Raw genomic sequence first — 65,118 nt, 5'->3', positions numbered from 1 at the left:
TCTAAGTAACCGTACAATCATTTTTTTGAATTCCATTTCTGTCATTTCATCTACATCTCCGTCTTCACATTCTAGTATTGAAGTGTTGTGTTCTTTTGGGCTGTCATGTTATCTTCCTTGTTCTTGTTTCTTGAATTGCTGCAATTATTATTAGGCATTTGTGGTGATACTTGTTTTTTTTTTCCCTGTGGTGCCTTTTATCTTTATTCCTCTGTGGCTTAGTGGAGTGTCTGCCCTTTCAGTGAATACCCAGAGGCATGTCCTCGGTGTGGTCAGGGAGCTCCGTTCAGTGCTTCAGGGTGAGGGGAGTGCCCCAGGTTATACCCAAGTTGGGCGTGGTAAATATCCTCATTTTTTAAAATCAAAGTGGAGGTTTGTTCTACTCTATGGCATACTCTCACACTCACCTACTCTCCTCAGAGACCAATGCCTGGGCGCTAGCCCCAGTGTGCATAATTTATATCTGCACTGCCATAAGAACCACACAAAGGATCTGTGCAGTCCTCAGTGTGAACACAGATCCTGCAGCAATGACTTCACCAGGGATTCAGGGAGCTCTGAGTATGTGGAGCTGTCTGTAGTGACTGCCCAAAGTCCCAGTCACACCCTGTGCTCTCCTACACAGCCACAGTCTTTTCACAACCCTGGCAGACAAGGCTCTCACAATCATGAGCTCCTAGCCCCTTGTCTATTCTCCCAGCCAGACTCAGGGGTTTCCTCTGCTAGTCGCTGGGCATGCAGACACAAATTGGTGCAGCTGTTATGTATGTCCAAAATTGCACCCGCCCTCTCTCGGCTAGTTACAGGATGCCAGTACCAGGTGGCTGGGGAGAGAGAAACAAACCCCCTTTATTTCCCTCTAGGTTGGCAGGTACACTGTCCCCAACTAGACTCCAAATCAGACTCACACCAGCTTTACTACCAGTGGCTTGGACTGCTGCAATCTGGCCCCAACTCACTCCAAGGCTGGTGGGGTCCTGCGTTGTGTGCATCCACACCCTCCATGTAGGTCCTCAGTTTCCCTCTAATATGCGTGTAGTTTTCTCTGCCATTTTCTCCATAATTCTTCCCTGAGATTGTACTCTCTGCACTTTTTAAAAACTGTCTTCCCCTAGACTAGAGCAGTAAGCTCTCTCCATATTCTGCCATCTTGAAAACTCTTCCCTGTTCCACTTCTGATTCAGCTCCCTGATAATCTGTTTATTTTGTAACCTGCAACTTTACTGAATTGATTTATTAATTCTAACAACTTTTTGGTGGAGTGTTTAGGCTTTTCCATGAACAACATCATGTCATCTGCATACATGCATAATTTGAATTCCTCTTTTCCAATTTTGATGCCTTTTCTTTCTCTTCCCTAATTGATCTCACTAAAACTTCCAGTACTAATTGAATAAGAGTGGTGAAAGTGGAAGTCCTTGTCTTGTTCCTGATCTGAGGGGAAATGTTTTCAGCTTTTCCCCATTCAATATGATATTGGCTGTTGGTTTGTGATATATATCCTATATAATTTTGAGGAATGTTTCTTCTGTACCTAATTTGTGGAGGGTTTTTATCATAAAGGGGTGTTGAATCTTTTTTTTTAAAAGATATTTATTTATTTGAAAGTCAGAGTTACACACACAGAGAGAAGGAGAGGCAGAGAGAGAGAGAGGTCTTCCATCTGATGGTTCACTCCCCAGTTGGCCGCAATGGCTGGAGCTGTGCTGATCCAAAGCCAGGAGCCAGGAGCCTCCCCTGGGTCTCCCACGTGGGTGCGGGGGCCCAAGGACCTGGGCCATCCTCCACTGCCTTTCCAGGCACAGCAGAGAGCTGGATCAGAAGAGGAGAAGCCAGGACTAGAACCAGCGCCCATATGGGATGCCAGCGCTTCAGGCCAGGGTGTTAACCTGCTGCGCCACAGCGCTGGTCCCAGGGGGAGGGGTGTTGAATCTTATCAAATGCTTTCTCTGCATCTATTGAGATGACCATATGGTTTTTCTTCTTCATTCTATTGTTGTGATTTATGAGGTTTATTGATTTGCGAGTGTTGAACCACTCTGGCATTTCTGGGATAAATCCCACTTGATCATGATGTATTGATCTTTTTGATGTGGTTTTGGATTCAATTTGCTAGTATTTTGTTGAGGATCTTTGTATCTGTGTTAATTAAGCATATAGGTCTGTAGTTTGCTTGTTGTGTCTGTTTTGGTTTTTATATGAAAGTGATGCTGGCTTCATAAAGAGTTTGGCAGAGTTCCATCCTGTTCAGTATTTTTGAATAGTTTGAAGAGTTTTAGAGTTACTTACTCTTTGAATATTTTGTAGAATTCAGTAGGAACACCATCAGGTTCAGTACTTTTCCTTGATGGAATACTTTTGCTTACTGCTTCAATCTCATTGCTTGTTTCGGGTCTGTTTAAATTTTCTATATCTTTTTGATTTAACGTTGGTAGGTTATATGAATCCAGGAATTTATCAATTTGTTTGAGGTTTTCCAGTTTATTAGCATATAATTCTTCATAGTAGTTTCTTATGATCCTTTGTATTTCATTGGTGTCAATTGTAATGTATCCTTTTTCATCTTTAATTTTATTTATTAAAAGTTTTCCTCTTTTTTTCCTTCGGCTAGAAGTTTATTTCGTTTATCTTTTCAAAAAAACAACTTTTAGTTTTGTTGTTCTTTTGTGTTTTGGTTTTTAGTTTCAATTTCTTTTATTTCTGCTCTGATTATTTTTAAAAGATTTATTTATTTATTTGAAAGGTAGAGTTACAGAGAGAGAGAGAGAGAGGAGAGAGGAGAGAAGAGAGAGAGAGAGAGAGAGAGAGAGAAAGATAGAGGTCTTCCATCTACTGGTTCACTCCCCAGTTGGCTGCAGCAGCCAGAGCTGTGGCAATCTGAAGCCAGGAGCCAGGATCCTCTTCTGAGTCTCCCACGCGGTCTCTCACGCGGGTGCAGGGGCCCAAGAACTTGGGCCATCTTCTACTGCTTTCCCAGGCTATAGCAGAGAGCTGGATCAGAAGTGGAGCAGCTGGGATTCGAACCAGCACCCATAAGGGATGCCAGCACTGTAGGTAGTGGCTTTACCCGCTGCACCACAGCACTGGCCCCTCTGTTCTGATTCTTATTATTTCTTGCCTCCTGCTGATTTTGGGTTTGGTTTGTTGTTGTTTTTCTGTTTTCAAGATGCATCATTAGATCTTTGAGACATTTCCATTTTTTAATGTAAGCATCTAATGTTATAAGCTTCCCTCTTAATACTGCTTTTGCTGTATCCTGCAGGTTTTTTTTTTTTTTTAAGATTTGTTTATTTGAGAGGTAGAGTTACAGCCAGAGACAGGGAGAGACAAAGGTCTTCTATCCACTGGTTAACTCCCAAAATAGTCACAACAGCCAGAGCTGAGTCGATTTGCAGCCAGGAGCCAGGAGCTTCTTCTGGGTCTCCCACACGGGTAAAGGGGCCCAAACATTTGGGCCATCTTCTACTGCCTTCCCAGGCCATCAGCAGGGAGCTGTATCAGAAGTGGAACAGCTGGGACTCGAATCAGTGTCCATATGGAATGCCAGCACTGCAGACTGAAGTAAGCTACTATGCCACAGTGCAGGTCCCGTCCCTCAGATTTTGATTTGCTTTGTTTTCCTTTGCATTTATTTCAATAAAGTTTTTGATTTTCTTTTTAATTTTGTCAGTGACCCATTGGTCATTCACTAGCACGTTGTTTAATTTCCAAGTATTTTTGAATGTTCTGTTGCTCTTCTGTTGTTGATTTCTAGTTTTATTCTTTCATGGTCTAAAAAGATACATGGTATGATTTCAATCTTTTTAGATTTGCTGAGACTTGATTTGTGGCCTAATATGTGGCTTATTCCAGAAAGTGTTCCATATGTCGATTTGTATTCTGTAGCCATTGGGTGAAATATGTTAGGTACATTTGCTTATGTTTCAACTCTGATGTACTTTTGTTGATTTTCTGTCTAGATGATCTGTCCATTGATAAGAATGGGGTGTTGAAGTCACCCACTATTGATGTATTGGAGTCAATGTCTCCTTTTAGGTCTAAAAATATTTTCTGTATGTATCTGGATGGTCTTGTGTTGGGTACTTATATATTCATGATTGTTGTGTTTTCTTGCTGAATTGAGCCTTTTATCAAAATATAATGTCCTTCTTTGCCCTTTTTTACAGTTCTTGATTTAAAGTCTGTTTTATCTGATATCAGGGTAGCTATGCCTGCTCACTTTTCGTTTCCAAGGGTATTCAAGTAATGGGTTGCATTTGTTCTGCAAATCTTCCAGTCTGTATATCATGAGGGACTTCTAAACATCTATCAGATTTGAAAAATAAGTATCTTCTTTTTTATTTTTTATTATTTGTATTTATGAACAAACTATAATTGTACATATTTATGGGGTACAATGTAATATTTTGCTACATGCATTCATTTATTGATCAAACTAGGATAATTAGCATCAGTTGCTTCATCTGTTCCAGATTTCTTTGTAGTGTGAACATTCAAAAATCTTCTAGCTATTTAGAAAAATATGGTATGTTATTGTTAACTCTTAGTACCCTACAATGCAATAGAATACCAAAAGGATTATTTTTACAACAAGGAAAAAAAGTACTTTTTAATTCAATAAAAGTAAATCTTTCTGAGGTTTAATTTAATTAACTTAATTAACTTTGAAGAAGAACCCAAGAATGGTTAAGTCTTTTGTGAGCACTAGACATTACTATAGCTTATGAGACATATCCCCGAGAAAAATAAGTATCTATTTATATGGTAGATAAGCCATAGCTACATATGTATGCCCAAACCCTTCAAGTCATTTTGGTATGCTTTCTGACTGCCACATCTTTTCTTCTAGATTTTTAAAGCAGAATCATGGAGTTTTAGCACCAAAGAACTGAAAGCCACAAATGCCCTTCAAGATTATGTAGTCTAGCTATCATGGTGTAGCCTTGGAAAAAACTCATAGCCATAAATGGAAATGGGCTTACCTCAATAGAGATAATGGATATAACTTGAGCTCTATTACACAGTGATAAAATAATGTTAACAACAATGATTTTATAAAGCCGATTCCATTTTTAGGTATCTGTAATATACACTATATTTTCTTAATAAATATTCTTATTCAACCCTTAAAACAGTATTTCAATGTAAGTATTGTAACTGATTTGAATTTTTAAAAAGAGCTTCTAAGTCCAAGATCATACATAGAAAAACTGAAATATGAATTAATTGCTCATATACACTCAAGAGTCTGTGCATTTCCCACTATTACACTTTTTCATTTGTTAAAATAAGTATTTATGTATTTGAAAGGCCAAGTTATATACAGAGGGAGAGACAGAGACAGAGAGATCCTCCATCTGCTGCTGTTTCACTCCCCAAAAGGCCATAACAGCCAGGGATGGGCCAGGCCAAATCAGCAGCCTGAAACACCATCTCAGTCTCCCACATGGTGGCAGGGGCCCAGGCTCTTGAGCCATCTTCTGCTGCTTTCTCAGGCTCATTAACAAGGAGCTGGATTGGAAGCAGTGCCATCAGGACTCAACTGGGGCTCTGTTACAGGACGCTGGCATCACAGGCAGCAGCTTAACCCACTGTGCCACAAAGCTGGCCCCATCTCATGTTAATTTTAACATTGACTTGTATTTTTCATGCTATTTAAAGCTATGAAAACAGCTTGCCAATGAGAAAAGAACAAGATTAATAGGCAAATATAATATGTATTTAATTATCCGTTTCACAAAGATGTCAAATAGCCAAGTTTAATTCTGGTCTCAAAGAAAATTTGTAGGAAAATAATATATGCATGTATATTACCACCTCAGGCTGTAAGAAGAAATGGAATCATATAGAGAAATAAATTGCATATTCTCTCTTGTAGGTATACTGGTTGACTCTTGCAGACATTCCTTTGTGTCTTCAATTACATAGTCTTTTTTTCTTTTTTGACCTTTCCTATTAGTTGCTTATGCTGCCGTTTTGGGCCCCACAGAGATAACAGGAGACTCAAGTATGTTCTGAATTGAACGCTTGGTGAATTCCTCAACTGCAGTGGTGTAGATCACCAGAACTTTGTTCGAGGAAAATAGCCAGTTGTCCTGTGAAGCTTTATCAAAAATTTCTTTAGTGCCGCTTTTTCTTTATCAATCTCCCTGAACCGAATAATTAAAGCCTTGTGGAGTGTTTCAACGTGAAGCTTGGTCCTCTTATCCTCCCCAAGGTTGTTTATAAGAGTCCTCCGCAGGTTTATGGGGTCTGCCACTTTGAAGGCGCTCTTATTCATGAGGTAGCCCATTCCACCCATGTTTTAATTGTAGCCCAGGAGTTCAGGATAGGAAAGGGAAGCTGCCTTGAATGTCTTAGTAAGATGATTCTCCTGGAATGTGGAGCATTAGAACCACAGCTCCATGGGAACCGAGACTCAGAGAATCTTGGAGCTGAGTGACATCAGAGAACCACCGAGCCATAACTCTTAAATTTACTGATCAGATTTAAGCTTATAGATATTCTTAAATTAGGGATATAGATGACTGAATTGATAGACCACAAAAGGCCAGAAGATGCCTTCTGCCATCCTGTGCTCCTACTTGGATTGAATGGTACATGTCTTTAGGTGCTTGTCATCAAAACCAGAATGTTTACAGAAAAAAATTAGAAAGCTGATAATATAATTTGATTTAGTTTCAGAATATATTATTCATTCTCTTATGTATTTACTTTAAGTTGCTAAATAGCTGAAATAATGTCATTTGTCTAAATTTAGGATTGAAATTAAATCAGATAACTTTTTTTCCTGAAGTATCTAGTTTTCATATAAGAACAAGAAACAAGAAAATACACATGTACAGGGGCTTCAAAAATTCACAGAAACAGAATTAACAGATGATGCTAATTTCCATGAACTTTTTGAGGGTTCCTCATATCGATTCAACTGTACAAAAAAGAAACAAGAACTAAAAACTAGTGAGATTATAGTGATCAGAAGAACAAGGTGGACAGTATGGTGGAATGGCAGCTGGGTTGGAGGAATAGGAAGGACACCTCTTTGAGTATACTTCTTAATTGTTTTTACATTTAGAAATGCTAATTTTATGAGTTCAAAAATAAACAAGGATTGGGGTAGGTTATACTTCAAAATACTTTATATACATTTCAGGATTGCTCAAAGAACCAAATAAACTGTGGATAATGACAGCCAGTTTCTCTCTGTGGGAGAAGGAGCTAAAAATGAATAAAGCAGGGAGGCTATAATGTGTCCTTTGGTGCTGGGTTTGAATTGGAGGTATCAGTATGAAGTCATGATTCTATAAATCAGCATAAATCGTCTAGTATTTTGTGAGTATGAATCCATGGTTCTATGAATCAATATGAAACCATGGTTATATAAATCAGTTATGGTAATAGAGTGATTATGTATTTGTGGCTCATGAATTACAGTAGGAATTCAAGATTATATTAATGAGTACAATAATTTTTCCTCAGAAACCTTTTGTTTAAGGAATACTAACTTCATACATTTCATAATTACAACTTTAGGAACATGGTGATTCTTCCCACCTTACCCACCCTCCCACCCACTCTCCAACCCCTCTTCCTCCTCCTTCTCTTATTCAAATTCTTATTTTTCACTAAGATCTCTCTTCAATTTATACACATGAACTCTTTGTTAAGTAAAGAGCTCAACAAATATTATGGGGAAAAAAACATGGTCCTCAACAGTCGAGACAAGGGCTGTTCAAAGTCATTGCTTCTTCAATCCACACAGACTCATAGAATGATAATGGCTTTAAGTAATACTCTGACTTCAGAATCAGCCCTTAAGGCTTGCTGGTCTGGCTGAAAAGCCATGAGTGCATTTCAGGCATAGGAAATCCAAGACATTGTGGCAAAAAATGTTCTACATGAAGAATCTCTGTGTGTGGGACCCCAGCGGCCATTAAAGAAAGATGTACTTTTCTCTAAAGGGAGGAGAGAACTTCCACTTTGCTTATGGCATTGTCTAATACTGATGGAGTTTGTTGATTCAGAAGGCTTACATAACTTTGGCAGCTCATGTCAAGAACCTCAGGTGATCACTGACGTCATACATAAGAGTGTTAATTGTTAAATTAACAACAGGAGTCACTGTGTACTAACTCCCCATGCAGGATCTCTGTCTTCAATGAGTTGTATTATGAGAGTTAACTATGAAACTAATTCTCAAACAGTTTTTTTTGTGTGTGTGTGCATATTGTTGAAATCTTTACTTAATACAGAGTTGGTCTTCTGTGTACAAAGTTAATTGAAAAAGAATCTTAATGAAGAATGGGACTGCAAAAGGGATAGGGAGGAAGAGAAGGGGTGGGAGTGTGGGTGGGAGGGCAGGTATGGTGGGAAGAATCACTATATTCCTAAAGTTGTATTTATGAAATTTGTATTTCTTAAAAAATAAAAAAAACAAACCCCAAAGTCATTGCTTCTCAAAGTGTCAATTTCACTTCTATAGATTACCTTTTAGGTGCTCTATTAGTTATCACAGGTCAGGGAGAATATATGCTATTTGTCCTTTTGGGGCTGGCTAATTTCACTAAGTATGATGTTTTCTAGTTTTATCCATTTTGTTGCAAATGACCGGATTTCTTTCTTTTTTTTTTTTTAACCACTGTGTAATATTCCATGGTGTACATAACCCATAATTTCTTTATCCAGTCTTCAAAAACTGTAATTTTAATCCACTTTATATTCACAGGCTTAATTCACCAGTAATAATAGTATTCAACAAGTAAAAAGTAGGAAGACTACAGTTCTATAGGAATATAAACAATGGCTAAAAATGGCATGCATATCCAAAAATGATCATTTCATTCCTATGCATTTTTTGATATTCTATATTAAGTGCCACATATCAGAGAAAACATGATATTTGTCTTTTGAGATTGGATTATTCATTAAGCACAATAGTTTCCAATTGCATCCATTTTGTTGCAAAAGACAGCACATCATTCTTTCCTATGACTGAGTAGCATTCTATAGCATATATATCCATTTTCCTTATCCAGTCATCAATTGATGGACATCTGCGTTGATTCTGTATCTTAGCTGTACTGAATTTAGCTGCTATAGACATGGTGGTACAGATAATTTTCATATGCTGATTTAATTTCGTTTGGGTAAATTCCCAGGAGTGGGATGGCTAGGTCATATGTTAGATTGTTTTCAGCTTTCTGAGGAATAACCATACTATCTTCTCTAATGGTTTAAATTCCAACCAACAATGTATTAGTGTATCTTTTCTTCACACATCCTCCCAGCATTTATTGTCTTTTGATTTTTGGATGATAGCTATTCTAAATGGGGTGAGGTGACACCTAATTGTAGTTTTTATTTTCATTTCCCAGATGGCTAGTGATACTGAGTGTTTTTTCTTGTGTCTGTTGTCCATTTGTATTTCATCATTTGAAAAATGCGTTTTCAATCCTTTGCCAATTTCTTAACTGGATTGCTTATTTTGTTGTTGTTGAGTTTCCTGAGCTCTTAAAAACCAGGGATATTAATCCTATATCAGTTGCATAGTTTGCAAATATTTTTCCCATTCTGTCAGTTGTCTCTTTACTTTGTTGAGTGTTTCCTTTGTAATGCAGAAGCTTCTTAGCTTGATATAATCCCATTTGTTCATTTTTGTCTTTATTGCCTGTGCCTCTGGGGTCTTTTCCAAGAAGTCTTTGCCTATGCCAATGCCTTGCAGAATGTCACTGACATTTTCTTCTAGTAATTTGATGGTATCAAGTCATAGATTTAGATCCATTATCCATTTTGAGTTGATTTTTGTATAAGGTGTAAGGTAGGGGTTTGTTTCATACTTCTGCATGTGTAGATGCAATTTTCCAGCACCATTTGTTGAAGAGACTGTTCTTTCTCCAGGGATTGATTTCAGCTGGTATGTCAAAGATTAGTTGGTTGGAGATGCATGGATTAACTTCTGGAGTTTCTATTCTGTTCCATTGGTCTACATGCCTGTTTTTGTGCCATCTGTTTTGGTTATAACTCCCTTTAGTTTGTCATGAAATCTGGTATTGTGATACATCTGGCTTTGTTTCTGTTGTTTAAAATTGCATTAGTGGGGCCAGTGCTGTCGCATAGTAGTCTAAATCTCCACCTGCAGTGCTGGCATCTCATATGGGTGCTGGTTTGTGTACCAGCTGCTGCTATTTAGGTGTAGAGCTCTGCTATGGTCTGGGAATAAGTAGAAGGTGGCCCAGGTGCTTGGGTCCCTACAGCTGCGTGGGAGACCCAGAAGAAGCTCCTGACTCCTGGCTTTGGATCAGCCCAGCTCTCTTGGTTGCAGCCATTTGGGGAGTGAACCAGTGGATGGAAGACCTTTCTCTGTCTCTCCCTCTCTCAGTCTTTAACTCTACCTCTCAAGCAAATAAATGAAATCTTTCAAAAATTGCATTAGCTATTTGGAGTCTCTTGTATTTCTATATGAATTTTAACATCTTTGTTTTTCTAGGTCTGAGAAGAATGTTGTTGGTATTTTGATTGGCTTATCACTGAATCTGTAAATTGCCTTTAGTAGTATGGACATTTGATGCTATTAAATCATCCAATCTACAAACATGGAAGATTTTTCTATTTTTTGGTTTCTTCTATTTCTTTTTTAAATGTTTTGTAATTTTCATCATAAAAATCATTCACATCCTTGCTTACATTTATTTCAATTTATTTAAGTTTTTTGGTAGCTATTGTGAATGGGACTGGTCTTGTAAGTTCTTTCCCAGCATGGCATTGTCAGTATATACAAAGGCCATTGATTTTTGTGTGTTGATTTTGTATCTTGCCACTTTACCAAACTCTCTCTCTCTCTCTTTTTTTTTTTTTGACAGGCAGAGTGGACAGTGAGAGAGAGAGAGAGACAGAGAGAAAGGTCTTCCTTTGCTGTTGGTTCACCCTCCAATGGCCGCCGCGGCCGCCGCGCTGCGGCTGGCACACCACACTGATCCGATGGCAGGAGCCAGGTACTTATCCTGGTCTCCCATGGGGTGCAGGGCCCAAGCACTTGGGCCATCCTCCACTGCACTCCCTGGCCACAGCAGAGAGCTGGCCTGGAAGAGGAGCAACCAGGACAGAATCTGGCGCCCCGACCGGGACTAGAACCCGGTGTGCCGGCGCCGCAAGGTGGAGGATTAGCCTAGTGAGCCACGGCGTCGGCCCCCAAACTCTCTTATGAGATCAAATAATCTCTTTTTTCCAAAGAAAACTTTTATTTAAGGAGTACAAATTTCATAAGTACAACTTTAGGAATACAGTGATTTTTTCCCACCATACCTGCCCTCCCACCTGTTCTCCTCCCTCTCCATTCCCAGTCCCATTCTCCATTAAGATTCATTTTCAATGAATCTTCAATGAATGGGTGGTCACAGAAGACCAACTCTATACTAAGTAGATTTCAACAGTTTGCACACACACACACACACACACACAGAACAAATTTTACAATTAACTCTCATAATACAACTCATTGAGGACAGAGATCCTGCATGGGGAGTAAGTGCACAGTGACTCCTGTTGTTATTAACAATTAACACTCTTATGTATGACGTCAATTATCTCCTGAGGCTCTTCACATGAGCTGCCTTGGCATCGGAAGACTTTTGAATCTAAAAACTCTGTCAGTATTAGACAAGGCCATAAGCAAAGTGGAAGTTCTCTCCTCCCTTTATAGAAAAGTACATTCTTCTTTGATGACTATTTCTTTCCACTGGAGTCTCTTTCACAGAGATCCTTCACGTAGGACATTCTTTTTTTTTGACACAGTGTCTTGGCTTTCCATGCCTGAAATGCTCTCATGGGCCAGACCAGAATGCCTTAAGGGCTGATTCTGAGGTCAGAGTGCTATTTAAAGCAATTGTCATTCTGAGTCTGCTGTATGGACTACTTCTTGTGTTGGAACATTCTCTCCTTTTTAATTCTCTCTATTATTATTATCATCAGACATTTGATCTTATTTATACGATCCCTTTAACACTTGATCCCATATATATGATCATTTTAACACTCAATATGGTCACTTTAACACTTATGATGGCATTCTTACCACCCAACTTAATGGGATTTGGGGTCCCGTAGCAAGTTTTAAACTGTACCCTTAGAGGTAAGTAGTAGGAATATATGCAGAACTATACAGCTTTGCAGTTACAAACTTCCTCCTCACTCTCTTACTCCCGCTCTTATTTTTTACTGAGATATATTTTCAATTGACTTTATACACATATGTTTAACTCTGTGTTAAGTAAAGAGTTCAACAAATAGTATGAAGAAGATGAAAAAAAAACTGTTCCTTGATAGTCAAGACAAGGGCTATTCAAGTCATTGCTTCTCAAAGTGTCAATTTCACTTCTATAGATTTCCTTTTAAGGTGCTCTATTAGTTATCACAGATCAGGGAGAACATGGTATTTGTCCCTTTGGGACAGGGTTATTCAAGATATATGATGTTTTCCAGATTCATCCTATTTGTTGCAAAACAGGATTTCATTTTTATAACCACTGTGTAGTATCCCATAGAGTACATATCCCATAATTTCTTTATCCAGTCTTCAATTGATGGGTGTTTAGGTTGATTATACGTCTTAGCTATTGTGAATTGAACTTCAATAAACATAGGGGTGCAGATAACTTTCATATGCTGATTTCTTTTGGTTTGGGTAAATTCCAAGGAGTAGGTAGCTGGGTCATATGGTGGGTTTATATTCAGATTTCTGAGGTATCTCCAAACTGCCTTCCATAGTAGTTTTACCTACTACCTACCTACAGTGGATTGGGGGTACCTTTCCCCCCACATCCTCACCAGCATTTGTTTTTTTGTTGATTTATGTATGCAAGCCATTCTGATGGGGGGTGAGGTGAAACCTCATGCTGGTTTTGATTTGCATTTCCCTGATGGCTAGTGATCCTGTGCATTTTTTCATATGTCTGTTGGCCATTTATATTTCCTCTTTTGAAAAATGTCTGTTTAAATCATTTGCCCATTTCTTTACTGGGTTGTTTTGTTTTTTTTTTTGTGGAGATTCTTGATCTCTTTATATATTCTGGTAATATATCCTTTATCAGTTGCATAGTTTGCAAAGAATTTCTCCCATTCTGTCAGTTGCCTCTTAACTTTCCTGAGTGTTTCTTTTGCAGTACAGATTCTTCTCAATTTGGTGTAATCCCATTTGTTAATTTTGGCTTTTATTTATTGTGCATCTGGGGTCTTTTCCGATAACTCTTTGCCTGTGCCAATTTATTGCAGAATTTCCCCAATATTCTCTAATAATTTGATGGTATCAGGTTATAGATTTAGATCTTTAATCCATTTTGAATGGATTTTTGTGTAAGGTGTAAGGTAGAGGTCCTGCTTCCTACTTCTACATGTGGAAATCCAGTTATCCCAGCACAGTTTGTTGAAGAGACTGTCCTTGCTCCAGGGATTGGTTTTAGGTCCTTGGTTAAATATGAGTTGGTTGTAGATATTTGGATTGATTTTTGGCATTTCTATTCTGTTCCATTGGTTTATGCATCTGTTTCTGTACCAGTACCATGCTGTTTTGATTACAACTACCCTGTAGTATGTCCTGAAATCTGGCATTGTGATGCCTCCTACTTAGTTCTATAACATTGCTTTAACTATTTCATGTCTCCTCTGTTTCCTTATGAATTTCAGCATCATTTTTCTATATCTGAGTAGAATGGTTTTGGTATTTTTAAGATTCATTTATTTATTTTTTTGAAAGATAGAGTTACAGAGAGATAGAGGCGGGGGGGGGGGAGAGGTCTTCCATTGCTGGTTCACTCCCCAGTTGGCCGCAATGGCTGGAGTGGTGCCAATCCAAAGCCAGGAGCCAGGAGCTTTTTCCGGATCTCCCATGATGGTTCAGGGGACCAAGGACTTGGGCCATCTTCTACTGCTTTCCCAGGCCATAACAGAGAGCTGGATCAGAAGTGGAGCAGCCAGGACTTGAACTGGTGCCCATATGGGATGCTGGTGCTGCAGATCAGGACTTTAACCTGCTGCTGGTATTTTGATTGATATCATATTGAATCTGTAAATTGCTTCTTCTCCATTCTTCTCCCTTCATCATCATCATAGGGGAGGTTTATTCTGCTCAGCTTAGCTCCTCTCCTTAAAGGAGACCAGTGTCAGAGCTCCAGCCCCAGTGGGTATAATATTCGTCCAGTCTGCCCCAAGGACCACATAAAGGATCTGTGCAGTCCTCACTATAAGCTCAGATTCCCCAGCAATGGCCCTCACCAGGTAACCAAGGAGCTCTGAACGTGTGGAACCTCCCACAGTGACTGCCTAAAGTTCAAGCCACATTGTGAGCTCTCCCACACAGCCTCGGTTTTTTTTTTTAGATTTATTTTATTTATTTGAAAGAGTTACAGAGAGAGGTAGAGACGGAGAGGTCTTCCATCTGCTGGCGCACTCTCTAGATGGCCACAATGGCTGGAGCTGTGCTGATCCAAAGCCAGGAGCCAGGAGCCTCCTCCAGGTCTCCCATGAGGGTGCAGGGGCCCAAGGATCTGGTCCATCTTCTACTGCTTTCCCAGGCCATAGCAGAGAGCTGGATCGGAAGAGGAGCAGCCGGGACTAGAACTGGCACCCATATGGGATGCTGGTGCTGCAGGCCAGGGCTTTAACCCACTGTGCCACAGCAATGGCCACCAACCTCAGTTTTTTCACAGTCCCAGCACACAAGCCTCCCACCATCACAAGCATCCAGCCCCCTGTCAGTTCTCCCCCACCAGACTCAGGAGTATCCATTCTGCTGGCTGCTTGGTGCAGACACGAGCTGTCGCAGCTCTTGCATATGTCCAAAATGGCACCTGCTCTTTATCAGGTTGTTACAGGACGCCATTGCAGGGTGACTGGGGAGAAAGAAAACATGTCCCTTCTTTTTTACTCCTCTAGTTTGGCAGGTACACTATCCTCCACAGGTCTCCAAGTCAGATTCCCCCTAGGCTCTTTCTGCAGCCTTATTGCCAGTGGCTTGGGCTGCTGTGGTCTAGTCTTGCCTCACTGTCCAGCACTAGTTCAAAGGCTCAGGGCCGCTGGGTAGACTCAGCTTCTGGGGTCCTGAGTTGTGGGCATCCATGCCCTCCACGTAGGTCCACTGGGTCCCTCTAATTTGTGTAGAGTTTCCTCTGCTGTTTTCTCACTAACTCTTCCCTGAGACTGCACTCTCTCCACTTTGTTTTTTATTTTTATTTTTATTTTATTTTTATTTATTTTTTGACAGGCAGAGTGGACAGTGAGAGAGAGAGACAGAGAGAAAGGTCTTCCTTTGCCGTTGGTTCACCCTCCAATGGCCGCCGCGGCTGGCGCGCTGCGGCCGGCGCACCGCGCTGATCCGATGGCAGGAGCCAGGAGCCAGGAGCCAGGTGCTTTTCCTGGTCTCCCATGGGGTGCAGGGCCCAAGCACCTGGGCCATCCTCCACTGCACTCCCTGGCCACAGCAGAGAGCTGGCCTGGAAGAGGGGCAACCAGGACAGAATCCGGCGCCCCAACCGGGACTAGAACCCGGTGTGCCGGCGCTGCTAGGCGGAGGATCAGCCTAGTGAGCCGCGGCGCCGGCCTCCACTTTGTTTAAACTATCTTGTAGACTAGAGTAGTAAGCTCCCTCCCTACTCAGCCATATTAATTCCCTCTCTCAATCAACTATAACCAATGGTCACAGGGATTGCAAACCTGCCAGCAACAGAAAGGGATCTAGGGCAGATGGGAGGTGGGAAAACAGGCTGAGCAGTACTCACCTGCTAGGAACTGACACAGCCACCACATCAGAGCAGGGGCTTCCTGAAACATGGATTTGGTGTGAGGGATGAGGGGTGTTTGGGCAAAGGAGAGCCAGGTGCATGTGTAGGGTGACATCTGAACCTGATCCAGACATGGAAGAATGAGAGGAAGAGGGAGTCAGGAGAGCAGCTCAGGGGCCCCTTTCACCTCGGTCCTTGCAGGACATGCTGAGGTGCCAAACTGCCATGGATGGCTCTGCTCCACCTGCCACTGTTGCTGCTGGGTCACCTGCCCTCAGGACCACAGGTCTGCAAGCTGGGTGGGGCTGAGGTGGGCACTCAGGAGCCATGACCTTCCTGCTCCACATGGGCCCTGCAGAAGAAACCGGAGCTCACAACCTAGAGAAGAAGGTACTGGCTGTAAGAGAGCAAGGGTGAGTGCCCCACTGAATCCAAACTGGGATCTGAGATTTCAAGTTGCTCAATCCTGTATCATTAGGGAATTGCAAATCAAAACAACAGCGGGGGCTGGCGCCATGGCTCACTTGGTTAATCCTCTGCCTGCGGCACCGGCATCCCATATGGGCGCCGGGTTCTAGTCCCGATTGCTTCTCTCCCAGTCCAGCTCCCTGCTGTGCCCCAGGAGGGCAGTGGAGGATGGCCCAAGTCCTTGGGCCCATGCACCCGCATGGGAGCACAGGAAGAGGCACCTGGCTTCTGGCTTCGGATCAGCACAGTGCTGGCTGTGGCGGCCATTTGGGAAGTGAATCAACGGAAGGAAGACGTTTCTCTCTGTCTCCCTCTCTCTCACTATCTATAACTCTACCTGTCAAATAAGTAAATAAAAAAAACCAGTGGGATGCCACTACACATCTAGTAGAGTGGCCAAATTCCAGCATGGTGACAACATCCAGGTTGGTAAGGACATGGAGCCACAAGAACTCTCATTCATTGCTGATGGGCAAAGTGATATGATCACATTGGAAGATGGTTTGAAAGTGTCCTATGAAACTAAGCACACTCTTAACAAATGATCCAGCAGTCATATTCCTTAGCATTTTTCCAAATGAACTGAAATCATGTGTTTACATAAAAAACTATACATGGTGGCTTATTTATTCATAATTACCAAAATTGGAAGCAAGCAAGATACTCTCAGTAGGCAAGTGCATAAACTGTGACACTGTTAGGGTGTAGGAACAAGACAAAGATGAGACAGATCACAGACTCACAGCCAGAACTTTTGTATTCGGAGACAGACCTGAGAGGGACCCACTACCTGTGAGTGCAGAGAGCTCCGTTCTCTTACAGACTGGGATTTAGGGGCCGGTGCTGTGGTGTAGTAGGTTAAACCTCTGCCTGTGACTTCAGTATCCCATATGGGTGCTGATTCATGTCCCAGCCGCTCCACTTTCGATCCAACTCTCTGCTAATGGCCTGGAAAGGCAGTGGAAGGTGACCCAAGTGCTTGGGGCCCTGCATCCACATGGGAGACAGGAAGAAGCTCTTGGCTCCTGGCTCCTGGCTTCTGGCTTCAGATCGGCCCAGCTCCAGCCATTGCAGCAAATTGGGGAGTGAGCCAGTGGATGGAATTCCTCTCTGTAATTCTGCCTCTCAAGTAAATAAATCTTAAAAAAAGGAACACGAGATCTCAAGGAGCAGAGCCCCGTGTCCTGAGTGTGGATAGTTCAGAAGGTGATCCCAGGGTCCAGGGAAAGCACCAGTGCATCTCAGAGCACAAAGGACCCAGGCCTAGCATTTATATCTGACCTGTGACCCTGTGCATTCCAGGACAGCACAGCAGGAGCCTCAGGGTTAAGTAGGGCTGGCCCTGGGATCACACCACTGGGAGTTTACTTCTGTGTGGACCAACCATACTTAGCATGGCCATATGTAACTTGGTGGATGGTTCTCTGATCCCTCCCACTGTCTACACTAAGGGTTCTTAAACAGCTGTGGGTAGCATACTCCATACCTTTATTGACATTTCTGAGTCCATCATAGATCTCAAATTTTTCCATTTGTCCTGAGGGATATTTGGATTCCTGGTCAAGAGCCCAATGATTAATGTTATTCAATCAAGGTTATTGGGTTTGTAGAGAGATATATGAGCCCTTTAAAGGGGAAATGGGTTCTTACATGTTTTCAAATTAGGAACGAAAAATCTGCTACAGCATCATACAGGGAACCTAATCATGGTGTACCTATTGGAGACACTTACAAGGCAGTGAGAGCCCAATAATGCCTGTTTGCTGGACATTGCTGAATGACCACTGGATGAAAATCAATAAAAGAATCCATGGCACTGCCACTTTCTGGTTACACAGTGACTTGTAATTAAAGATACCCATGAAAACTGAGTTGATACCTATGGACTCCCACACTCAGGAAGGGCCAGGCCTAGAGGGGTTGCGTTCAGCCCCACTTTATGGCCTCTCTCAGGGAAACAGAATGAAGCTCCCTAAGGAAAGTGCCATCTCCAGGCTCAGGTCCAGAAATTGGCTCATGGTGCCCGCGTCTGAAGGTTTGAAAGCTCCCATGCAAAGACAGTTAAGAGACAGAGTTGACAAAAGGGGAGCAGGAAGGACCTGGACTTGTGGGGAAAGGATGAGTGTCCTTGGGCAGTATGAGAAACATGCACTAACTGTGCAGGGAAGGCCTCTGCTGTGTACCCACCATCAGGAGGTCCTGATCCACCTTTCCTCATTGTCCTCACCCCCTGACGTCAGGGCAGAGAGTAGCAGCCCAGAGAGCATTCTCTATGTAACTTGCTTTATTCAAGTAAACGAACAATGCTCCTAAGGAATGGTCCCCATCCCACCCTCTAAGCCAACCCTGCCCTCCCTCTTTGGGGACCAGCAGGTGCAGCACTGGGTGAACAAGAGTCTCTGGTGCCTTGTGGTTCAGGATACAGTAAGGGTCTATGTCCTTTAGGCTGTACCTAGAGGGGTGACTCCCCAAAGCCTACACATTCCCTCCTGGACTCAGTGCTGCTGCCTCTTCTTCCTCTTGGTGACCAAGAAGTCACATTTCCTCTTCTGAGTCTGGGAGTGTCCAACAGACAAAAGAACTAGAGCCTGCTCTCCAGAGGCCCTGAAGCCAGGCTCTGGGCAGGGCTTCTTTTTGGTAGGGGCTGGGCCTCCCTGGAGAGCTCACTTCATGTACTTGATAGCAGATGGGGGAGAACCACTTCCATGGTTAGAGAGGGGTTTTGGTGCTCTGCAAGGATTCCCAGCTCCAAGGCAGGGCAGAGGACTGGCTCTGGACAAACCCCAAGGGCAGCAGGTGGTGCTGGGAGGCCAGGAGGAAGGACAGGCTGGGAAGTTCCTCCTCGTCCTCACTGGAGATGCCCACTGGTCGTGGGTTATCAGCCGAGGACTCTCTTCTGAAACTGTTGGCTTTCTTGGGCCCCCTTGGGGAGGGGGCTTTGTGGCCATGGGGAGAAGTAGGCTTAATGTCCCCCAGTAAGGGACACTTCTGGTGCCCAGAGAAGACAGCATTGTCCTTAGGTCTGGATAGGTGAGTGTCTGGGTCCATGTGTCTCTGAGGGTCCCAGGAAGACATCCGTTGGGAGGAGGTCTCAGCACTGACCCCAAGGTGGGGGCCATGGTCATCTCTGCACCGTGATGGGCTGCTGACTCAGAAGGTGGGGTGCACTGTGACTGGGGGTTGTCCCCACAGTCCCGTCTCCATTCAAGGGTGAGAGGTTCTTCTCCACCACCTGCAGGAGGAAACGGCACTTAGTGGCTCTGCCCCAGGTGTGAAGAGGACCATGGTGTTCAGAACAGGGAATCTGAGAGGAGGCAGGAAGGCCAGAATCACTGAGATGGTTTCACAGAAGGAGACGGTGGCTCTGCCACCATCCTGCTGAGCCTCGTTCCAGCTCTGCACCCTCAGCTGTTCCTAGTTCTCCTGTTTCCTTCCTATATGTCTGCACCTGCATGCTACATACGCAACTCTAAGAAGCCATGCATCCACAGCAGGGTAGGGGGATACATAATCTCTGGGTCTACTGCACTGGAGTCCCTTCCTCCCCCAGTCTACCCAGGTGTACCTCCTTCCCATTTGTACCTTGCCACTCTCCCCTGACTTACATGCTGTCTCTCTGTCCCAGGTTTTTCTGGTGTACCTCCCTGCCCCATCAACCTGCTGCCTCTGCCTCTGTTCTCCTTCTCTGCCCGATATCCTCCCTTCCCTCCTTCACCTGGCCAGGGGTCATCCCTTCCTCCTTCTCCAACTCCTTGGATAGGGCCATGAGATCCAGTTGTGAATTTGGTGAAAGCAGTCCTGCCAGGAATCGTAGGTGAATGATGGTCTCTACCTGGAACAGGAGGATGAGGTCTTTCATTGTCCTTTCAGAAAGTAACCAAACAAGAGGACTTCAAGTGGAAGCAGAAAGCAGTGACCATCACATCACCATCCACACCTTGGGATTGCAGATCAGCTGGGTCACCAGCTACTCACACACACACGTACACACAGAGGCAGTAGCTAGTGAACTGAGCTTGATACAAGAACTCCAGGTGGTTATGGTCCAGATCTTACACATCCTAGATCTGTACAGCCCACCTTGGTAACAAAGTCCTCCTAGGAGCACAGCTTGTCAGTGTAACTCAGGAGCTTGGGTCTGGGTATATCCCTTTCTCCTGTTAGTGATCCAGGATTCTGTCCTCTTCTGGGTGTCCACTGGGCTGCCCTGAGGCTGAGGGCAACAGCCCTAGCAGTGTATCCATGATGGCCATGTACTCCCTCACGGCCTCTGGTGGGATCCCCTTGGGTGCCTTGTCTGAGACTGATGGTGTCTTTGTGCCAAGGGACTGGAAGGTGGGGCCTTGGAGCTGGCTTTCCTTGGGACACAATCTATTGATGGGAAATATGGCATAAGGACAGAAACTCTGGCTCCACATCAGCTACATTAGGGAGGGCAGTTGTTGGGGACATGAGATGGTCTGGCTCCTCCAGGGCAACCTGTCCACAGTACCCAGAGCAGGCAGAGGTGGAACATATGAGACAGTCACCAACATTCTGTGTTTTCTCCCTTAGACTTAGAGAGAATAAGTGTTGGGTCTTTGGACAGAGGCATTACAAATGTGGCCACATCAATACCCAGGTCATGACCAGAAGCATTGGGGAACCTAGGCTCTCAGTGGGACATTCTGTGTGAACATCATTTTCTCTTGAAGGAAAAGGCACAGATGAGGGAGCAAAGCAATCCTGGGGTTCCCTTTGCCTCTGCAATGGTCTGTGTGATGGCATGGGAAGCTGTAGCTGGCTGCTGGACAACCACAGGGGCTGCAGGCCTTTGAGGAATCAGCTGCAGTGGGGCAGGTGGCAGCTGGCACAGGTTCCCCTTCATCCACCCCAGCTTCTGAATCTGCATGTCTTACTGCACCTCAAACTCCATGAACTTGGAGAGAGGAAAACACAGGTCAAACTCCAAGTGATCAAGGCTCTGACTCAGCACTAGGCAGCAACTGATGGCAGAGAGAGATGGAAAAGGGCCTTGGGGTCAGTCAGGCCGTGCTCTGGTCCAGTCCCAGGAGAGACACATGTTATAGGAACAGTCTACTCAAAGGTGGTGTGATGGCTCTCACAGCTCCAACAGACATAGGTAAGAAAGGCAGGGCCAAGCTGATGCCCTCAAGGCTTGCCTGTCCTTAACCCAGGACCATGAGAAGGGCTGGCGCCCGAGGCTGGTCAGCACCTGATTTCTCACAGACTATTCCTTGTTCCTGGCCCAGGATTACAGATCCTGAGGCTGTGATTGTGAGTCCTTTTGCAAGGACTGGGAGATGAGGATCTAGGGAAGGGTGGGAGAATGGGGAAGCCTAGCCAAGAGGTGGGGTATTTCCTCTAAGAGCTGTGTGTTTAAACACAATAGTGGATTGCATGGATTGGCGGAAAAGCAGAGACAGGGCCCTGGTGTATCTGAGACATCAGCTCCCCATGACCATGCTCTGGTACCCAGTACATTCTGGGGTGGCATTTCAAAATTCCATAACAGCTCAGGGCATGAGGCAGAAGGGGACTAGTTGGTGGAGTTCATCCCACGTTTGCAGTCCTCATGGTAGAAAGACACCCAATGGGCCATGTTGGTTGTTCCACCTTGACCTTCAACATAAAGACAGGGGTAGCCCCAGATGTAGGTGAGGAACTCTTGAGAAGGGCATGCAGAGAACCCCAGCATCCAGGTGGTGGGGGAAGCTTCCTGACAGAGCAGGGCCCACGGATGGGCTGGACCAGGAAAAAGGCCTCCTAGAAGCATGCATGCTGACAAGTCCAACCCGTTGTCCCAGCCTCTCTATCCACCCTCCTTCACCACATGGCTCTAGGCTCCAGGCCCCAGACTAACTTTTCTGTCCTATCATTGAAGATCAACTGGTCAAAGTTGCTCTTGTGCTGCCATTCCTGCGTGGAAAGCCACAGGCCCTCCTCCAGTGGTGTGGTTGGCTTCCTCTGGGCCGGGATCCTCAGGACAGGGCTGTAATTCCTCAGGATCAGTCACAGTGCATCAACCCGCCCTGCTTCCCAAAACGAGTCAGCCAACATCCAGCCTCTGCTCCCATCTGACCTGTTTTCTGTCCCTGTCACATCCTTCTCCACTGGGGACTCTCAAGCCTCCAGGACACCCCCCTGTACATGGAACATCAATGTGATAATAGGCTATATTGGCCTCTTTGGCCTCTGAGGTCCAAACATGGCCCTGTGTGGGTTCCAGGCTATCTTCCTGTCTTCCTGGAAATCCCCAGAACAATGAGGGTGGGATGTTGGGATGTGTGTAAAGGTCTTCCCAGGTACCTTATCATAGCCCTCATGAGAGATCCCCAGGGCTATGGCCCTCTGTGTATGATAGGTGATAGGCAGGGATTGCTATGTGGGCTCAGAGACTGAAACCCAAACAATGACTCTTGTGATCCAAGGACCCCTCTGACCTTTGTTTTCTAAATGTTATCATGGAAATTATAAAAAAGCACAGATTGGCTGCACTCATAGGAGGATAAAGATCCAGAAAGGAAGAGGCCCTGAAACCATGTCACAGACTGTGGAGAACCAAGCTTCTCACAGCCCTCCCCTTGCCCTCAAGATCTTCCTTCATGCACCCTACACGGTCTGAACTCGCCCACCCATTAGTCCTCTCCACCCAGAACAGGCTCTGGGCCCCAGGGGAGGGTGCTCACATGAGGAAGCAGGACAGAGCTTCTGTGTCAGGGCTCTGCAGGAGTCTCCGGGCCAGGGCCTTGAAGTGCTGCCAGCGCTAGAAGTTCTCGTAGATGCTGGTGGAGTTGCAGGAGTTGTCTGGTGAGGCTTGGCCCTTGGGAGTAAGCAGGATGCGCTCCCTGTCTGCCCCTTGTGATGGTGGCCCATTGTTAACTGGGAAGACCATCGGGGCCAGCTGGGTAGCTGGTGGTGGAGCTGGAGGGAGGCCCAGAGGCCAGTCCCCCTGACTGACCTGGGTTCCCGCCATGGTAGGTGCAGGCACTGTTGCCTGCAGGGAAGACCCAGGCACTGCTATGGGAGCAGGGTTCTGCCCTGCCCCACAGAACCCCTCTGGGGCATTCAGGCTGATATGGGTTTGGTTGTAGACCAAGGTCTGAGAGTGGAGGGGCTCCACTGGCTGCCCTCCTGTCCTCAACTGGAGTAATAGGTGGACGTTCCCAGCCACATTGGGGCCGCAGCCACCATCTCCAGCCACCGCGGGCATCCTGGGGATGGCAGCAGGCAGTACGAGGCAGCTGCCTGGAGGGAATGCCACATTCAGGAGGGGCGGAGGGGGCTGCCCCCAGGGTGGCTGGGGTGCAGGGCCGTGAGTTGATTGGGGAAAGGGCAGCAGCATGACGAGAGACGGGGAGGTGCCTGGGTGCGGGATCATGGCTGTTCCCAGCCCTGGAGATGCTGTGGAGACAAAGGAGAGGGGTGAATGGAGCTGGGGAACCTACAGTCTGGAGGGAGACTCTCTGGTTCCCTGTTAGTCATTGGGGGGACATGGAGGGCCATTGGGATGGGGTAATGGTGCAGTTTGTAAATGTCCCTGAGTGAACTTCAGGCTCTGTTCTTCCAGTTGAGAAGTATCCACCAGAGCCCGTCCCCCTAGTTCACCAAGTGCACGACACCTGTCTCCCAGGGTGGAACACACAGCTCTCCCTGCCTTTGAGAGTCTCCCCAGGACATCCCTGTACCACCTGGCCAACCTCACAGCTGACTCCCTAGACTTAAACCAGGACTGACTCCTCAGCAGTTCTGCACCCCTCAGTACTCAACAGCAGGTCAGGAGAGTCCTGCAGAGGCAGTGCCTGCACCCCAAGGATCCAGATAAAGCCTGAAGGTTCATAATACTGTGCCCTCATCTCTTCGTAAGGTTTAATTAATGGGCACTTCTATAAAGAAACAACCCTTTCTTTTCACCCTAGCACAAGAAAATAAAAACACAGGACAGTAGTCTCTCCCCAGCAAGGGCTCTGCAAACTATGAGGATGATTTTGAAACTCCTGCTCAGTGGGCAGAGCTTCCCCTAAAAGGGCCACCTCCGAAACCACACGGCACATGTGGGCCGCCCCGGCTGCAGGGCCTTGGTGGTCCCTGTAGCTACTCAGGAAGCTGTTTCCAGGGAACGGGACTCTAATTAGATGTTGAATTTCCTGTGCTTGCCACAGCCAGTAATGGCTGCAGAGGGTTTGAAAAGGGCCAGGGGATGGTGAGTGACAATGCCGTCAGGGGATGTCTCCAAGAATTTCATAGTTACTAGCAGATCAGGTCAGAATTGGTTGAGGGAAATGGAGACCAGCTGGGATCCTTCTCCGTTATGCTCTCAATGGAGGAAAGTGGAGACCCAAGAAGAAGCAGATGTGAGCCAGGCAGCGGGTGGGACAATGTTGGCTGGAGCCAATCCTTGTCTAGAATCCACGTGCACCCTAGCCAATCACAATGTACACATGTACCTCCTGACTGGGACTCATCTTCACATTGAACAATAACCTTCCTAGGTGTCTGATACTCCGCTTCCTTTCCTGAAAGGGAAAACAGGTGGTTATTGTGGCAGAGTGGGTAAACTCCCGCTCGGGACACCTGCATCCCATGTCAGAGCGCTGATTCAAGTCCAGGCTACACTGCACTGCCAAGTGAGCTTTCTGCTAATGCTCCTGTGTTTATCCTCTCTGCAAGGTGCTCCGTGCAACCATGTCAAGGTGGGAGTTCAGGAGAATAAATGTGAACAATTTAAGCATGATCTTGGTGAATGAAAAAAATGACATGGAAGTGCGGCTTGTAAAAATTAAACGATTTTGAGACTTTTCTCAGGGCTTTGTTTTTATCAGGGGCAACCTTACGTGGTGTTCAAGCAATAACTTCATAATCCAGGGATGTTGATGCCAATTACTGTACTCAAACACTTGAAAGGCATGGTTCATTGTTGCAAAAATTATTCCTTCACTACCTAAGTGGCTCAGAGGTCAAGTGTTAATCAGAGAGGTAACAGAAGGTTTACATGAAAATATTAATGAGTTGATATTTATTGGAAATCTGTATATTGAATAAATTTAGCTTGTAGACTTAATGCCATATGACAGAACTTAGGAATGGAGTCAGAAGCCTGAACCTGTTTCCCAGGTCTAGAAGTCTGTGTCAGACTGTTCTTTACTGGAACCTCAGATGCGCTAGGAAGAAAGGACGTAGTATTTCTGGAAGGCATTCTCAAGAATCCAAGATCTGCAGTCCAAAGAGGACACAAGCGCTTGACCCAACTGCAGGAGACCTTGCTTTAGGGTGCAGTGCTGTGAAGTCTTTCACCGAGGGCTCAGGTGCATGGACGGCATGTTTGCACATAGAAACTCACGAGTGGTAGTTTCAGACGCGCTCGGTTAAAGGAGAGATGGTCACGGGGGCTCCAGAAGAGCGCATGAACCCGCCAGAGGGGCCTCGAGGGCTCCCCAGACCACTCAGCACTCGCTCTCCTGGCCGGCTTCCCAGAATCCCTCAGCGCGCTCCCCGCGGGCATGCGCTTGTCCTGGGGGGCGGGGTCTCGGCCTGTAGGCATCGCCCTTGGACGTCTCCCAGAGTCCGTTGCGGGAGGTCGCGTCCAGAAGCCGCGCAGGCGCAAGGAAGAGCGAGCGGCCAACGGTCGTCGCTCCAATGGCGGTGTCCCGGGTGGTAACCCAGGGGAAAGGTGGTGGATCCCCAGACCTGCCATGTTCCCAGCAGGTCCGGCTCTGGGGCGCTCGCACCCTCGGTCTGTGAGGACGCGCTGCCCTGTGCGGCCCGGCGCCCTCCGTGCGCAGCTCAGCGGCGCGAGCGTCTGCACCGCGGACTTGGGCCCGCGCTGCAGCCCGGCGCTCCCCGTGCTCCGGCGATGCCTGAACGTGACGTGAGGGGCCTTCATCCCGCAGGGGACCTCGGTGTGTCCCGTCACTGTCTCTTACACTCCTGATAAGGCAGAGGCTGGGCAGACTTCCCCGGGATTGGAAAGTCCCGAGCCTGTCCGGTACCGACAGGCTCGTGCTGGAACTGTCTCCAGTTCTTACGTACATCCTGAGCACTTGGGAATGTTGTGAGCAGACAGAACAAAGCAGTACTTGTGTTTTTCTTACAGTCGAGTCGTGTCAGTCATGCAAATGCCTCGGCTCATTTTAATAATTTTGTGTTCCTAATTCCTAGTTGGATGTCATGACTGACTTGTCAGCTTAGGTTGGCTTTTCGCCACTAATCAGATGCCCCAAATACTTTACTTCCCTGTGCACACACTGAAGGTTATGTCCAGAAACTTGCAGCGCCCCACTCTACCAAAAAGTTAAGCAGATCCATAGTGGCCATCTGCTTTTTTCCCTTGAGATCAGGAGGTCATCTACATATTGTAACAGAGTTCAGGTGCAGGGATATACCAGCTTGCAAGACATTGTTAAAAATTATCTTTTTAAAAAACTTGGCCAAAATGTTTTATGCCTCCATGAACCCTTGGGACAATACAGTCATCTATCTATCTATCTATCTATCTATCTATCTATCTATCTATTTTAACCATATGAGGATTTTCTTATTTGAAGGCAGAGAGGTTTTTATTCTTTGGATCCAATGAGCAGGCCCAGAAAACATCCTTTAAGTCAACCAACCTAAACAATTTGTGGTCATGGAAAATTTTACTGAGGAGGGTGGAAAGGTTGGGTACCACAGGGAGACAAACCTGTACAATTTAGGTTGATGGCTCTGTACTAGTCCTGTACTAGTCTATAAGACCCATCAGATTTATTTACTGGAAGAATTGGAGTGTTATCCAGGGACATACAGGGTTTTAGGCTGTAGTCCCTTTCTTCCTTCATTAGAAATAGGATGTTGTCTTTCATGAACTATTTCCCCTCGCTAATTTTTAGAGGCATACTTTTTAGCCCTCTATTTCCCTCTTCTGCCCATCCTGAGGTTCAATATGGGTTTTTTTTCCTCTAAGGAAATTCATTAGGACTGTTAGCTGTACAGTATCCACTGCAATCCCAGTCCTAATTTGATAATTCGATCTCAGCATATGAGGTTGAGTCCCACCTCCAGAACTTACAGGAAGGATCCTTCAATTTGTCCAACACTAATTATGCTCTTTGGTTGGCAGGTGAGGGAATACTAGGCTGCCCAGGAATGTACCAGGAACATTAAAAGATTGCATGTGAGTATTTTTGGTATTTTGTGTGTGAGACCCAACTGCTTATATTATTTGAGAGAGCCTGTGTGTAAGGTTTTCAATGTGTGTATATGGTCAGTGGGTTCTTTGCTCAAGTTTGTATTTAGGTGCATGCTTTGAGTGTATATATATATTTGTAGGAATTGTGTTTGGGAAGTCAGAGCAAGTAGGGCTTTGTCTGTAAAAATTTAGGTAGGAGTAGATATTTTATGCTTCAGGGTGTATGTGTATCCAGGATATACCTGGGTGTGTGTTTTGCAGAAAACACCGTGTGGATCTATTAGTATATTTCAGGTGCAAGAGCCCTGCTTGGAAAGCAGGCAGATTGTGTGCACATATTAATATGATATGATACTGGTGTGCTTGAGGTTGCTGATAGCAGCTTGGTGCATATCTCTTGCCACCTTCATGTTCATTGGCATAAGGTTGGTGTTTAAATTAGTCATAGTAGGATATTTATGCCAAGTAAACACCATGAATCAAAGCATTACTTCTAATTCCAATTCTTTTTAAACCATTCAAAACAATTGAAAGGGAGAGAGAGAGAATCCTTCCAAACTCCTTTGATGAGGCCAGCATCAGCTTAATTCCAAAACCAGAAAAAGATGAAGAAAGAGTACTATACTTAGGGATGAGATACAGGTAAAAGTCAGCAAGGAAGCAGTGTTTCTTTTCACACAAATGAAAAAGCATACAAGGAGGAGTGTAGGATGCTTGAGAGAGCCATACTCAATGAGGTTCAGGGCTGTCATATTTTATGATTTAGAGGCTTACTGGGTTGGGCTTATTTGAATATTCACAAGGGATGGAGTTTGGGGTGGGGTTTGAGTACTGCCTATTTCCTTACTCTTTGCAAAATTCAAAAGTGTCATGGTTTCAGGTTCATGATGGGAGTAGGAAAATCAGCCACAATGATTTTATTATAATGACACTGTAATGAGCTTAATTCCATAGTGGGGATACTGTCTGTAGCCACAGTGGTTATTTTTGACTGATGCTGCTTCTGGTTTCCTAGAAGCTGTGGTTTTTCTTAGCACGGAAAAGAGGTGGGGTTTTGGGCAGCACCATGGGCTACAGTGAGGTACTGGTGATGGGAGATCCTCCTTGCTCACTGCCTCCTTACCTACTGCAAATTTAAAGCAGTTACCACCTGCACTAATCATATTATTTGTGTTATTGCTCTCTCAGTTTCCACATCTGGGCAGGTCAGGGTACTAGAAATACTGGGAAAGTGTCACATTCAAAGGGAACTGTTTCCATACACTAACTCTAGGGGACCAATACCCAGTTTTCCTTTTGGAGCCTGTCTAGCATGAGTTAAGGTGATGGATAGGAGGAGCGTTAGCAGACTTTCTTGAGTTTCCTGGCAGTGTTTTATCTGAGCTTTTCTGAGGTATCTCCCTTTGGGGTCGTTTATTTCTTTCAGTCTTGCCAGCTGAGATATTCAAGTTGCATGTAATTTTCAACTTACCTTAAAGCCTGGAACACTTCAGCCACAACCTTTGAAACTATGTTTGTATAGTCCTGAGAAGACTGAATCTTGGAATCACTTCTCCTAGTGGACATCCCCAGCTTTTTCAGTTTGGCAAGGGAAGGATTTTACTCGCCCAGTGGAGTTATCTACAGAACATTGGGGAGGTATCTAAATTCCCCTGGAGCTCTAGGCATAACTGTGAAGTCTATTTGCTGTTCTTCTGAGGGAAGGTAAAAGTTCATCTGCACGTCTTTGTCTAGTGGGGGTTTGGGATACCTGTTCTTTACATTGTTTTCAAAGTGGTAAGTGCATTGTTTATACTATTTTATCAGGAATTCCCTTCATCCCTGGGCTTTAGATTACTTTAAGTAGCCAGGTATACATGGTATTTAGCATAATCATTGGAATAATGTGCATACTTATTGCCTTCCTGGCCTAACGTCCATTGTGTCCACCCTACCTGAGAAAGTGGTCCTTTGAAAACATTGTCCTTGGCTCCTTTGAGCCTGCCTGACAGTACTTAGGCTCATACTTCCAAAGGAGCAGGGAAGGAAGCAGAAGTAACTGGAGAGTCTCCTCTGCCAGAGCTGCCCATTTTCTAAAAACATCACCTAGGTTGTTCCCTCTTACTACTCAGAATCTCACTTTGGGTGTCCTCTGCATTGTACAACATCTGTTTCTTTAGGTTTTTCTCCACGATGTAGCAGACTGAGAATTTATTGTAGTTATTTTTGTTGCTAGCAGTTAGGAGCCTTCTTTCCAGATAGCCCTGTGTGCATGGACCCCTGAGAAGGCATACATGCAGTACTTACTGACTGTTAAAGTCTCCTGTGCCAGTGTCCTGGTTGTGGACATTGTTTCTGCCTGTTGTCCTGATGTCCCTGGAGGGAGACTCTTAGCTTCAAGAGTTCCATGTGAGAACACGATTGTGTATCCTATCCTTGCTGATCATTTACCATAAAATGGCTATCACCTACAAATGATATTTTTTCTGTGTAAGGTACAGGTTCATTTCTGAGATTTTTCAACCTTGATCGCAAGATTACTCCAGAACAATCATGTTCTAGGGGGTCCTGTGAGACTGGCAGCAATGTGGCAGGGTTTAGAGTCTTGACAGGGATTCAGAGTGATGACTGTAGTGTTTTAGCATTCGGCAACAAAACATGATACTGCCACCAGTATCTGGCCACCAGTCCATCAGTGGTGCCCATTTGTTTCTAGAAATTTGCCTTCTGTGTGTGTTCCAGGGAGTGAAGTGTAGTCCCACAGTTTCTCTACTTTTCTAATCAGCAAGTAGTAACAAACATAAATTGAAAGAATTGTTACCATTCATCTAGCCTTACAAAAGATGCTTAAGGATGTGCTACACACAAAAACACGGAAAGATAGCCATCACTATGAAAGAATATGAAGGCAGAAAATCTCCCAGTAGAAGTACAAAAAAAATCTGAAGTAAGCAATAGAAATTTCTATGGAAAAATGACAGGACCAAGTTGTTACTTATCAGTAATCACTTTGAATGTAAGTGGCCTTAATTCTTGAGGTAAAAGATACAGACTGGCTGAATGGATTGTAAAACAAGACCCATTTATTTGCTGCTTACAAGAAACACACATCACCAACAAAGATATACACAGACTGAAAGTGAAATTGAATCTGTAATAAAGACACTCCAAACAAAGAAAAGCCCAGGACTAGATGGCTTAACTGCTGAATTCTATCAGACATTTAAAGAACTAATTCCAGTTCTTCTCAAGCTATTCAAAACAATTAAAAGGGAGGGAATCCTCCCAAACTCCTTCTATGAAGTGTGCATCACTTTAATACCTAAACCTGAAGAAGATGCAACAGAGAAAGAGAACTATAAACCAATATCCCTGATGAGCATAGATGCAAAAACACTCAACAAAATATTAGCCAATCTAATCCAACAACACATCAGAAAGATCATTCACCCAGACCAAGTGGGATTTATCCCCGGAATGCAAGGATGATTCATGATTCAACATTCACAAATCAATCAATGTGATACATCACATTAACAAACTGAGGAACAAAAACCATATGATTATCTCAATAGATGCAGAGAAAGTATTTGATAAAGACACAGTTACAGAGAGAGGGGGTGGGGAGGGAGAGACATACACACAGAGATATCTTCCATCTGCTGATTCACTCTCCAGACAGCTGCCCAGCTAAGTTTGGACCAGGCTGATGCCAAGAGCCTAGAGATAAGAGATAACTATCAAAACAAATTTAAATAAATAAAAAGATGGCTGTCTTCCATCAACTAGTTCAACTAGTTCACTAGCCAAACGACTTCAACGGATATATGGGGCCAGACGAAAGCCAGGAGGCCGGTGCTCTATCCATGTCCCCATCATGGATTCAGGGACCCAAGCACTTGTGCTTTGTTGCTTTCCTAGACAAATTATCAGGTAGGTGTATTGGAAGTGGTACATAGGGACTCAAACTGGTACTTGTATGGGATGCCGGCATCACAGGTGGCACCTAATATGCTTTGCCACAATGTCTTCCTCATAGAAAACACATTCAAAGAGGTAATAAAGGTTAAAAAGGGTGTGGCCTTTGAAGAGGGAGAGGATCCTAGTAGTTGCATGCATGAAGACTAGGTCTTGTGAAGATGCAGAGATACTGCAGTCATCCACAAGCCATGGAGTGAGGCTTCAGTAGAAACCAGACTTGCTGACAACTTTTGGGACTTCCAGCTTTCAGAACTATGAGAAAGAGAAGTTCCATTGGGTGAGACACCTATTGTGTGATATGTTTTCCTATGTTGGCCTTAGCAAACTAATGACAATTTTGGTATTAAGGGTGGGATGGCATCTGCAAAATGTGGATGTTGCTTGGAACTTGGTACTATGTAGCGGTTAGAAGAGTTTTGAGGTGTGTGTTAGAAAAAGGCAGAATTGCTTCAGAGACTATGGTGAAAATGTAGATGTTGAATTAATGCTGGTAAGATCACTGACTTAGAATTCTTGCCATATAACTTTGCTGAATTATATTGTAGTCTTTTGTGGAATCTGTAAATGATTTAAGTGCTGAATTTTCAGATGTGATTTCCACACATAATGATGAAAATGTGGCCTGATTTCTCCTGCTGCCTAGTAAAATATGAGCAGGGAGAAAGAAATAGAAGGGATTGTCAAACTAACAGGAGTTGATATTTCAGGATTTGGAAAATTCTCAATCTGTTCACATCACAGAAAATGATAAAGTGTTTTCTGTAGTGAGCATTGTGACTGTGAGTCATGTTACCAATTAAACATCTCATCAGGAACTCTTCTGCCTGGGCCTGAGAGAGAACTATGTGGAGCGAAATAAAGGCAGACTTGTTGGATTTCATGAGTCTAAAGCAAGGTATAATAAAGCAGTCCTAATCGTAATCTGAGTTATTGTTCAAGAAAAGGGAAAATTGTGACCCAGAAAGTTGTTTCGGAGTTTGGCAAGGCTAACATTCTTGGGGGGAAAGTGGAAAATATGTATTCTCAGTTTCCTTGTTCTAGGAGCTGCTACTTAGAGCAATCCTGTTATCCCAGTGACCCCAGAAAATAGGGCTTCTATTGCAGTAGACTGTGAACACAGGGTATTGAGTCACAAATGATTGTTCTTGAGATCTAAAGTCTGATAGAATTTGCCTTGCTAGGTTTTAGACTTGCTTATGATGCACCACTTTCTTTATTTTTTGTGATGTCTCTATTTTGGAATGGGAAAATCTAGCCTATGCTTGTCCCATCATTGTATTTGGAAGCAGATAACATGCCTCATGTCACAGGATCACAGCTAGAGAAGTTTATCAAAAGGTGATAGTAACTGGATTCTCACTCTTGATTTAGGGATTTACAAGAGATTATAGGTTTTCTTTTTTTTTATTTGGCAGATGGAGTTAGACAGTGAGAGAGAGAGACAGAGAGAAAGGTCTTCCTTCCATTGGTTCACCCCCGAAATGGCCACTATAACTGGTGCACTGCGCCAATCTGAAGCCAGGAGCCAGGTGCTTCCTCCTGGTCTCCCATGCAGGTACAGGGGCCCAAACACATGGGCCATCCTTCACTGCCTTCCCAGGCCACAGCAGAGAGCTGGACTGGAAGAGGAGCAACTGGGACTACAACCTGGCGCCCATATGGGATGCCAGTGCCGCAAGGTGAATTAACCTTAGTGAGCCATGGTGCCGGCTCCAGATTTTCAGTTAATATAGAAATGGGTTAATGGATATTGCAGCTGTTGGAATATTGTGAATGCATTTTGTATGTGTAAAGGATACAAACTTTTGTGTAAAAACTTCTGAAATTCATGCGTTTTTTTCCTGTAATGAGCACCTGTTGTATACTTGGATTTCAAAACATGTTTGCACCAAAATAAACTTTTAATTCCATTTTCCCATAATCTTTATAAAGTATCCTCATATACAGAAGGGCTCAGAGATAACTGACTGTTATACAATATGAAGTGGAAAGGGACCAGTGTTGTTGCACAGCGGTTAAGCTGTGTCTGTGATGCCAGGAAAGGCCTGAACATTGGTTTGAGTCCCAACTGCTCCACTTCTGATACAGCTCCCTGCTAAGCAGCGTGGGAAAGCAGCAAAAGTTGGTACAAGTGCTTAGAGAGCACATGAGAGATCATAATGAAGTTCCTGGCTCCTAGCTTCTAACCCAACCCTGGTCATTGTGGCCATTTGTGAAATGAACCAGTGGATCTAAGAACTTCTCTCTCTCTCTAACTCTGCCTTTCAAATAAATAAATTATATCTGCAAAAAATGAAAAAAAGTAGAAAAAATATTCCGTATATATATATATGTGTGTATATATATATATATATATATATATATATATATAGTCTTTTTTTGAAAGGCAGAATTACAGAGAGGTAGAGGGAGAGAGGGAGAGAGAGAGAGATGGAGAGAGTGATCTTTCATCTACTCATTCACTCCCAAATGGCTGAAATGGTTGGGGCTGGGCCAGGCTAGAACCAGGACCTCTTTCTAGGTTTCCCATGTGGGTGAAGGGGCCCAAGCACTTGGGCCATGCTTCACTGCTTTTTCAGGCACATGGGGGCTGGATCAGAGTGGTGAACTAGAACATAAATCAATGGCCATATGGGATGTTGGCATCACAGGCTAAACCCATTATGCTACAGTACTGGCACAATCAGTACATTGGCATTGTCTGGCAAATTTTATGGAGCTGTATAAAGGAAAAAAGAGGTCCGATAACATGGTGATTATGAACCTGAGTTTTCCTCCTGATACTGCTTCCCTATTCTCAACTACATGACCTTAGGAAAGGGACTGAATCTGTCTTTCTGTGTCCTCAGGTAAGAGGAGATAAGATAATTATGTCTAAATCACAGAACTCATTGTGATAACTAAAAATATTTGCAAAGTGCTTGGAACAATGCCTGACATAAAGTAAATGTCATAAGGGTATGCTCAGTCTAAAGAGAGAGAAAACAGAGGCAAAGGAGGTGCTTCCTTCTTACCATCTTGGGACATTTCCCCATTTTTCTTTTAGAAGAGCATAATTTTCTCTTTTGGTCTCATTTAAGTAGTAACATTAAAACTTTTTTTTAAAACCTGAATTGCTTTAGTTAATTTTATAACTTTTTGACTGATTTTAAGAGAATGAAACAACCAATAAATTTTTAACCTAAAACTTGCTGCTCATTCTTGCAGAGTACTATGTATTGAAATAAGAGCATCATTTTTCAAGTTTTATCTTTCTGTTGAATTTTGTTGCTGTTATCCAGGAGTCAATATAAGTAGAATAGAAAAGGAATATCATTTAAAAATTATTTATTTACTTACTTACCTACTTATTTATTTAATTTGAAAGGTGCAAGACAGATGGGTAGAGATTTCCCATATGCTGGTTTACTGTCCCAGATACCTGTAACTGCCACAGCTTTGTCAGTCCAGTGTCCAGAACTGGGAATCAATCTGGGTCTCCCAAGAAGGTAAGCAAGGACCCAACTACTTGAGTCATTGCCTTCTGTCTTCCAGGGGTACATAGCAGGAAGCTAGATTCAGCAGTGCTACCAAGACTTGAAACTGCCACTCTGATATGGAATATGGGCATCCCAAGTAATGTTTTAACTATTTGGCCAAATGACTGCTGTGATTAACCAAATGTAATGAAAGAGATAGGGAGAATGACACAGCCATCATGGTCCATACTGCACTTCTAACATCCTTGGTGATCTGACATTGAACACCTATGTAAGGCTGGAAGCATGGAGGAGTCAGGAGTAGAAAGTAAAACCCAGAAGGATTGCAAGATGCCTGAATTTTTCTATATTATTGTTTTATTAATATTGAAGTATAGTAAACACTGAGGCATAACAAAGTTATCACATATAATATTAACATTTAAATATAACAGAAAAATGTTACAAAATAAGAAATACAAAAACTAGCTAAGATCTTATTTAATGAATTGGTTATGCTCACTTGATAAGTTTGTTCCAGTCTGGAATCCAGGAAGATAATGCTACTTGTATATCTGCTGCACCATTTAACCTGTTTCTTTCTTTCATTTTTAACTGGATTAAAATGGAAATCCCTCTTTAACACAAACTAGTTGCTGTGAATGTTGTAGGGACAGTAAGATGCTCTACTTAGCAAAAGAAAAGCTTCTTTTATCTTAATCAAAAATGCTAATAAATTTAAGGTGTCAAAGCATTCTTCAATGAATATTGAAAAACTAAACAATTCATTTTCTTCTTCAGATAGTAAGTTTATCTTAATTATTGATTGAAGGTTTCAAAAAGCAAATTGATTTTCTACTCAAATGCTTCCCTTAATGTCTCAAATTTCTCTTCTGAAAAGTAAAGGTTAAAAGTTTGAGGCAAAGATGTGAGATGCAACTATATTCTCATTTTATTTTTTAACATGTTTTAATATTCTTTTCAATATTTTGTAAAAATCTTGGAAACAAATAGTAGACAGGACAATTACTTTTGAGCCTTGCTTGCCATAACAATAATGCCTTTTGGGATCTTTGGATACCTTTGGAATGTTCAAATACATCACTGTTTTTTCATTATAATATCTGTTAAATATGCCAATTTAATTACCCAAATTTCATCTTCAAGAGTATTTGCCAAATGTGATTTTTTTCAAAGACAAAAATGTGACATTCTTGAGTTCATAAACTATGCTTAGTATTTTCCCTTGAGAATTCCAACGAACAGTGGTATACACTAAGTGAGTATCATTAATTCCCATATCTGGGCAAAATTTTTAAAAAGTTGACTATTAAGGGGCTGGTGCTGTGACTCACTTGGTTAATCCTCTGCCTGTGGCACCGGCATCCCATATGGGTGCCGGGTTCTGGTCCCAGTTGCTCCTCTTCCAGTCCAGCTCTCTGCTGTGGGCAGTGGAGGATGACCCAAGTGTTTGGACCCCTGAACCCTCATAGGAGAACAGGAGGAAACACCTGGCTCCTGGCTTCAGATCAGTGCAGCACCGGCCGTGGCGGCCATTTGGGGAGTGAACCAACAGAAGGAAGACCTTTCTCTCTGTGTCTCTCCCTTACTGTCTATAACTCTACCTGTCAAATAAATAATAAAAAAGTTGACTATTGAACATCTTTTAATAAGAGTAACAACTTTTGCTGCATTTCACAATACATAAGGTTCTGTGGAATTTCTCTAGTAGATGCTAAAGTAATTTCCATCAACTTTTAATTACTGTGCTATGTATTCCAGTTGTGCTCAGTGTTCTAACACTTGTAATTCCATTAAAGTATTTCCAATTTAATTTATATTGGCAACAGTGTAGTTTTAAAATTTTATTTGTTTTTTAAAATTTCCCCAGAAATCTTTTATTTAAGGTATACAAACTTCATTAATTTCATAAATACAACTTTAAGAACATAGTGATTTTTTTCACCCTACCTTACCTCCAGTGTACACTCCCATCCTGCTTCCTCCTCCTTCTCCTATTCCCATTCTTATTTTTTACTAAGATCTATTTTCAGTAACTTTATACGCGTAAGATTAACCCTACACTAAGTAAAGAGTTCAACAAATAGTATGAAAAAAAGAAAACTGTTCCTCAACAGTGAAGACAAGGGCTGTTCAAAGTTACCACATCTCAAAGTGTCAATTTCACTTTTATAAATTACCTTTTAGGTACTCTATTCTTTCACAGATCAGAGAGAACATGTGGTATTTATCTTTTTTGGGATTGGCTTATTTCACTCAGTATAATGATTTCCACTTGCATCCATTTTGTTGCAAATGACATGATTTAACTTTAACCACTGTGTAGTATTCCATGTTGTACATATCCCATAAATTCTTTATTCATTCCTCAATTGACAGGCACCTGGGTTGATTTCATATTTTAGCTATTGTGAATTGAGCTGCAATAAACATGGGAGTACAGATAACACTTTGATATGCTGATTTCATTTATTTTGGATAAATTCCCAGGAGTGGGATGGCTGGGTCATATGGTAGGTCTATATTCAGATTTCTGAGGTATCTCCATACTGTCTTCCACAGTATTACATTCCCACCAACAGTGGATTAGAGTACCTTTATCCCTGCATCCTCACCAACATTTGTTGTTTGTTGATTTCTGTATGAAAGCTATTCTTACTGGGGTGAGGTGAACCTCATGTGGTTCTGATTTGCATTTCCCTGATGGCTATTGATCCTGAGCATTTTTTTATGTATCTGTTGACCACCATTTGGCTTTCCTGATTTGAAAAATGCCTGTTCAAGTCCTTTGCCCATGTTGTAACTTAATTGATTGTTTTATTGTTGTTGAGTTTCTTGAGCTCTTTATAGATTTCTGAATATTAATCTTTTACCAGTTGCATAATTTGTAGATAATTCCTCCCATTGTATCTGTTGCCTATTCACTTTTCTTAGTGTTTCTTTTGCAGTGCAGAAGCTTCTCAATTTGATGTCATTCCATTTGTCAAATTTGGCTTTGATTGCCTATGTTTCTGGGGTCTTTCCTAAGAACTCTTTGCCTATGCCAATGTCTTGCAGTTTCTCCTGTGTACTCTAGTAACTTTATGGTATTATGTCTTCAGGAACTCCTAGGACCCATATGTTTGGTCATTTGATAGTATCCCCAAAATTTTCAACACTGTTATAAATTTTTTTAATTTCTTTTTTGGTCTGACTATAAAATTTCCAGAGATTTGTCTTCTAACTCAAGATATTCTTTTTTTCTGCCTCACAAAATCTGTTGTTAAAGCTTTCCACCACATTTTTATTTGATCTATTGAATTTCATTTTTAATATTTTATTTTGATTTCTCTTTAGAATTTCAGTTTTGTGGGAAAAATTTTCATTCATGTAATGTATGTATTTCTATAATTCATTGATTTGCTTCTGATTATGTCTACATAATCATATGATCTATTTTTTGAATTCCATTTTTGGCATTTGTTCAGTCTCTTCATCTTTACATTCTGGTATTGAAATATTATCTTCTTTTGGGAGCATCATGTCATCTTCCTTAATCTTGTTTCTTGAATTTCTATTTATTTTTAGTCATTTGTAGAGACACTTGTTGGTTTTTTTCCCTTTGATGGCTTTTATCTTTGGACTATACCTCTGTGGCTTAGTGGAGTGTCCATTTTTTCAGTGAATACCCAGCGGCATGTGCTGGGTGTGGCCAGGGAGCCGTAGTCAATGATCCAGATTGAGGGTAGTGTCCAAGGTGACACCCAAGTTGGGCATAATAAATTTGGTATAGTCTCACACTCACCTCCTCTCCTCCAAGGTGACGATTGCCTGGGTACTAGTCCCATTGGGTGCATTACTCATCCAGAACCACACAAAGAATCCATGCAGTCTTCAGTGCAAGCACAGATCCCTCAGCAATGACCCTCCCTAGGCAATTAGTGAGTCCCCAGCATGTGGAGCCACTCACAGTGACTGCCCAGAGAAACAGCCACACTGTGTGCCCTTCTATGCAGCTTTTGAGGCATTCTGGTTGTGGGCAGTTTGGTTATTGCAAATAAAGCTGGTATGAAGATTTATAGATTTTTATATGGACATCATTAGTCTTCATATTTTCTAGGGTAAACATCTAAGAATGCAATTTCTGGGTCATAATGTACGTGTGGATTTAGTTTGGTCTATTTCAGTTTTTTTTTTTCTTAGCACAGACCTCAAAAGCCCAACTAGACAAATAGAATTCTGTCAAACTCCAAAACTTCTGTACAGAAAACTAAACTATCAACAGAATGAAGAGACAGCCAACAGAATGGGAGAAAATACTTGCCAGATGTTTATCTGACAATGGATTAATATCCAAAATATATCAGGAATGGAAAAACTCAACAATCAAAAAACCCAACCAATGAAATTAAGAAATGGGCAATAGACCTGAATTAACAGTTCTCAAAATAAGTCATACGAATGGCTAACAAGGTACAAACAAATAGACAAAATTATTAGTCATCAGGGAAATGCAAATTAAAACTTTTTATTTTTTTAAAAACTTCCAGGGAGACCTGGAAGAAGCTCCTGGCTCCTGGCTTCAGCCTAGCCTGATCTTGCCTGTTGTGGCCATTTGTGGAGTGAACCAGCAGGTGGAAGGTCTCTGTCTTTCTCTGTGTCTCTGTCTGCCTTTCAAACAAATCTTTTAAAAAAGAATATATTTGCCTTTATGAGCCTTAAAAATTATCTATGTACACAATGGAATATCATTCACCCTGAAATATGAAATACTGTCATTTGCAGCAAAGTGGATGGAACTGGAGGATATTATCATAAATGAAATCCTATAGACACAGAATGACAAATACTGCCTGTTTCCACCATTTGTTGAAACCAAGATTATCTTCATTCTGAATCCCTAATGGTAATAACTAGAGATTGGGAGTGGTAGGGGGAATGAAGGGATTTGGATAACAGGTAACAAATCAGAGTCTGAAGGAAGGAATAAATTCCTTGTATTACACAGCATAGAAGTGAGACTAGAGTCTCAACAATCCAGTATATATTTAAACAAATAGAAGAAAGAAGGTCCAAGCCTCCAATCATAAAGAGAAGTCAAAGAAGGGGAAATATCGTGACTCTGTTTTGATCAGTACACACTACATACCGGTATTGAAATATCGCAGTGTAGCCCAAGACTAAACACAATTATTGTTAATAAAATACAGAAATTTGTTTTTTTAAAGAAAAATTTTTTTAATGAAACATGAATCATTTATTAGATTTATCCCAAAATTCATTTAACATATATAATAACATGGTATAATTTTAAATGAAGATTTCAAGTTAATGTAATTGATTTTCATTCATTTACATGCTTTTTTATTTTTTTTAAATTTTTTTATTTAGTAAATATAAATTTTCAAAGTACAGTTAATGGATTACAATGGCTTCCCCCCAATAATTTCCCTCCCACTCACACCCCTCCCATCTCCCGCTCCCTCTCCCATTCCATTCACATCAAGATTCATTTTCAATTATCTTTATATACCGAAGATCAATTCAGTATATATTAAGTAAAGATTTCATCAGTTTGCACCCACACAGAAACACAAAGTGTAAAATAATGTTTCAGTACTAGTTATAGCATTACTTCACATTGGACAACACACTAAGGACAGATCCCACATGAGAAGTAAGTACACAGTGACTCCTGTTGTTGACTTAACAATTGGACACTCTTGTTTATGGTGTCAGTAATCTCCCTAGGCTCTAGTCATGAGTTGCCAAGGCTATGGAAGCCTTTTGAGTTCGCTGACTTCAATCTTATTCCGACAGGGTCATAATCAAAGTGGAAGTTCTCTCCTCCCTTCAGAGAAAGGTACCTCCTTCTTTGATGGCCCCATTCTTTCCACTGGGATCACACTCGCAGAGATCTTCCATTTAGGTCTTCCTTTTTTTATTTTTCCAGGGTGTCTTGGTTTTCCATGCCTAAAATACTCTCATGGGCTCTTCAGCCATATCCGAATGCCTTAAGGGCTGATTATGAGGCCAGAGTGCTATTTAGGACATCTGCCATCCTATGAGTTTACTGTGTATCCCACTTCCCATGATGGATTGTTCTCTCCCTTTTTGATTCTATCAGCTAATATTAGCAGACACTAGATTTGTTTGTGTGATCCCTTTGACTCTTAGACCTATCAGTGTGATCAATTGTGAACTGAAATTGATCACTTGGACTAGTGAGATGGCATTGGTACATGCCACCTTGATGGGATTGTATTGGGATCCCCTGGCATGATTGTAACTCCACCATTTGGGGCAAGTCTGATTGAGCATGTCCCAAATTGTACATCTCCTCCCTCTCTTATTCCCATTGTTACATTTAACAGGGATCATTTTTCAGTTAAAATTTAAACACCTAAGAATAATTGTGTGTTAATTACAGAGTTCAACCAATAGTACTAGAACAAAACAAAGAGAAAATACTAAAATGGATAAAGTATTACATTGTACATCAACCGTCAGGACAAGAGCTGATCAAGTCACTGTTTCTCATAGTGTCCATTTCACTTCAACAGGTTTCCCCTTTGGTGCTCAGTTAGTTGTCACCGATCAGGGAGAACATATGATATTTGTCCCTTTGGGACTGGCTTAATTCACTCAGCATGATGTTTTCCAAATTCCTCCATCTTGTTGCAAATGACCAGATTTCGTTGTTTTTGACTGCTGTATAGTATTCTATAGAGTACATGTCCCATAATTTCTTTATCCAGTCTACTGTTAATGGGCATTTGGATTGGTTCCAGGTCTTAGCTATTGTGAATTGAGCTGCAATAAACATTAATGTGCAGACAGCTTGTTTGTTTTCCAATTTCATTTCCTTTGGGTAAATTCCAAGGAGTGGTATCGCTGGGTTGAATGGTAGGATTATATTCAGATTTCTGAGGAATCTCCAGACTGACTTCCATAATGGCTTAACTAGTTTGCATTCCCACCAACAGTGGGTTAGTGTCCCTTTTTCCCCACATCCTTGCTAGCACCTATTGTTGGTAGATTTCTGAAAGTGAGCCATTCTAACCGGGGTGAGGTGAAACCTCATTGTGGTTTTGATTTGCATTTCCCTGCTTGCTAGTGATCTTGAACATTTTTTCATGTGCCTGTTGGCCATTTGGATTTCCTCTTTTGAAAAATGTCTATTGAGGTCCTTGGCCCATCTCTTAAGTGGGTTGTTTGTTTTGATGTTGTGGAGTTTCTTGATTTCTTTGTAGATTCTGGTTATCAACCCTTTATCTGTTGCATAGTTTGCAAATATTTTTTCCCATTCTGTTGGTTGTCTCTTCACTCTCCTGCCTGTTTCTTTTGAAGTGCAAAAACTTCTCAATTTGATGCAATCCCAATAGTTGATTTTGGCTTTGACTGCCTGTGCCTCCCGGGTCTTTTCCAGAAACTCTTTGCCTGTGCCAATATCTTGAAGGGTTTCTCCAATGTTCTCTAATAACTTGATGGTGTCAGGTCGTAGATTTAGGTCTTTAATCCATGTTGAGTGGATTTTTGTGTAAGGTGTAAGGTAGGGGTCTTGCTTCATGCTTCTGCATGTGGAAATCCAGTTTTCCCAGCACCATTTATAGAATAGACTGTCCTTACTCCAGGGATTGGTTTTGGATCCTTGATCAAATATGAGTTGGCTGTAGATGTTTGGGTTGATTTCTGGTGTTTCAATTCTGTTCCATTGGTCTATCCATCTGTTTCTGTACCAGTACCATGCTGTTTTGATTACAACTGCCCTGTAGTATGTCCTGAAATCTGGTATTGTGATGCCTCCGGCTATGTTTTTGTTGTACAGGATTGCTTTAGCTATTCGAGGTCTCCTGTGTGTCCATATGAATTTCAGCATCATTTTTTCCAGGTCTGAGAAGAAGGTCTTCGGTATTTTGATTGGTATCGCATTGAATCTGTAAATTGCTTTTGGGAGAATGGACATTTTGATGATATTGATTCTTCCAATCAATGAGCATGGAAGATTTTTCCATTTTTTGGTATCCTCTTCTATTTATTTCTTTAAGGTTTTGTTATTTTCATCATAGAGATCCTTAATGTCCTTGGTTAAGTTTATTTCAAGGTATTTGATTGTTTTTGGGATTGATCTTAGAAGTTCTTCCTCAGCCGTGGCATTGCCTGTGTATACAAAGGATGTTGATTTTTGTGCATTGATTTTATATCCTGCTACTTTGCCAAACTCTTCTATGAGTTCCAATAGTCTCTTAGTAGAGTTCTTTGGATCCCCTAAATAAAGAATCATGTCATCTGCAAAGAGGGATAGTTTGAGTTCTTCCTTCCCAATTTGTATGCCTTTAATTTCTTTTTCTTGCCTAATAGCTCTGGCTAGAACCTCCAGAACTATATTGAATAGCAGTGGTGAGAGTGGGCATCCCTGTCTGGTACCAGATCTCAGTGGAAATGCTTCCAACTTTTCCCCATTCAATAGGATGTTGGCCGTGGGTTTTTCATAAATTGTTTTGATTGTATTGAGGAATGTTCCTTCCATACCCAGTTTGCTTAGAGTTTTCATCATGAACGGGTGTTGTATTTTATCAAATGCTTTCTGCATCTATTGAGATAATCATCTGGTTTTTCTTCTGCAGTCTGTTAATGTGGTGTATCATGTTGATTGTTTTGCGTACATTGAACCATCCCTGCATGCCAGGGATAAATACCACTTGTTCTGGATAGATGATCTTTCTGATATGTTGTTGCATTCTATTGGCCAGAATTTTATTGAGGATTTTTGCATCTATGTTCATCAGGGGATATTGGTCTGTAATTCTCTTTCAATGCTGCATCTTTTTCCGGCTTAGGAATTAAGGTGATGCTGGCTTCATAGAAAGAATTTGGGAGGATTCCCTCTTTTTCGATTGTTCTGAATAGTTTGAGAAGAATTGGAGTTAGTTCTTCTTTAAATGTCTGGTAGAATTAAGCAGTGAATCCATCAGGTCCTGGGCTTTTCTTTGTTGGGAGGGCTTTATTACTGTATCAATTTCTGTCTCAGTTATGGGTCTGTTTAGGTTTTCTATGTCTTCCTGGTTCAATTTAGGTAGGTTGCATGTGTCCAGGAATCTATCCCCTTCTGATAGGTTTCCCTGGTTGCTGGCATACAAACCCTTGTAGTAATTTCTGATGATACTTTTTATTTCTGTGGTGTCTGTTGTTACGTTTCCTTTTTCATCTCTGATTTTATTAATTTGGTCTTTTCTTTTTTTAGTTAGTTGGGCCAATGGGGTGTCAATTTTGTTTATTTTTTCAAAAAACCAGCTCCTTGTTTGGCTGATTTTTTGTAATTTTTTTTGGATTCAATCCTGTTGATTTCTTATGATTTTAATTATTTCTCTTCTCCTACTAGATTTGGGTCTGGTTTGCTGCAGATTTTCTAGATCCTTGAGATGCAGTGAAAGCTCATCTATTTGGTGCCTTTCCAATTTCTTGATGTAGGTACCTATTGATATAAACTTTCTTCCTAACACTGCTTTTGCTGCGTCCCATAAGTTTTGGTATGTTGTGCTGTTACCCTTATTTACTTCCAGAAAATTTTTGATTTCTCTTTTAATATCTTCTATGATCCATTGTTCATTCAGGAGCATGTTGTTCAGTCTCCATGTGTTTGCATATGCTCTAGGGATTCCTGAGTTGCTAATTTCCAACTTCATTCCTTTATGGTCTGAGAAGCTGCATGGTATGATTCTAATTCTTTTGAATTTGCTGAGACTTGCTTTATGGCCTAGTATGTGGTCAATCCTAGAGAAGGTTCCATGTACTGCTGAGAAGAATGTAAATGCTTTATATGTAGGATGAAAAGTTCTGTTGATATCTGTTAGATTCATTTGGGCTATAGTGTCATTTAAATCTACTATCTCCTTGTTGATCTTCTGTCCTGTTGATCTGTCTTTCTGAGAGTGGAGTATTGAAGTCCCCCAGTACTATTGTATTGGGGTCTAAGTCTCCCTTTAAGTCCCTTAACAAATCTTTTAAATAAACCGGTGCCCTGTAATTAGGTGCATATACATTGATAATTGTTATATCTTCCTGTTGAATTGATCCCTTAATCATTATATAGTGTCCCTCTTTGTCTCTCTTAACAGATTTTGTGGTAAAGATTATGTTGTCCGATATTAAGATGGCTACGCCTGCTCTTTTTTCATTTCTGTTGGCATGGTATATCTTTTTCCAGCCTTTCACTTTCAGTCTGTATGCATCTTTTTGGAAAGATGTGTTTCTTGTAAGCAGCAAATAGATGGGTTTCGTTCCTTAAGCCAATCAGCCAATCGGTGTCTTTTAACTGGACAGTTCAGGCCATTAACGTTCAATGTGACTATTGATAAATGGTAACTTTGCCCTGCCAGAAAAAAACTTTTTTAAGAGTGGTTCTATCATATTACTAGCAATATGTGATAAATCCAGATTCCTGGATTCTTTATCAGTATTTTTAGTGTAGCTAATTTGGTTTTGAGCTATTCTAATTGTATGTGCTAATATCCATTGTATTCTTAATTTGCATTTGATGGTTAGTGATGTTGAATGTTGTTCCATGGCCTGTTTACCAAAACCTTGTCCTCTGTTGTAAAATGTGTCTCAATGTTAATTTGCCTGTTTTCTGATTGGATTGTTTCTGTTTTTGCTGTTGAGTTTTCAAAGGTCTATATATATTACAGATGAAAGATTTGTCCAGAATGTGGTTTGCAAATAGTTTCTCCAAGCCTGTTCCTCGTTTTTTCCTTTCTTTTATTTTTTTATACAACATGTTCTATTTTTATTTTTATTTTTATTTTTGACAGGCAGAATGGACAGTGAGAGAGAGAGACAGAGAGAAAGGTCTTCCATTGCCGTTGATTCACCCTCCAATGGCTGCCGTGGCCGCCGCGCTGCGGCTGGTGCACCGCGCTGATCCGAAGCCAGGAGCCAGGTGCTTCTCCTGGTCTCCTATGGGGTGCAGGGCCCAAATACTTGGGCCATCCTCCACTGCACTCCCTGGCCACAGCAGAGAGCTGGCCTGGAGGAGGGGCAACTGGGACAGAATCCAACGCCCCGACCGGGACTAGAACCCGGTGTGCCGGCACCGCAAGGTTGAGGATTAGCCTATTGAGCCTCGGCGCCAGCCTTTTTTTTCCTTTCAACAGAGTCTTTCTCAAAGGACAATTTTTAAGTTTTAATCAAATCCAATTATTAATTATGTCTTTTAGACATAGTACTTTGGATACCCTATCTGAGAACTCCTTCCCAAGTGCTAAAACCAATAGACTTCCTCCAATGTTATGTTCTAAAAGTTTCACAGTTTTACATTGAAATATGCTACTAATATCTGTTATTTTTTTGTGCTAAAAAACCCTATCCCTTTTCAATTATACTGCTTTATAAAAAGTCAGTTTGCTGTACTTGTGTCTCTGCATTCTTGATTCTGTTTATTGGACCTGTGTGTGCTTTTCCATTGATACCAAAGTCTTAATATTGCCCACCCTTCTTTGAATTCCCTCAAATTGTTTTAGCTATTCAATATCTTTTACATTTCCGTATATATTTGAAAATTGCTACATCCTTCCTCCCCATCCTCACCCCACTGAGCCAGGACAGAGGGCTGCAGATCAGAGAGCATTTCCAGTGTACTTCACTTTATTCAAATAAATGGTGTCCCAAAGTGATGATTCCCCACCCCAACCACTGGGTCCCTCCACCTGGGGCTCCCACCCTCTTCCTCCCATGCCGAGGACCAGCAGGTTCGGCACTGGGTAAATATAAGTGTTTGATGCTTTGAGGTGCAGGATATAGTTAGAGTCTGTGTTCTTTAGGCTGCACCTAGAGGGACCTCTCCCCAGAGCCCTTGTGCCACCTACTGTCCTCATTGATGCTTCTTCTTCCTCCTGGTGTCAAAGTGGTCACATTTCCTCTTCTGAGCCTGGGAGTGTTCAACAGAGCCCAGAGTCTGGGCCTGCCCTGCAGAAGCCCCAAGGCCAGGTCTCAGGTAGAGCTGCTGCTTTGCAGGGGCTGTGCTTCCCTGGAGAGCTCGCTTCATGGACATCGCAGCACATTGGGGAGGACTACTAAGGTCCGTTCCGTGGGTAGACAGGGGTTTTGGTGCTCTGCAAGGATTCCCAGCTCCAGGGCAGGGCAGGTCTTCAGCAGAGGCCTCGCTCTGTGCAAAGTCCAAGGGCAGCAGGTGGTGCTGGGAGGCCAGGAGGAAGGAGAGACTGGGAAGTTCCTCCTTGTTCTCACTGGAGATGTCCACACATCTAGGTGTGTGGGCCCCCAACAGAGGGTCCTCCTTTGAAACTCCTGGCATCTTTGGTGGCCCCCAGTGAGGGACACTCCCGATGTCCACTAAAGACGGCATTAACCTCAGGCCTGCACAGGGGGGTGTCTGGGACAACATGTCTCTGCAGGACTTGGGAAGACATCGACTGGGAGAAGCACTCAGCTCTGTCCCCAAGGCGTGGGCCCTGGTTGTCACTCTTTGCATTTTGTTGGGGCCCAGATTCAGAATTGCTGGGGTTCAACAGGAGTGTACTATAACTGGGGCTTGCCTCCATAACCCCATTCCCATTCAAGGGGAAGAAGTGCTTCTCCATCACCTGCAGGAGGAAACGGGCTAACAGTGGCTGCATCAGGTATGAAGGAGGTTAGGCGTGCAAAGTAAGGCATTCAGGAGGAGGCAGGAAGGCCAGAATCACTGGGCTTGTTTCACAGAGGGTGATGGTGGCTGCATTGTCACCCTGCTGGGCCTCATTCCAGCTTTGCACCCTCAGCTGTCCCTGACTCTTCTGTCTCCTTAACACATGTATGCACCTGTACCCCTACCTGAAGCAGCTCCTCAAGAAGCCATTCTTCCCCATCAGTGTAGGGGGTGTGGGGAGCAACTCGGACTAGACTAAGTTACTGGAATTAAGACTTATTCTATGCATCTGCTCTCCCACAATATGGCGCTGGGAGAGGAGGAAACAGCTTCTACACAGCTGCCTCCAGTTCAACCAATAAACAGCAGGACCTGCTCCTGATTGCAGGAGAGCAGCGTACTCAGCGTGTGGGTAGCAGAGTTGGGATTGGTGGAAGAGGACTATAAAGGAGGAGAGCGACAACATGCACAAGGAACATCTATCCGAATAACACCTGAGCAGCCCCCGAGAGAGCCGTCCGGCGCTGTGCCGCTCCCCCGCGGAAGTGGGGAAAGTGGCAGGGGGAACCGCCCTTCCACGGAGGTGGAAGGGACGGTAGCCAACCCGGGAAGAACCAGCAGCAAACCCGGGGAGGGCCGAGCAGACAAAAGAACAGCGCAGGGTCCTGTGTCGTTCCTCCGCGAAGAGGGGGAGCGACAGGGGGAGACAAAATGATGTGGGTCTGCCATTCTGGGGTTCCTCCTTCCACTACCAGTCTACCTAGGTGTACCTCCCTACCCTGTCTGCATGCTGCCCCTACCCCTGGTTTCCTGGTGCCCCTCCCTGCCCTGTCTATGTGCTGCCCCCACCCCTGGTTTCCTGGTGCCCCTCCCACCCCGTCTACATGCTGTCCCTGCTCTACCTGCTGACCACCTTCTGTCTTTACCTGGCCAGCAGTCAGCCCTTCCTCCTTCTCCAGCTCCTTGGACAGGGCCGTGAGGTCCAGCTGTGGATCTGGGGAAAGCAGTTCTTCCAGGAATCTGGGGTGAATGATGGCCTCCGCCTGGAACAGAAGGAAGGATTGTCCTTACATGAAGCACCTGAGATGATGGGAACTTGAGGTGAAGCAGAAAGCACTGATGACCCCATCACTGTTCACTCTGGGGCACTGTTCACTCAGTGGGCAGTCAGCTTCACTCCCTCACTCCCTCACTCGCTCACTCCTCACACAAAGGCAGTGGTGAAGAACTTGAGTTTGTTTCAAGGGCCTGGCAGGATCATTTTTCAGTTCTTTCTTCCCAGTGCTGCAGCCTGGCCCACCTTGGTGACAAAATCCTCCTGGGAACATAGATTGTCAATGTAGAACATGACCTCTGGGTCTGGGTATGTCCCCTCGTTCTCTTGGAGACCCTTGAATCTGTCCTCTTCTGGGTGTCCACCGAGCTGCCCCAAGGCCAGGGGTGTTGGCTCCCACAGTGTGTCCATGATTTCCATGTACTCCTTCACAGCCTCTGGTGGCATCTCCTTCGGTGCCTCGTCCTGTGTCCCCTGGTGTCTGGGTGACATAGGACAGGCAGGCAGGGCCTTTAATTTGGCCTTCCCGAGGGATCACACTATGGGTGTGGAATATGGTGTGAGTACAGGGGCTCCAGTTCTTTGCCAGCCACACTGGGGTGGACAGTTGTTGGGGACATGAGGTGGTCAGGTTGAGCCAGAAGAACCTGACAACAGCACCCAGGAGAGGAGAGGGGGCAGAGCTGGAACATCTAAGACAGTCACCGATGTTCCGTGTTCTCTCCCCTGGACCCCACATCCTGGTCAGGCTGTTTTGGGGACCTGGATAGGTAAGGAGTGAGAGGCACTATGAATGTGGCCTGATAAATCTCCAGGTCATAACTCAAACAAACAGGACCCTGGGATGTCAGTTGGACATTCTGCCCAAAATAGCAAATACTGCTCTTAAAGAAAAGGCTCAGATGAGATGGCCTCCTGGGGTTGGTTTTGCCTCTGCCAATGGGCTGTGTTGGGGCAAGGGAGACTATAGCTGGCTGCTAAGGAACAGCAGGGGTTTAGAGCCCTTGAGAAACCAATGATGGTGGGGCTGGGGGAAGCTGGGATGATTTTCCCTTCATCCACCCCACTTGTGAATCTGGATCCCCTCCTCTGCCTCTAACTCCATGAATTTGAGAGGGGGACACAGACCATATGTAAGCAGCCCAGTCCTGACAAAGGGTCTCACAGCATCTGATGTCAGAGATATGGAAAGGTTACCTTGGAGTCAGCCAGGCCCAACTCTGGTCGAGTTCCAGGAGGGACAGACTTTCCGGGAACAGTCCTTCTGACTTACATTCAAATGGCATGTGATGTGTATCTCTGATTCCCTACCGGCCCAGCAGACAAAAGCTACGCAAATTTGACCTCCTTCCATGCCTTGTCTGCCCCTACCCAGCCCACAATAAGAGCTGACTCCAGACTGTAGGGCATTTATCACAAACTACTTTTGTGTCCTAGTTCAGAATCAAGGATCCTGAGGCTGAGATTGTGATCCTTGTAGGAGGACCAGGAGGTGAGAGTACAGGGGCAGGCAGAATGAGGAGGCCTAGCTGAGAGGTAGGGCATTTCCTCTGAGTACTGTCTGTTTAAACAGCAGATTTCATCAACTGGCAGAAAGACAGAGACAAGGCCCCAAGGTGTCTGAGACACCAGTTCCCTGTGAATAAGCTCTGGTGCCCAGCACCTTCTGGGATAGCATTTCACTATTTCAGAACATGTCTTTCAGTAGCTTCTAGCTCCAGGGAGTGAAGCTGAAGCACTGATGGAGGTTGTTCCATGTGCAGAGTCCCCATGGTAAGAGGACACCCAAACAGCTGCCCTGGTTGCTCCTCCTCAACACTGAACATCAAAGCATAGGTAGCCTCAGACATAGATGAGGGAGGAGCTCATGGGGAGGAGAGTGCATAGAACTCTCCCAGGCAGCAGGGTCACCATCCTGGGAGAGCAGGGCCCATGGAGGGCCTGTCAGGAAATGGCTCACTTGTGCACTCACAAGTCCAACCCATCAGGCCCAACCTTTCTATTCATATTCCAGCACACAGCCCCAAGTCCTGGTCCCCTGACTCATTTTTCTGCCATCTCAGAAGATCATCAGGTCAAAGTTGCTCTCATGCTGCCATTCCTGCATGGCAGACTACAGGCCCTCCTCCAGTAGTGTGGTGGGCTCCCTCTGGGTCACTGCAGCACTGGGCTGTAATTCCTTAGAGTCAGTCACAATGCACAAACCCACACTGCTTCCTGAGCTCAGGTGCTGGACTACTAAGCTGAAATCTCTGCCCTCTGTCCCTGTCTGGGATTCATCTTTTTTTTTTTTTTTTGATAGGCAGAGTGGACAGTGAGAGAGAGACAGAGAGAAAGGTCTTCCTTTTTCTGTTGGTTCACCCCCCAAGTGGCTGCTACGGCCGGTGCATTGCAGCCGGTGCGCTGCACCGATCCGAAGCCAGGAGCCAGGTGCCTCCTCCTGGTCTCCCATGTGGGTGTAGGGCCCAGGGACCTGGGCCATCCTCCACTGCCTTCCCGGGCCACAGCAGAGAGCTGGACTGGAAGAGGAGCAACTGGGACAGAACTGGCACCCCAACCCGGACTAGAACCCGGGGTACCGGCACCACAGGCGGAGGATTAGCCTAGTGAGCCATGGCACCAGCCAGGATTCATCTTCTTTAAGCTCCCAGTAATGGATTGTGAAGGCCCAAGCAGGAGCAGGCATGAGTCAGGGAGGTGGGACGATGTGTACTGGAACACATCCCTGACTAGGACCCACACAGGCCTCAGTTAATGACACAGCAAGGCACAGTGCACATGTGTCTCATGATCAGGACTCATGTCCTCATATAGAACAATAGCCTTCCTAACTCTACCACTTGCCTTCCTTACTTTAATAGGAACACAGGTGAGGGTTTTCTGGCGTAGCCGGTTAAGCTGCAACATGGGATGCCCACATCCCATGTTGGAGCTTATTTGAGTTCTGGCTACACTGTGCTTCAGATCCATCTTCCTGCTAATGTGCCTGGGAGGCAGCAGGTGATGACCTATGTACCTTGATTCCTGTCGCCTGTGTTGGAGACCACAGTCGTATTCTGGAATGCTGTCTTTGATCTGGCCCAGCACCCTGATTATCTCAGGTATTTTAGGAGTGAACCTGTGGATGGAAGCACTCTGTCTTTCTTGTTTTCCCCCAAAGAAACCTTTTATTTAAGGAATACAAACTTCATTCATTTCATAAGTACAAATTTAGGAATATAGTGATTCTTCCCACCATACCTACCCTCCCATTCACTCTTCCACCCCTCCTCCTTCTCCCTCTCCCATTCTCAGAGAAGGCCTGTTCTTCATATCTTCCACTTAATATACTAAAATGAAATAAATCTTTGAGAACAAGTTTTACAGTTAACTATTTTTTTATTTTTATTTTTATTTTTTTTGACAGGCAGAGTGGACAGTGAGAGAGAGAGACAGAGAGAAAGGTTTTCCTTTGCCGTTGGTTCACCCTCCAATGGCCGCCGCGGCCGGTGCACTGCAGCCTGCATACCACGCCTATCCGAAGGCAGGAGCCAGGTGCTTATCCTGGTCTCCCATGGGGTGCAGGGCCCAAGCACTTGGGCCATCCTCCACTGCCCTCCCAGGCCACAGCAGAGAGCTGGCCTGGAAGAGGGGCAACCGGGACAGAATCCGGCGCCCTGACTGGGACTAGAACCCGGTGTGCCGGCGCCACAAGGCTGAGGATTAACCTAGTGAGCCGCGGAGCCGGCTACAGTTAACTCTTATAATATAACTCATTGAGGATAGAGGTCCTGCATGAGGAGTGCACAGTGACCCCTGTTGTTAATCTAACAATTAGTCCTCTTATATATAACATCAGTGATTACCTGAGGCTATTGACATGAGCTGCCTAGACTATGGAAGCCTTTTGATTCCACAAACTCCATCAGTATTTAGACAAGGCCATAAACAAAGTAGAAGTTCTCTCCTCCTTCCCATTGTTTTGATCAGCTTGTAAAGAATTGGAGTTAGTCCTTTAAATGTCTGGTAGAATTCAGCAGGGAAACCATCTGGTCCTGGGCTTTTCTTGTTGGGAGGGTCTTTATTAAGGATTCAGTTTCCATCTTGGTTATTGGCAAAAGTTTATCAGTGTTGAAAATACTTTATGCTTCAATATGGAAGTTAGGTTTTCTGTATCTTCATATCTTCAACATATCTGGTAACTGCAGAGTCATAATTTGCTACAGGCTTTCTCAGCAGAGATGGTGCAGGTCTGTTGGACTGAACTTGTCTTCATTGACTGGGGCTCTGCCTAGATCCTGGGCCCTAGCCTGATAATTAGAATCACTCCCTAATCAGATGACAAACAGCTACCAGTGTGAACCTCTCTCTGCCACTGGTTCCTCCTTGTGGGGAAAGTGATCCCTAGTGATCATACTTGTTTACCTATCCCAGTCCTCACTCAGGACTGTGAAACCATGTAGTTACTCCACTGTGCTGCTACCTCCTTTGCAGGATAGACCATTATTTCTGTCCTGTAGTCCCTGACCTGGTCTCCTAGCATCCAGCCTCTTGTGTCTCTACTTAACTCTCCAAACAACTATCAGAATGTTACTTTAAAACATGTCATTGCACTTTCCTGTTCATTCCTCACCGTTGCTTTTTGGCTTGTGCTCAGGATAAAATTGAAATTTCCTACTTTGGCTTTAAGCCTTGCATAGTGTTGGCTTCCTGATACCTCTGCCTCATCTCCTGCCACATCCCTCACGCCATCCCTGTCACACAGGTCTTGTTTCTTTAGTGTGCCAAGGCCTTCCCCATCTCGGGGTCTTTAGCTATGTTGTTTCATGGGCCTAGCTTATCCTGTCCTCCCGTCTTTGCAGAGTTTCTTCTTTACATTTAGGATTCAGATCTTCTGCTGAGGAATTTTACTTCACACTGTGAGCTCAAGTAGGTCATCCCTCATCCCTACTATCACATCTCCATGTCGTTGTTCTTCATAATAGATCTAATATAATTCAGCTTGTTTACATGCTGTGACCAACAAATGTCCCCTTCTATCATTAGTGTCCAAGAGATACCTGGCTGTGCACAGATCAATGGAAGAGTGAATAGATGATTGATTGAGTGGAGAGGTGGAGCAATGGAAGAGAAGGTAGATGCATGGTTGGATGGATGAAGATTCTGTGGGCAGATGCATGGATAAAAGGATGGGTGAGTGGATAGATGGGTAGTTAGGCTGGATGTATTGATAGGTGGGGAGATTGATGGCTGAGTAACGGAGAGATTACTGAAAGATGGGATGCATGGGTAAATGGAAGCATTAGTGAATGAATGGGGATGTGAAGGACAATAGGTGTGCTAGCTGTTGGCTGTGCAAATGTGGGTAGAAGGGTAGATGAAGAATGGAAGAAAGTGATGTATGGAAAGTGAATAGGGTGATTTATGAAAGGGTGAGCAGGTCAGTGAATGGTTGCTAAGCCCCATGTGATGGTGATGTGGGGAGCAGCTCGGACTAGACTAAGTTACTGGAATTAAGACTTATTCTATGCATCTGCTCTCCCACAACATGGCGCTGGGAGAGAAGAAAACAGCTTCTACCCAGCTGCCTCTCACCAACTTGACAAGCTGCAGGAACTGCTCCTGATTGGAGGAGAGCAGCGTACTCGGCGTGTGGGCAGCCGAGTTAGGATTGGCGGAGGAGGACTATAAAGGAGGAGAGAGACGGCATGCACCAGGAACATCTAAGGGGAACATCTACCTGAGGAACACCTGTGCAGCCCCCGAGAGAGCCGGCCGGCGGTGTGCCGCTCCCCCGCGGAAGTGGGGAAGGTGGCAGGGGGAACCGCCCTTCCACGGAGGTGGAAGGGACGGTAGCCAACCCGGGAAGAACCAACAGCAAACCTGGGGAGGGCCGAGCAGACGAAAGAACAGCGCAGGGTCCTGTGTCGTTCCTCCACGAAGACGGGGAGCGACATAATGGTGCCGTGACTCGGACATGAAGCCTAGGCAGGGTTTAGTGTCATTCCTCCATGAAGAGGGGGAGCGACATAATGGTGCCGTGACTCAGATAGGAAGCCTAGGCAGGGTTTAGTGTCGTTCCCTCACGAAGACGGGGAGTGACATAATGGTGCCGTGACTCGGACATGAAGCCTAGGCAGGGTTTAGTGTCGCTCCTCCGCGAAGAGGGGGAGCGACATAATGGTGCCGTGACTCGGATATGAAGCCTAGGCAGGGTTTAGTGTCGTTCCTCCACGAAGAGGGGGAGCGACATAATGGTGCCGTGACTCGGATATGAAGCCTAGGCAGGGCTTAGTGTCGTTCCTCCACGAAGAGGGGGAGCGACATAATGGTGCCGTGACTTGGATAGGAAACTTAGGAGGGAAGAAACAGGAAGAAATGGGAAAATACCGGAGAGAGAGACTAGCAAACAGCCTAGGGAAAAGCTGGACGGAAAAGGTGCCGGAAGAAGCTATTGAAAGCCTAGGCATAGACTCGGATATGGACTGTGGGAAAGAAGTTAGGATTGAAAGCGAAAGTGAAAGCTTTCATAGACTCGGATGCGGACTATGGCGGGGAAGCTAGGAGATTGAAAGCGAAAGTGAAACCTGGAGGAGGCTTGGACTCGGATACGGACTGTGGGGAGTAGCCAGGAGAAATGAGAGGAATATTGTTGGAAGAAAACTTAAGGAAACATACCGGGTAGAGAAAAATGTTAGGGAGGATGAAGCCGCGAGTGCAGGCCGAGGCGGAGACATAAGCCACCTTGGAATTCTTCAAGTCACCCCGGGGAGCAAGAGGCGAAGATCTGGAACCAGAGGCAGAGACGTGGGCCGCCAGGTTGGAATTCGCCAGGTTAGTCCGGGGAACTTGGACTGAATGCCGGTGGTGGCGGAAACATTCGCGGAAGCCGCCGCGTGCAGAGAGAGCACGGGGCGTGAATAGATAGGGAATGTGGGGCTGGCGCGAGGCCGTGGTGCGGGCGCGAAGTGCGTGGAGACCATGGAGCGTGCGCGTGAAGCCGAGCCGTGCAGAGCCGGGAGCCCGCCGGCGGGGCAAGGCTCCGGGAAGCCGCTCAGAGCCGTGAAGCTGCCGCGGGGCGAGGTGCCGAGAAGCAGCCTCGGGGCGGGCACCGCCGGGAAGCCGCAGGGATAAGAGAAACAGAAGTTTAGAAGTAAAATGAGAGAGGGAATAGTGAGGGCGCGCACCGATAGTCCGGGAAAATTTAGTTTAATAAAAGGGGAGTTACGGTAGCCGCAGAAAATAGAACCAAACAAAAATTGCAGGGGAAACCCTTCTGAATGGAGCAGGCGTGAATCGGACGACCTACTGGGAGAACAAGGTCGCCCACCGCACGGAAGCAAAGTCCCGGGACCCAGCCGCAGAAGCCCCAGGGTCTGCGCGACAGTGCTCCAAGGACAGTGCACGCCACACAGAAAACAGCGGGGAGACTTGAGACGCTCAGGGCTCTGAGTCCACACATCGGCGCTGGAAGGGGAGGTGAGCTCAATAACCCGAGACATTGGTGGGGAAACGGGGGTCAGAATCTAGAGGGGGGCCGGAAAGTGCAGCAAACTCACTACCGGAAAGAAGGAAAAAAAAAAGCTTCGGGGTTTCTCTTCCCCCTAACCTTGCAAAGGTTACAAGCCTGCAAGACTTGAAGAATTCCCAAGAGACAAAGAGCAGGCCTCCTCTTTGGATTTACATATCAGCGGGGGAGAGTTAAGGAACTGAGTCACTACAATTCAGTAGCCTAGGCAACCCAGTGGGAGTCCAGAGGAGCCAAAGACTGGAAGCTAAATTCCATCAATTCTGCACAGCCCTGCCCTGCAGTGTTACTTACCCCCTGAATAAATAAAATAAATAAATAAATAAAAAGAGAGAGATTTACCACGCATAACCTGAGGGTGTCACCTTTGCACACCCTTAACCTGGAAGAACCAGGCAGAGCTCTCAGGCCCCACCCATCTCAAGCCTCCAAGGCTCCTCCAACAGCAGGCAGTCCACTTAACACGGACACAGTATAAAAAAAAAAAAAAGAAAAAAAAAGCGCACAGTGACGCAAGAAGAATTAACTATGCCGAGTAACAAACACAGAAATAGAGGGAGCAAGATCAACAATGACACTATGATGCCTCCAAATAAGCAAAACACCCCAAGCCAAGAGTATGAAGATGATGAGATAGAAGAAATGCAAGATACGGATTTCAAAAAATTTATGATAAGAACATTTAGAAGTTTTCAAAAGCAAATCCTTGAACTACAGAAATCCTTAATGGACAAGATTGAAAATCTTTCTCGTGAAAATGAAATTTTAAGGAAGAGTCAAAATGAAACTCAGAAACTAGTAGAACAGGAAAGTGTAATAGTCAAGAGAAATCAAAATGAAATGAAGAGCTCAATAGATCAAATGACAAACACATTAGAAAGCCTTAAAAACAGAATGGGTGAAGCAGAAGAGAGAATATCGGACTTAGAAGATAGAGCACAGGAAAACATACAGTCAAACCAAAGAAAAGAAGAGGAAATTAGAAACCTGAAAAATATTGTTGGGAATCTACAGGATACTATTAAAAAAACCAACATTCGAGTTCTAGGAGTTCCTGAAGGCATGGAGAGAGAGAAAGGATTGGAAGGCCTTTTTAGTGAGATACTAGCAGAGAACTTTCCAGGTTTGGAGAAGGACAGAGATATCCTAGTACAGGAAGCTCATAGAACCCCCAATAAACATGACCAAAAGAGATCCTCACCACGACACGTGGTAATTAAACTTACCACAGTGAAACATAAAGAAAAGATCCTAAAATGTGCAAGAGAGAAACGTCAGATTACTCTCAGAGGATCTCCAATCAGACTCACAGCTGACTTCTCATCAGAAACCCTACAAGCTAGGAGGGAATGGCGAGACATAGCACAGGTGCTAAGAGAGAAAAATTGCCAGCCCAGAATATTATATCCTGCCAAGCTCTCATTTGTGAATGAAGGTGAAATAAAGACCTTTCATAGCAAACAGAAATTGAAAGACTTTGTGGCCACTCGTCCGGCCCTGCAAAAGATACTTAAAGATGTGCTACACTCAGAAACACAGAAACACGGCCATCAATATGAAAGAAGGGAAAGGAAGAACACCTACCAGTAAAAGAGCATGGGAAGCTCAAAGCATATACTAGAAAATATTTCCGGGAAAATGGCAGGGCAAAGTCACTACGTATCAATTGTCACATTGAACATTAATGGTCTGAATTCTTCAGTTAAAAGACACCGTTTAGCTGACTGGCTCACAGAACACAACCCAACTATTTGTTGCCTACAAGAAACACATCTCTCTAACAAAGAGGCATGCAGACTGAAAGTGAAAGGTTGGAAAAAGATATTCCATGCCAACAGAAACCAAAAAAAAGCAGGTGTAGCCATATTAATATCAGACAAAATAAACTTTAATACAAAAACTGTTAAGAGAGACAAAGAGGGACACTATATAATGATTAAGGGTTCAATTCAACAGGAAGATGTAACTATTATAAATGTATATGCACCTAATTACAGGGCACCGGTCTATTTAAAAGATATGTTAAGGGACTTCAAGGGAGATTTAGATTCCAATACAATAGTACTGGGGGACTTCAATACTCCACTCTCAGAAATAGACAGATCATCCGGACAGAAGATCAACAAGGAAACAGCAGATTTAATTGACACTATTGCCCAAATGGATCTAACAGATATCTACAGAACTTTCAACCCTACATCTACAGACTTCACATTCTTCTCAGCAGCGCATGGAACCTTCTCTAGGATTGATCACATACTAGGACATAAAGCAAATCTCAGCAAATTTAAAAGAATTAGAATCATACCATGCAGCTTCTCAGACCACAGCGGGATGAAGCTGGAAATTAGCAACTCAGGAAACCCCAGAAAGTATGCAAACACATGGAGACTGAACAACATGTTCCTGAATGAACACTGGGTCATTCAAGAAATCAAAAGAGAAATCAAAAACTTTCTGGAAGTAAATGAAGACAACAACACAACATATCAAAACTTATGGGATACAGCAAAAGCAGTATTGAGAGGCAAATTTATAGCAATAGGTGCCTATATCAAGAAATTGGAAAGGTACCAAATAAATGAGCTTTCAGCACACCTCAAGGACCTAGAAAAACTGCAGCAAACCAAACCCAAATCTAGTAGGAGAAGAGAAATAATTAAAACCAGAGAAGAAATTAACAGGATTGAATCCAAAAAAACATTACAAAAAATCAGCCAAGCGAGAAGCTGGTTTTTTGAAAAAATAAACAAAATTGACACCCCATTGGCCCAACTAACTAAAAAAAGAAGAGAAAAGACCCAAATCAATAAAATCAGAGATGAAAAAGGAAACGTAACAACAGACACCACAGAAATAAAAAGAATCATCAGAAATTACTACAAGGACCTGTATGCCAGCAAACAGGAAAACCTATCAGAAATGGATAGATTCCTGGACACATGCAATCTACCAAAATTGAACCATGAAGACATCGAAAACCTAAATAGACCCATAACTGAAACAGAAATTGAAACAGTAATAAAGGCCCTCCCAACAAAGAAAAGCCCAGGACCAGATGGATTCACTGCTGAATTCTACCAGACATTTAAAGAAGAACTAATCCCATTTCTTCTCAAACTATTCAGAACAATCGAAGAAGAGGGAATCCTCCCAAATTCTTTCTATGAAGCCAGCATCACCTTAATCCCTAAGCCAGAGAAAGATGCAGCACTGAAAGAAAATTACAGACCAATATCCCTGATGAACATAGATGCAAAAATCCTCAATAAAATTCTGGCCAACAGAATACAACAACACATCAGGAAAATCATCCACCCAGACCAAGTGGGATTCATCCCTGGTATGCAGGGATGGTTCAACATTCGCAAATCAATCAATGTGATTCACCACATTAACAGACTGCAGAAGAAAAACCATATGATTATCTCAATTGATGCAGAGAAAGCATTTGATAAAATTCAACACCCTTTCATGATGAAAACTCTAAGCAAATTGGGTATAGAAGGAACATTCCTCAATATAATCAAAGCAATTTATAAAAAACCCACAGCCAGCATCCTATTGAATGGGGAAAAGTTGGAAGCATTTCCACTGAAATCTGGCACCAGGCAGGGATGCCCACTCTCACCACTGCTATTTAACATAGTTCTGGAAGTTTTAGCCAGAGCCATCAGACAAGAAAAAGAAATCAAAGGAATACAAATCAAGAAGGAAGAAGTCAAACTATCCCTCTTTGCAGACGATATGATTCTGTACTTAGAGGATCCAAAGAACTCTACTAAGAGACTATTGGAACTCATAGAGGAGTTTGGCAAAGTGGCAGGATATAAAATCAATGCACAAAAATCAACAGCCTTTGTATACACAAGTAATGCCATGACTGAGAAAGAACTGCTAAGATCAATCCCATTCACAATAGCTACAAAAACAATCAAATACCTTGGAATAAACTTAACCAAGGACGTTAAAGATCTCTACGATGAAAATTACAAAACCTTAAAGAAAGAAATAGAAGAGGATACCAAAAAATGGAAAAATCTTCCATGCTCATGGATTGGAAGAATCAACATCATCAAAATGTCCATTCTCCCAAAAGCAATTTATAGATTCAATGCAATCCCAATCAAGATACCAAAGACATTCTTCGCAGATCTAGAAAAAATGATGCTGAAATTCATATGGAGGCACAAGAGACCTCGAATAGCTAAAGCAATCTTGTACAACAAAAACATAGCCGGAGGCATCACAATACCAGACTTCAGGACATACTACAGGGCAGTTGTAATCAAAACAGCATGGTACTGGTACAGAAACAGATGGATAGACCAATGGAACAGAATTGAAACACCAGAAATCAACCCAAACATCTACAGCCAACTTATATTTGATCAAGGATCTAAAACTAATTCCTGGAGCAAGGACAGTCTATTCAATAAATGGTGCTGGGAAAACTGGATTTCCACGTGCAGAAGCATGAAGCAAGACCCCTACCTTACACCTTACACAAAAATCCACTCAACGTGGATTAAAGACCTAAATCTACGTCCTGACACCATCAAGTTACTAGAGAACATTGGAGAAACCCTTCAAGATATTGGCACAGGCAAAGAATTTCTGGAAAAGACCCGGGAGGCACAGGCAGTCAAAGCCAAAATCAACTATTGGGATTGCATCAAATTGAGAAGTTTCTTTACTGCAAAAGAAACAGTCAGGAGAGTGAAGAGACAACCGACAGAATGGGAAAAAATATTTGCAAACTATGCAACAGATAAAGGGTTAATAACCAGAATCTACAAAGAGATCAAGAAACTCCACAAAAAAAAAAACCCAACAACCCACTTAAGAGATGGGCCAAGGACTTCAATAGACATTTTTCAAAAGAGGAAATCCAAATGGCCAACAGGCACATGAAAAAATGTTCAAGGTCACTAGCAATCAGGGAAATGCAAATCAAAAGCACAATGAGGTTTCACCTCACCCCGGTTAGAATGGCTCACATACAGAAATCTACCAACAACAGATGCTGGCGAGGATGTGGGGAAAAAGGGACACTAACCCACTGTTGGTGGGAATGCAAACTGGTTAAGCCACTATGGAAATCAGTCTGGAGATTCCTCAGAAACCTGAATATAACCCTACCGTTCGACCCAGCCATCCCACTCCTTGGAATTTACCCAAAGGAGTTTAAATTGATAAAGAAAAAAGCGGTCTGCACCCTAATGTTTATTGCAGCACAATTCACAATAGCCAAGACCTGGAACCAACCTAAATGCCCATCAATGGTAGACTGGATAAAGAAATTATGGGATATGTATTCTTTAGAATACTATACCGCAGTAAGAAACAACGAAATCCAGTCATTTGCAACAAAATGGAGGAATCTGGAACACATCATGCTGAGTGAAGTAAGCCAGTCCCAAAGGGACAAATACCATATGTTCTCCCTGATCGGTGACAACTGACTGAACACCAAAAAGGAAACCTCCTGAAGTGAAATGGACACTATGAGAAATGGTGACTTGATCAGCATAGCCCTGACTGCTAATGGACAACTTAATACATTATCCCTCATAGTATTTTTTTTTGTCTGTTCTACTTAATATGACTGGTTTAATTCTGTAATTATCACACAGTTATTCTTAAGTGTTTAAAATTAACTGAAATGTGATCCCTGTTAAACATAAAAGTGGGAATAAGAGAGGGAAGAGATGTATAATTTGGGGCATGCTCGGGCTGACTTGCCCCAATTGGTAGAGTTGGAAACATACTAGGGGATTCCAATTCAATCCCATCAAGGTGGCATGTGCCAATGCCATCTCACTATTCCAAGTGATCAATTTCAGTTCACAATTGATCATAATGAAAGGACTAAGAGTCAAAGGGAGCACATAAACAAGTCTAGTATCTGCTGACACCAACCGATAGAATAAATAAAGGGGAGAGTGATCCAACATGGGAAGTGAGATACTCAGCAGACTCATAGAATGGCAGATGTCCTAAATAGCACTCTGGCCTCAGAATCAGCCCTAAAGGCACTCGGATCTGGCTGAAAAGCCCATGAGAGTATTTCAGGCATGGAAAGCCAAGACACTCTGGCAAAAAGATCTCTGTGAGTGAGATCCCAGTGGAAAGAACAGGTCTTCAAAGAGGGAGGTGCTTTTCTCTGAAGGGAGGAGAGAACCTCCACTTTGACTATGACCTTGTCTAAACAAGATAAGAGTCGGAGAACTCAAGGGGCTTCCATAGCCTTGGAAACTCATGACTGGTGCATAGGGAGATTACTGATGCCATAAACAGGAGTGTCAATTTGTAAAGTCAACAACAGGAGTCACTGTGCACTTACTCCTCATGTAGGATCTCTGTCCTTAATGTGCTGTACACTGAGGCTTAATGCTATAACGAGTACTCAAACAGTATATTTCACTTTGTGTTTCTATGGGGGTGCAAACTGTTGAAATCTTTACTTAATGTACACTAAACTGATCTTCTGTTAAAAAAAAAAAAAGAAAAGAAACTATCAATTCCCAACTTGACTCTCACTGGGATTAAACATGACAATAGGTCTGATCTGATTTCATCATCATTTAAAAAAAAATCATCTATTATTTTTCACTTTATGTTTCTGTGTGGGAACAAACTGTTGAAATCCTTACTTAAGGTATACTAAGCTGATCTTCTGTATACTAAGATAATCGAAAATGAATCTTGATGTGAATGGAAGGGGAGAGGGAGTGGGAAAGGGGAGGGTGGTGGGTGGGAGGGACGGTATGGGGGGGAAAGCCATTGTAACCCATGAGACGTACTTTGGAAATTTATATTCATTAAATAAAAGATAAAAAAAAAAAGAAGTAAAATGAGAGAAATAGGAATGCTGGAAGATAGAAGTAAAATGGGAGAAATAGGAATGCCCGGAGATAGAGAAATAGAGAAATAGAAAGGCCTCCCCTCAACATGGCAATGAGAAAGCTTGGATTCGGTCTGCCTGATTAGGGAGGCGGTGAGCACCTGCGGGCGGCTAGCAGCTTATGCGCCGCAGGTCACCGAAGATAGGCACGAATTAACATCAGTAAGGCCTCCCCACAATACCGCAATGAGAAGGCTTGGATTCGGTCTGCCTGATTAGTGAGGCGATGAGCACCTGCGGGCGGCTAGCAGCTTATGCGCCGCAGGTCACCGAAGACAGGCACGAATTAACATCAATAAGGCCTCCCCACAACACAGCAATGAGAGAGCTTGGATTCGGTCTGCCTGATTAGTAAGGCGGTAAGCACCAGCAGGCAGCTCGACCAGGGTATGAGCTGCAGGTCACCGAAGATAGGCACGAATCAACACCAATAGGCCTCCCCACAATATGGCAATGAGAAGGCTTGGATTCGGTCTGCCTGATTAGTAAGGCAGTAAGCACCAGCAGGCGGCTCGACCAGAGTATGAGCCGCAGGTCACCGAAGACAGGCACGCATCAGCGCCTAAAAACCTCCTCACAACATGGCAAAGAGAGGACCCGGATTCGGTTTGCCTGATTGATAGGACTTGTAAGAACCTGTGGCAACTCTAGCAAGCAGAGCAGAGTGTGTGCCACGGGACACCGAAGACAGGCGCGTATCAACGCCAAAAAATAAAAAGAAAGGGGGATCTGTGGGGAGCAGCTCGGACTAGACTAAGTTACTGGAATTAAGACTTATTCTATGCATCTGCTCTCCCACAACATGGCGCTGGGAGAGAAGAAAACAGCTTCTACCCAGCTGCCTCTCACCAACTTGACAAGCTGCAGGAACTGCTCCTGATTGGAGGAGAGCAGCGTACTCGGCGTGTGGGCAGCCGAGTTAGGATTGGCGGAGGAGGACTATAAAGGAGGAGAGAGACGGCATGCACCAGGAACATCTAAGGGGAACATCTACCTGAGGAACACCTGTGCAGCCCCCGAGAGAGCCGGCCGGCGGTGTGCCGCTCCCCCGCGGAAGTGGGGAAGGTGGCAGGGGGAACCGCCCTTCCACGGAGGTGGAAGGGACGGTAGCCAACCCGGGAAGAACCAACAGCAAACCCGGGGAGGGCCAAGCAGACGAAAGAACAGCGCAGGGTCCTGTGTCGTTCCTCCACAAAGACGGGGAGCGACAGGTGAGATTTGCCTCTCTGTGGCATAGAACAGGTGTGCTCTGTTGTTCAGAGAAGTGAAATGAATTGGATGAGAAGTTGGAAATATTTGAGAAAATGGAGAGGAACTTCAAGGATAATAGGAGACCAAGGCAGTTTTTGATGCTCAGATGTTATGAGAAAAACCCTGTGAGAGGGATATTGGTGAGTAGTCAGGCAGCATGAGAAATCAGAACGGAGTACGTCAGGGTGACTTGACTAAGCCACAGCACACATTACTGACCTCCTGCTTTATGTATTTGTTTGCAGTGTGTCTTTTACCACCCTCCAATCTCCAGTAGGGTCAGGTGAGTCTCATTGAGAACCAGTTCCGTCAGTTATTATATGGGCAGAGAACTGACTCAGACAAATGCTCTTTATATGGAGATGGTTTGTGAGGAGAACTTCTCAAAAGAAGAGTCCATGTGCCCTGTGAGTAAGGCCCTGTCTGGGGACGCTTGTGTGTTCTCCTGGGCTCCATTCCTCATCAGTCTCCCCGAGAGTAACCCCTTTCCTGGCCCAGCCCAACGTCAGGGCATCTGCAAGAAGGAGCCTAAATCAACACCCATTTTCATGGCATATTTAAATGTCCTAATTGAAGTGTGCCATAACTACCCAAGAGTATGTAATTCATAAGTCTAAAGTTTGATGCCCTCCCCACACTCCCAAAATGTGTTACCAGCATCCCCAGAAGCCCCACTTCATACCCTGTTCTTGTCGTTGATAGTCAAGGCAACTACCACCTTCACTTTTAAGCACCTTAGACTAGATTCTTAGTTTATATTAACAGAATTACAGCTAGCACTCCTTTGTGTCTTAATGTTGTATACGTGAGACCCATACATGCTGTAACACATAGTTAAGGTGTTTTCACTCTCATTGCCATATAGTGTGCTGCCATGAGAACTGAATTTTATTATCAGTTCTGTGCTTGGGAGGTATTTGAGTAGTTTCCAGTTGG

The 65,118-nt window shown here is 43.8% G+C and overlaps 1 protein-coding gene and 1 long non-coding RNA gene across 3 annotated transcripts; one reads left to right on the top strand and one right to left on the bottom strand.

The window, feature by feature from the left end:
• Positions 1 to 6,058: 6,058 nt before the first annotated feature.
• LOC149128655 (uncharacterized) lies at positions 6,059 to 6,301 on the bottom strand. The gene has a single exon (XM_089315586.1). The coding sequence runs from the start codon at positions 6,299 to 6,301 to the stop codon at positions 6,059 to 6,061; it is 243 nt and encodes an 80-aa protein (XP_089171712.1).
• An 18,990-nt stretch (positions 6,302 to 25,291) lies between these two features.
• On the top strand, positions 25,292 to 64,466 carry LOC149128654 (uncharacterized). Of its 2 annotated transcripts, none has more exons than XR_016222626.1 (3): positions 25,292 to 26,137; positions 27,337 to 27,390; positions 64,428 to 64,466. It is a non-coding gene; the product is annotated as an uncharacterized LOC149128654 (long non-coding RNA). The 2 variants fall into 2 exon arrangements; XR_016222625.1 differs by lacking the exon at positions 64,428 to 64,466 and adding an exon at positions 28,832 to 29,834.
• The last annotated feature ends 652 nt before the right edge of the window (positions 64,467 to 65,118 follow it).

The sequence above is a fragment of the Oryctolagus cuniculus genome, chromosome 1 (genome assembly GCF_051225735.1).
Source record: "Oryctolagus cuniculus isolate XC-2025 breed Fujian yellow rabbit chromosome 1, ASM5122573v1, whole genome shotgun sequence".
In the NCBI taxonomy this organism is placed as follows: Eukaryota; Metazoa; Chordata; class Mammalia; order Lagomorpha; family Leporidae; genus Oryctolagus; species Oryctolagus cuniculus.
This window is presented reverse-complemented; position numbering and strand designations above follow the sequence as displayed.

What these genes read in the sequence shown, in the direction of transcription:
- LOC149128655 (XM_089315586.1), bottom strand. Translation starts at nt 6,301, where the DNA reads ATGGGTGGAATGGGCTACCTCATGAATAAGAGCGCCTTCAAAGTGGCA.